Source organism: Talpa europaea (assembly GCF_964194135.1).
Source record: "Talpa europaea genome assembly, chromosome: 1".
Taxonomy (NCBI): domain Eukaryota; kingdom Metazoa; phylum Chordata; class Mammalia; order Eulipotyphla; family Talpidae; genus Talpa; species Talpa europaea.
In genome coordinates this window covers 41639972-41712060 of record NC_140073.1, presented here as the reverse complement: position 1 = coordinate 41712060, position 72089 = coordinate 41639972, and the positions used below count along the sequence as shown (strand labels likewise).

At 40.9% G+C, this 72089-nt stretch overlaps 8 protein-coding genes across 8 annotated transcripts in view; all 8 read right to left on the bottom strand.

The window, feature by feature from the left end:
• Positions 1–1241: 1241 nt before the first annotated feature.
• Positions 1242–2165, bottom strand: LOC311175332 (olfactory receptor 2D3-like; the record flags this gene model as incomplete). The annotated part of the gene is made up of 1 exon (XM_084240225.1): positions 1242–2165. The coding sequence occupies one exon, from the start codon at positions 2163–2165 to the stop codon at positions 1242–1244; it is 924 nt and encodes a 307-aa protein (XP_084096351.1).
• Positions 2166–16222: 14057 nt separating this feature from the next.
• On the bottom strand, positions 16223–17168 carry LOC311175310 (olfactory receptor 2D3-like; the record flags this gene model as incomplete). The annotated part of the gene is made up of 1 exon (XM_084240206.1): positions 16223–17168. The coding sequence occupies exon 1, from the start codon at positions 17144–17146 to the stop codon at positions 16223–16225; it is 924 nt and encodes a 307-aa protein (XP_084096332.1). The 5' UTR covers positions 17147–17168.
• Positions 17169–24305: 7137 nt separating this feature from the next.
• Positions 24306–25238, bottom strand: LOC311176519 (olfactory receptor 2D3-like; the record flags this gene model as incomplete). Its single annotated transcript, XM_084242102.1, has 1 exon — positions 24306–25238. One exon carries the CDS (start codon positions 25236–25238, stop codon positions 24306–24308), a length of 933 nt encoding a protein of 310 aa, XP_084098228.1.
• A 10806-nt stretch (positions 25239–36044) lies between these two features.
• LOC311175321 (olfactory receptor 2D3-like) lies at positions 36045–36968 on the bottom strand (the record flags this gene model as incomplete). The annotated part of the gene is made up of 1 exon (XM_084240215.1): positions 36045–36968. One exon carries the CDS (start codon positions 36966–36968, stop codon positions 36045–36047), a length of 924 nt encoding a protein of 307 aa, XP_084096341.1.
• A 12266-nt stretch (positions 36969–49234) lies between these two features.
• On the bottom strand, positions 49235–50191 carry LOC311175254 (olfactory receptor 6B9; the record flags this gene model as incomplete). Its single annotated transcript, XM_084240158.1, has 1 exon — positions 49235–50191. The coding sequence occupies one exon, from the start codon at positions 50189–50191 to the stop codon at positions 49235–49237; it is 957 nt and encodes a 318-aa protein (XP_084096284.1).
• A 9725-nt stretch (positions 50192–59916) lies between these two features.
• On the bottom strand, positions 59917–60846 carry LOC311176446 (olfactory receptor 6B9-like; the record flags this gene model as incomplete). The annotated part of the gene is made up of 1 exon (XM_084241986.1): positions 59917–60846. The coding sequence occupies one exon, from the start codon at positions 60844–60846 to the stop codon at positions 59917–59919; it is 930 nt and encodes a 309-aa protein (XP_084098112.1).
• Positions 60847–65503: 4657 nt separating this feature from the next.
• Positions 65504–66534, bottom strand: LOC311176386 (olfactory receptor 6B9-like; the record flags this gene model as incomplete). The annotated part of the gene is made up of 1 exon (XM_084241863.1): positions 65504–66534. Exon 1 carries the CDS (start codon positions 66431–66433, stop codon positions 65504–65506), a length of 930 nt encoding a protein of 309 aa, XP_084097989.1. The 5' UTR covers positions 66434–66534.
• A 5389-nt stretch (positions 66535–71923) lies between these two features.
• The window catches only part of OR6A2 (olfactory receptor family 6 subfamily A member 2), a gene marked incomplete at both ends in the record, with an annotated part of 984 nt that continues 818 nt past the window's right edge, over positions 71924–72089 (bottom strand). Inside the window, one exon of the mRNA XM_084240149.1 lies at positions 71924–72089. This exon is cut by the window's right edge and continues 818 nt beyond it. Coding sequence (XP_084096275.1) covers positions 71924–72089 — 166 coding nt within the window.

Below are 72089 nucleotides of genomic sequence, written 5' to 3'. Positions count from 1 at the left end.
ACCAAACATCACTTACATCTACTTGCAGTAAACTTCTAAATCTATTTCTGCAGCCACATCTCTCTCCTAAACTCTAATTTTATTCATTCATTCAAAATTATATTTCTTAAGCAACCACAATGGCTGTGCACTTTACAAGTGATTTGATAGAGATGAACAAAGCAGACATAGTCTTTACTGTCACAGAATTTACAATCTAATGGATGACTCAGATGTTAAACAAATAATTATGCAATTTGTTTATATGAAAGTCATCTCATTGCCAAAAAGCAGTATACAATTTTTAGTGTGCTTAGGAATTACCTGGGGTTTGTTGTAAATGGAGATTCCTGAGGTAGAATGACCTACTCCATCCTATTCTAAAGAATATTTTTAACAAGAAACCCAGGATCCATTTCAATTCATAATATGCAAAATTATGATGTGTATTATAAATATATTACCAAGGCATACAACAGTGTCCAAGCCCTCCTTTTTAAAAGTTTACCTTCATTATCTATTATTTTCTGAAACTTCAGGATTTTTTAGATTACATAGGTAAATCCTTTAGTCTTGAACTTAGATTTTTTTGCAGTGTAGATTCTTGTCTTATTTTTCAATCTTATATCTCACAAATTTCCTTATGGTACACCTACTTTTAAAATTTTCTATTTGCTAGTCCTTAAATGTGATCTCTTTAAATTTCAGAAATTGTTCAATATAGAATTTAAGGCCATGTTAGAAAAGTCTTTATTTTTTTATGGCTACATCTCCAGTTACAAATGTACCTGGGAAATACAGAAAATATTCAGAATAGATTTGATGAATGCACGAAAGAAGCAAGAATGACTCCATTAGCCTTAAACATGTTCTCATGTATGTGATAGATTTATTTGGTTTTTTGTTTATTAGTGTTTAGTAATATATCTAGTTGTTTTACTGCTTTATTAGTATGGGTTGGAGAATAGTGACTTAATTTAATTATCTACTTCCCGCCACCCCCGCCCTGTCTTCCTCCTTTCTTTTTACCGTTTTCCTGTCCTTCATTTTCCCCATTTTGATTCCAATTTACTTTCCTTCCTGTGTATATCAAGGTGCCTTGTTTTGAGTAGTCAACTTGCTGAATTTATTTGAGAAGGGACATGGGAATATAGGAGAAGGAAGAAAAAGTAGAGAAACATTATGGAAATAGGACATTTTTACAAGAAAATAATTTATCTCCTTATCCCCCAAATTAACAAAGATCCTCACCTTCAAAAGGCCTATTTTGTAGTTATTCTCCTGAGAGCCCCCTTGACATCCTTGTTCCTGAGACTGTAAATGATGGGATTTAGCATGGGTGTCACTGCTGAGTAGAACACAGAGATCATTTTGTCCTTTTCATTCATTATCTTGGAGTTTGGCCTCATGTAAGCAAATATTGCTGAGCCATAGAAGAGGATGACAACAATGAGATGGGAGCCACAGGTAGAGAAAGCCTTGAGCCGGCCCTCCCCCGACTGCATCCGGATGACAGTGGAGATGATATTCCAGTAGGAGACCAGGATCAGGGAGACCGGCGCTAAGAGGATGACCACCCCCATGGCAAAGATGGTCATTTCTGTGCTGTAGGTGTCAGCAGATGCCAGCTTCAGGAGGGCAGGAGGCTCACAAAAAAAGTGGTTAATGATGTTGTTACCTCGGTAGGGGAGACGTAATGTGAACGTGGTGTCCACCAGAGACACAAATGCCCCACTGACCCAGGACCCGACGGCCAGCTGGACACACACCCAGTGGGTCATGATAGTGGAGTAATGAAGGGGCTTGCAGACAGCCACATAGCGGTCATATGACATCACTGCCAGCAGGGCGCACTCCGTGCATCCTGTTAGAAGTAAAACCACTATCTGTGTTGCACATCCAACAAAAGAAATGGTCTTCCTCTTTGCCAGGAAATGGACCAGCACCTGGGGGACTGTGGTGGTCGAAAAGCAGAAATCAGCAAAGGACAAGTTTCTAAGGAAAAAGTACATGGGCGTATGGAGTCTGGAGTCCACATGAATGAGCACGATGATGAGCAGGTTTCCCAGCACAGTCAGCAGGTAGATGACCAGGAAAAGGAAGAAGAGCAGGATTTGTGTTTGTGGATCCTGTGAAAGGCCCAGGAAGACAAATTCAGTCACATGGGTTCGGTTGTCTTCTCCCATGAATATTTACTATTCTTCTTACGTCAGCACAAGAAACACATAGTGGTCTGTTATTTAAAAGAAATTGAATTACTTAGGTATTTTATTAATCCATATCCAAGGTGGGCTAATGCAAAAAATACAAAAACACTAATTCGAAAGGAAACCTGCACTGCATGTTTGTTGCAGCACCATTTACAATAGCCAAGACATGGAAACAAACTTAGGGCCCTAGAACAGATGAGTGAATCAAGAAGATGTGGTGTATGTACACAGAGGACTACTACTCAGATTGAAGAAAAAGATAAAGTGATATTATTTGTCTCAACATGGATGGAGCTGGAAGGGATTATTCCAAGTGAAACAAGCCGGGAAAAGACAGATACATACTGGCTGGTGTCACTTATATGAGGAATAAAGAGAAACCAAACAAAGGCTTCATCATAGACAAACTTTAAAAACAACACTTGAAAGCTGACCATAGATCTGAAGCATCCATAAGGGGGGAGGAAAGGGTGAGAACAGAAGGGAAAATGCTGGAAAGAGCACAAGGGACTCTGGTGGAGGACTCTGGGTGCTTTGGTGGTGGGAGGGCACTGTTGACCCCACCTGAGGGGGGAATCCTATACTGTCCAAACACTAGCAAGGACATAAAACAATGGTACCGCAATAATATATTTATATGTTATTAAAAAACAAACAACTTGGCTAATGATTTCCATCTCTTAAGAATTTCTATAGGTCAGAAAATATTCCTTTTATTTAGCAGCTCTGCCGATTGAAAATCATTTCTGATTTCTTCTCTTTGAAACTTTAAGTTGTATCAACAGGGAAGAAGTGATCCTGAATAGGGCACATGACCAAACTTTGGCCCAACCATACTGAGGAGACTGTTCTGCTCCACAGTGCGTCTTTCCTTCATGTGGCTTTGGGAAGCAAACAGGTTGATGTTCCTTCAAACTTGTTAGATGTTTATGCCACAAGTGTCTGACACCATTTATGAAGGCTGATTTTTAAATTATATTTACATAACAATCCTAAAGAGACACCCTGAGCAAGGAGTGAGAAACTAAAAGAAAATGTGATAGTCCGTGATCTGACCCTTAACAACGTCTGTTGTTTTAACATGAAGAGGGTGCGGAGGAACATGGGGAAATCCATGTTCTGGTGGGTGCCTGCACTTAGAGTGATTTGTAACTGTGCCCTGTGCTGTGTCCACGCCCTTATCTTTCTGCACAAGTTCCAGTGGCAACAGTGATACCAATTATTATAGGTTGGTGCCAGTCATTGTTACTGGTTTCTTTTAACTTGCTTTTTACTTTAAGTTCTCACTAGGTCATATCACTGGTTATTGTTATTCCCAGGATATATGTGATGTAACAGAGACTCAGAAATTTGCTGAACGCTTTTAAGAACTTTCTCACTCTGTATCCTGAAAATTTTTCTTTCTTACTTATAAACTGTTTTCAGGAAAGTTTCGACTGTCACCAAATTCTCTCTGCCTAGTCTTCCCATGTACTGTTCAAAGGCAAGCCCACAGATCTGCTCCAATTTAAAGGATTTAGCATAAATCACCATAACAGAGCACTCTGTAGACACAACAATATGTCAGGAACATGTTAAGAGATAGTTTAAAACATTGGAGCTATTGCCAAAAGGAAATGGAAAGGATTAAATTAAAGAAATTAAATGAAAGAATTAAATTTTGAGGAATGTGGTAAAGATTACTCACAGATGGTTTGATTGGATATCTTGAAAACAATTAAAAGGAGCCAGTTCAGGCCTATGGTACTGGTATAAGAAGTGTGGTCTGGTGCAAGATGAGTAACTGAACTTTCTTGCGTCATATAAGAAAAATAACCAAGTGGAAACTGTAGTGTAAAAGAAAGTCCTTCATGATGGCTAATTCAAAGTATTTAAGAAGCATTGAAGGGCTATTTGAAGAAAACTATGACATATGACCTCTGAATAAATGAATAGACAAACTGATTTTATGAAAGGACAATATACACTTATAAAGATAATTATTTCATTCAAATTAATCCATAAGGTCACTGAAATTCCAACATAGTTCACAGAATTTTTACAAGGGAATTTTATTAGCTTATTCTAGATTTTATGCAGATGAGAAAATTTTGAAAGAAAATGAAATATGGAGGAAAAAAATGAAGGAGTAGAGAAAATATATACAACCAGATATAAAATATATTGTAGATTTCCCCACCCTTATTAATGCATCATATACAAGCAGAAAAAATATTTGGCCATTAAAAATAGAACTGAAACAGATACTAGTATGTGTGAAAATTCAATATAGGACAATATTGACATATTAAATAAGTATTACTTCACAAAAAATATCAGAAAATTTCTTAATCTCTTTAGAACATTATGTATAAGAGTATAAATATGTATATTTATACACACTTATGTTAAGGAATAAATAATAGTAATCCCAAAATTCATTAATAATCTAACTTTTTAAAACATTAAAGTTTTCTATAATTAGGTAATCTATTGTTTTAACTATTTATTATTTATTTTTCTTGTAGTTATCTAATTTTTGGTTATAAGTTTTCCTAATGTGTGCACAATACACATACTCAAAAAAAGTCTTAACAAATACATTAAAGGGCCTCCCTGGTGGTGCAGGGGTTAAAGACAACACTATGAAGCTATCTGTAGCCACTGCAGCACAAGTTCGATCCCAGCCAGCCAGGGAGGTGACCCACATAGTGTGGCAGATCTCTCCTGTCTTGCCCGCTGCTCCCCTCAGCAGTGTATTTTAGCCAGTCTGTCTGTTCTGCTCCCTACTCTGTCTCTGATGAATCCTCTCACCCTCCACACCTCTGGCCTGTATCCCAGCTCTTGTATGCATAAATAAATAAATCTTAAAAAAAGTAAAATCACCTAAACCTGTCTCTAAATCACTAAACTTTGATTTTTCTTCTTCTACATCCCATGCAAGAAAACACATCACCAAAAAAATGTAGTCCGTACCACTCTATAATTGTGTGGCTCCTTCAAGTCACCTTCATCTTTCTTGTAATTCTTTTCAAATTCTTTGAGTGTTTTGCTTTATACCAACACACAAATCATAAATTCTCATTTCTTTCCTAATTTTTTCTCAGTTTCAGTAGAAACTAAAATAATCTGTAGCTCTGCATAGTTCACATTCCTGCACAGGAATATTCTAGGCTCCCTGACATTAAGCCTCCATTACTTGCCCAGTCAACTATAATGCAATCAGTCTCTTAAATTCTTTATTTAGTCTCCAGGGTGGAATTGACTGCTTTCTCCACAATGTACACAGATTGTGCACTCACATCCTTCCTTGCAGTTGTTACACTGTCTTTTAATTATTTGTTTACACGTTTGTCTCCCTGGGCTGGGTTGTTTCTTCAAGGAAATAAAACTGTAGCACTAATCTCTGTCATCTATCTATCAAAAGTAGGAGTTTGTGAGTCCCATGAAACAATAAATGGACTCTTGCCAACATTCCACACTAGCACATTGGCACACGGCACAGTCAGCCTCTCAAGAAAAACATGAGTGAGAAGAGAGAGCTGAACTGACTGCTGAGGTGTTGAAATCTGACCTGGGGTAGGGAAGGTCCTGGCTTAGACACTCACAGGATTGATCATTGGGTGCAAGAGAGTGCATTGACTGCCAGCTAGACACAAAGGAAGAAGGGAGGTGGGGCCAGGATAGCAGGTGCCAAGATACCAGGGTCTATGGACCCCCACACAGAAGAGCATACACTGTCTTGTGGGGTCCTCCAGGCATATCTGACCATGAGAAGATCTACCTGAGCACCTCCCGGTGGAGGTCAGGCTTCCTCCTGGCCTTGCCCTCTCCCCATGTCCAGACTAAAGTGGCTAGAAGGAGTGAGGAAGGAGGTCCTGAGGGAGAGCACCAGAAAGCCAGGGGCAGAGGAGGCTCCCTAGATTAGACTTGGGTGCAAAAGGAGAGGCAGAGGGTGTCCATAGCCCTTGCACCCTCTCACCTATGTCGGGCCAATAGCTTAATCCTCCTCGGAGGATATGCTGAATAGGATTCATGCAACTATTTCTCAAGAGAAACAGAAAAAAAAAAGATAATTGGCATTCTCTCTACAAGCCAGATGGAAAAGAGAGAGAGCAAGGCAAAGGCCAGCAGAGTCAAGATTTCAGAAGGAATAAAAGGATTAATTCCCCCAGATCATCTACTCACTCTTATCTGGAATACTTGCATGAGACAAGCACAGGGCAGTGGGTCGGTGATGAAGGGTTAAATTAATGAATGATGGACAATTGGCTTCTATGATTTGCTGATCCACATCCTTAGAGGCAACCTCCACTGCAGTTTATCAAAGATTATGAAAGTGGGGACATAGTGTGGGTTATGAGTCTTATTATATCCCTAGACAAGGAGCACCATTTTATTAAAATCCCAAATTCACCAAGGAACCAGTCTGAGGATTTTCCTGTAAGGAATCCTTTAAACCTGAAGTCCTAAGAGCTATTGTAAACAAGCCATTCCCTGGAGCAATCAGTGCTGTTAATTTTTTTTTCCTTTCTTTCTTTAATGAGATACCCTAGGGCATTTTTTTTTTCTTTAATCACAAAATGAAATATCTGAATCTCATCTTCTGATCTCAGGGATTACACTAGTACTTTTTAAACCAGTCTAAGAACTTCTGGGATCATCACATATAAGTCAGAATCTTTTAAGTAGAGGTTTCAATGATCCTGGAAACAAAAATCAGCTGGCAGGCTTATTCTGCATACCTTAGATGATGCCCTATCACTCTCCCCTCCTCCCCCAAGAGTTAACTATTGGGATTTTAAAACACCTTTTTTGCAATTGTATTCAAAATGTTTTATTTGTAATATAAAACTAAACTGTGTGTACCCATTGTAGTTTGTCACAACTATTGAAGATTTTATTGCAGTAATGGAAATACAGAGAAGTAAATCAGCAAATAGCACAAAGCCATATAATCAAGTACAAAGTGAATTCTTAATTTTGCCACCAAACTTGCCCCCTTTTTTAGTTTTTCCCATCATCCCAAGTGGTATCAGGTCAAACAATTATAGATATATCTGGTCTAATTCTTTATTTAAAAGAATTGTTTCATTGCTGATTTTCTGAGTGGTTGACGATGTCCCTTTTGGAGTTATTGGTTCAGAGTGGGGTCCTTGGGTTCACTCTGGGAAAGGTTTTGTAACAGGGTGGTCCCCAGGAAAGAGGATGTTCCAGGTTTCCTGCCCTACCCAAAAGCAGGGTGGAGCTGAGCAGAGATATTGTAACAGGGTGGTCCCCAAGAAAGTGGACGTTTCCAGGTTCCCTGCCCCATCCAAGGGAGGGTGGAGCTGAGCAGGGAGAGAAGAAGATGCAGAGGAGACTGAGGAAGGAAGGAAGCAGGATGGAGAGCCAGAAGTGTTAGGGAGAAAGGATGTCCTGAGCTAATTCCATACAGGCCTTGTGGACTCCACCCCCACCCAAGACCAGAGCCATCAAGACACTGGGTGTAAGGGCAGGAATGACCACAGTGCAGATTTTCTGATCCCATGCAGACCGGGTAAAGGAGGAGTCAGAGTCCTCAGTGGGTTTTTGCAGGTCTTTTATTGGGGTTCACCAGGCATATGGCAGGCAGGGGTGCTGGGGGGCCAGGAGGCTGGCAGTCCTCCCAGCCCCCAGCAAATTCTCACTCTATCTGGGCTCTCTGGCGTTCTCTGCTTCTGCTGCTTCTTCTCTGCTTCTCTCTCGGCTTCTGCTGCTGCTGGCGTCCCCGTGACGCCACCCTTAAAAAGCAGAGTCTTAGCCCAGGTGAATCCCATCTACCTCTGTCCACACCCTATTCCAGGTGCCCGCCATCAGGCATGCATTCAGGACCGCAAGGATCCATCATCTATCCTGATAGCGGGAGGGCAGGAAAGCCTGACATTTTTCCTTACCCTACACTGGGAAAGACAAATCCCGTCACCACCAAAGAGAAGGTTGCTGGGACCTGAGGGTGGAGTTAAGCAGCCAGGTTTGGTATAAAAACCAGACACGTGGACCTTGGGGTTTCTCTCTTGCTCACCTCCTGGCTTCACGGCTCCTGGCTCGCGGCCAGCTCTCAGAGTGCCATTTGGAATTCCAGATCGGTGGATGGGGTAGGACGCATTTAAGACTTTATCGCCCACTTTTCTCCCTGAGTTGTACATTTCCTCATTTGCCCTTCCCTTGTGAAAAAACCTTTTATTAACCTTTCGTGTGTGCCTGCAGTAGAGCATTGATAAGTCCTTTTAAGCGTGCAGGTGAGGATCATATGTTTTGTGTTGATGTGGTGGATGGCAGAACCTATTTAGAGCAGGCAGGTTTGCGGGGTCTGGGGTATCTCTCTCCCTGTCCTGTAACAGATTTGGTGCCTGTAGGGGGCAGGAATGGACATGGTGCACGTTTTCTAGGATCCCATGCAGACCGGGTAAAGGAGGAGTCAGAGTCCTCAGTGGTTTTTGCAGGTCTTTTATTGGGATTTACCCGGTACACAGCAGGCAAGGGTGCTGGGGGGCCGGGAGGCTGGCAGTCCTCCCAGCCCCCAACAAGTCTTTACTCTATCTGGGCTCTCCGGTGATCTCTGCTTCTCTCTCAGCTTATGCTACTTCTTTCTTGGCTTCTCCTTTGGCTTCTGCTGGCGTCCCCGTGACACCACCCTTAAAAGCCCAGTCTCAGCCCAGGTGAATCCCATCTACCTATGCCCACACCCTACTCCAGGTCCCCGCCATCAGGCATGCATTCAGGACCGCAAGGATCCATCATCTCTCCTGATGGCGGGAGGGCAGAAAAGCCTGACATTTTTCCTTACCCTACAGTCCACCCCCTCAGGGTTTTCTGCCATACAATCTACATATATACAATTTTGTTTCTTAGCAAACATAAACAATGCAGCCATGGCCCACAAAAGCAAATACATCGCAATATAACAAAATACAACAGAACACAAATAAGTCCAGTCAGGGCCCCAACCTAGTGCAAAAGACAATTTTTGGTACCAGCAGATGAGCCACCAAATCTGCCGAAGGCACTGCTCGTACGAGAGAGGGGAATCACTCACGGCATCTACTGTAACATGCCAGGAGCCGTCAGCCTTCCTGGCCTTCTCTGGCTGTGGTCTCGGCTACAAGCCACACAACGCATCCACCCCCAGGATGCACTCACTCCGGGATTGGCGATTCTATACTGTTGGGGGTAATCGCCAACCCTCAGGGTTTCTGTCTGCAGTCGCTCCAACACTCGGCCTTCATAGCCACCAATGCGACTCGCAGACCCCTGCACTCGGGCCAACCCACTGCACAAGCACATGGGTCAGGGATCCAAACTCTACATGCTGCCTCTTTCGGGTCCCCTCTTCGGCTTGGGCTCCACCCCAAGCCACGTTCTCCACCCATCCCTCAAGGACGAGCTCCTCAGCTCCTCACCCTCACTTGACAATGAGCAGGGCATCACCCACAGGTGATTTTACGAGACTCACAGGTCTTCAGCATACTCAGACTGCTTAACAGCTGCTCAGGGCTTCCCAAACTTAGCATCAGCACCAGCTTTTGCCTTCTCAGTTGGCTTTTCTCCTCCACCTGGCTGCTGGCATACACAGGCTGCTTTTGGCCATCAAGGCCCTCTGGCCACCCCCAGATTCTCATCTCATGGGGTTTACCCATCCCCAGGGTCCCAAAACATATCAACCTGCAAGGTCCTCCGCCTTCTGGCAGGATTGTCAGTCCAAGTTCATCAGTCCATGTCCAGCAGTCGAAGTCCGTTGGCCTCTCCCTGCATCAGCACTGGCGAGCTCCGAATCGTGGTCCTCTCCTCCCCGACGATTCTGCTGCCTCAGGGGTCTTTGGCTGGTTCTCTCGGGCATCTCCTCCTCCTCTGGGTGAGGTCTTATCCTGTAGCTCCCAGACCTTGTCCACCAGTCCCTCCAGGTCTTCGGAGGGCTCCATACCTGCTGCATGGATCATCTTGCAGACTTACGCCAATTGTCGGGGCAGGACAGGACACGGTGCAGGTTTTCTGATCCCATGCAGACCGGGTAAAGGAGAAGTCAAAGTCCTCAGTGGTTTTTGCAGGTCTTTTGTTGGGATTTACCCAGTACACAGCAGGCAAAGGTGCTGGGGGGCCAGGGGGTTGGCAGTCCTCCCAGCCCCCAGCAAGTCTTCACTCTATCTGGGCTCTCTGGTGATCTCTGCTTCTCTCTCGGCTTCTCTTTCGGCTTCTCCTTTGGCTTCTGCTGGCGTCCCCGTGACGCCACCCTTAGTCTCAGCCCAGGTAAATCCCATCTACCTATGCCCACACCCTACTCCATCAAGCATGCCATCAGGCATGCATTCAGGACCGCACAGATCCATTATCTATCCTTATGGTGGGAGGGCAGAAAAGCCTGACATTTTTCCTTACCCTACAGTGCCCATTGTAGGGCATGGGCTGCCCCTTTCCCTGCCCTGTAACAGATTTGGCACCCATCATGATTTAGGACAGAGCCATCCATGGTTAGTCAGCCCCAAGGGAAAATTGGGCTTCCCGATGGCACTGGCTACCATAAGCACAAATGTGATTTTTGGTTTCTCTAGTGTGTTTGTTTCATATGTAGATTTGCTGTTGAAAAACTGGCTTGGGCTTTGTGAAGATTCTGTGTGTCTGTGTGTAATTTGTTTGTAGTGACTTGCTAAGACATTTGATTTTTGGAAATTGTTCTGTGCAACAGTTTTACTCAAAACATTAGGTAGTACGTTGGACCATGTGGCCAGATCAAAGATGGCGTCTGAAGCCACTTTGAAGTCTCTTGTAAAAAACTCAGAGGTTCTTATTGCTAGGTGTAAGGGCAGGACTGGCCACAGTGCAGGTTTTCTGATCCCATGCAGACCGGGTAAAGGAGGAGTCAGAGTCCTCAGTAGTTTTGCAGGTTTTTTATTTGGGGTTCACCAGGCATATGGCAGGCAGGGGTGCTGGCTGGGGGGCTGGGAGGCTGGCAGGCCCCCCAGCCCCCAGCAAGTCTTCACTCTATCTGGGCTCTCTGGCGTTCTCTGCTTCTGCTTCGGCTTCTCCTTCAGGTTCTGCTGCTGGCTGGCTGGGGCTGCTGGGGCTGCTGGTGCTGCTGCTGCTGCTACTGCTGCTGCTGGTGTCCCCGTGACACCGCCCTTAAAAGCAGTCTTAGCTCAGCTGAATCCCATCTACCTATGCCCACACCCTATTCCAGGTGCCCGCCATCAGGCATGCATTCAGGACAAGGATCCATCATCTATCCTGATGGCAGAAGGGCAGAAAAGCCTGACATTTTCTTTACCCTACACTAGGACTTGGGACCATTTTTCTTTTTGTGATCTCTGCTCTCTCATTAGCATTTCTAAAGGCATTAATGATTCTTCAGTGATCTGTTGGTTTGTCTTCCACTCCTTCCTGACCTCTGCCTGGGGGGTTTTGCAAGCCAACTGTTTAAATTAGCAAATGTATGCCTGGGTGTTAAGAAAGAGTACCCTTAAGCAGTAATTGCTGATAGCCTTGATGGATTCTTGGAGATAACTTGAATTTTTGCAAAGTCTGGATCGGAAAAATTAAAAAGATTTTGTCTGAGTCTGAAAGGGTTTGCTGCTGTGAATTTTGTCTACACAATTTGTTTTAGGCATGTGTAGGGTAAGGTAAAAAGTATCAGGCTTTTCTGCCCTCCCGCCATTAGGATAGATGACGGAACCCTGTGGTCCTGAATGCATGCCTGATGGCGGGCACCTGGAGTAGGGTGTGGGCATAGTTGTATGGGATTCACCTGGGCTAAGACTGGGCTTTTAAGGGCGTCACCATGGGGACACCAGCAGAAGCTGAGAGAAGAAGAAAAGCAGAGAGATGCCAGAGAAAGCCCAGATAGAGTGAAGATTTGCTGGGGGCTGGGAGGAATGCCTCCTGGACCCTCAGCACCCCAGCCTGCCATATGCCTGGTAAATGTAAATAAAAGACCTGCAAAAACCACTGAGGACTCTGACTCCTCCTTTACCCGGTCTGCTGGATCAGAAAACCTGCTCTGTGGTCTTCCTGTCCCTACAGCATATTTGCCATTTGAATACTGGATTTGTTCATTTGCTGGTGTAAGACAAGATTCTAAGTTTCTGCTTTCCTACTGAGGAAGGTCTGTTATGGAAAGCACTTTTTATGGTGCCTCAAGTAACTGTACCGGGTTTTCATACCTGTGTTACTGTTGTCCCTCCCTAGTGTGGGAGAGGTGTAATCTGTGCTTAGATGTTGAATCTGCTTGTAAAGGCAGGAAGGACCACAGTGCAAGTTTCCTGATCCCATGCAGACCGGGTAAAGGAGGAGTCAGAGTCCTCAGTGGTTTTGCAGGTCTTTTATTGGGGTTCACCAGGCATATGGCAGGCAGGGGTGCTGGCTGGGGGGCTGGGAGGCCTGCCAGCCCCCAGCAAGTCTTCACTCTATCTGGGCTCTCTAGCGTTCGTTCTGCTGCTTCTTGGCTTCTCTTTCGGCTACGGCTTCGGCTTCTACTTCTACTGCTGCTGCTGCTGGCATCCCCGTGACGCCGCCCTTAAAAGCACATCTTAGCTCAGCTGAATCCCATCTACCTATGCCCACACCCTATTCCAGGTGCCCACCATCAGGCATGCATTCAGGACAAGGATCCATCATCTATCCTGATGGCGGAAGGGCAGAAAAGCCTGACATTTTCTTTACCCTACACTGCTCTTTCAGCTTCTGTCCCAGAGCAGTTAACAGAAGTAAGGAGATGACTCCTGTGATGGTATAATTTATCCTGGCAATGACTTTCGCTTTAAAAATTAATTGCCACTATTTAATATATGCAAATCAATAAACTATTGTACTATTAAAAAAAAAGAAAGTTAATTGCTGCTTTTTTGATTTTTCTTTTTTAAAGATTTATTTATTTATTTATACAAGCACTGGGTACAGTCGGAAGTGCTGGAGGGTGGGAGAATCCACCAGAGCCAAAGGGGAGAGCAGAGCAGGCAGACTCATGAAGTACACTGCTGAGGGGAGCAGTGGGCGGCAGGAGAGGTCTACGCACCATGTGGGATTCTCTCCCGGCAGCTGGGGATCGAACCAGCGCTGCAGAGACTGTGGGCAGCTTCACAGCGCAGCGCTCAACTGCTGCGCCACCAGGGCGGCCCTGTTTTGCTTTTTTCAGGTTCTGTTCCAGGAAACCCAAGTATTGCCAAGTATTGCTTGGTGGCTAACAAGAGATGACTCCTTTTGCTTAAAAGTTATCTTGATTTTGCTCTTTCAGCTGCTGTACAGAATATCCCAAGATTGGCTTCTAATAAAAAGTCTTAAACACTGAAAACACTAAAATGATACACAAGGTCATGTAACTCTTGTGATTATTAAAACTTTTTCCTCCTATTTCCAGAGCCTTAGGTTTGTAGGCTGACAACTGGAAACTGATTTCTGCCATGAACATTCCACATTTTTTTTGACTTTGATATTTTTTTCTAAGCCTATGGAGTAAACTGCAGTTACATAAGCTATTCCACATGGCATAACTAAAAGAACTGTCTTTGTCTACATGTTGTATGTCTGTATGTCCTTGTGTCTGTCTTGGCCTCTAGAGGTTGAGAAAAAAATTGGTATACATGGTGCCTATAGACACAGGAAAAAAAAGAGTCTCCAGTTATGAGGAAAAACTAAAGGTTATGGCTTGACTGTCAATATTGCACTACTGTACTAAGCCAGTGCCTTCGTAGAGATTGAATATTGTTGTTGCTATTTTCTGATGTTTATGGCAAAACTTCCCAGAAATATAAATTCAAGTAAAAATTTGGTAGTCTGTCATTTGGTTGATCTAAGGAAATTTTGTGGAACCTCAGTAGATCTCCTGAGATACTCCACAAAGTTTCTCCCTTTTCTCCTGGGAAAGGCATTAGATGAATTTGTCCTATTTGGTTTAACTAGTAGAGTGAAACTAGAAGGGAAGCATTGTCACTTGGGAAAATGGTAAAACGTTGACATGTACAGAAATGTTACCATTGGTTTTCTAAAACATGTATACAACCTCTCAGTACCTGATATGTATGTAAGTTGTCAGTGGTGATTGTTGCCTTGTCATATTGTATACTTAAATTGTTTGTCATCTAGGGAAATTGTTTCTTTCATCCTTCAGTTTTTGACTTCCTCATTACTTTCTCAGGAACGTATTGTGTAGTTTTCTAAACGTCTATAGCGGGCCTCTCTGGTGGCGCAAGGGGTTAAGCACAGCACTGTGAAGGTATCAGCAGCCTGTGCTGCTCGTCTGCTGCTCCCCTCAGGAGTGTATTTCAGTCAGTCTGTCTGTTCTGTTCCCCACTCTTGTCTCTGGTGAATCCTCTCTCACCCCTGCACCTCTGGCCTGTGCCCCAGTTCTTGTATGCATAAATAAATCTTAAAAAAAAAAGTCTATACCTGTGTGATTCCATTATTCTGCTATAATATTTTTCATCAAGGTCAATATTGACCAAATCAAGTCATTCAATAGCATTTTATCAGTGCATATAACTTGGACACATTGGAAAAATCTTTACTGGGGAGGTCCTCTCCTCTTGCCACCTCTGACACAGTCTTGATTGGCTTCTCTTCATCCACCTTGAAATGATGGCAACTGCAAGGTCTGTTTTGTATTCTTTCCTTTTCCAACATCACATCTCATTCAGGATCATACTACAGAATTACACGGGATATTTTGCAAAACAGATGTACTGCACCCATCTCTGCTACCTTGGTGGTCCACAGGAGGACCAGGCACCTGGATTTTAATCTAACTCCTTCAAGAAAGGCATGCATTTCAGCATAATATTTTTAGTGTTCCTAAGAACAACCTGGGACTTGATATGAATGGAGATTCCCAAGATAGGCTGACCTACACCATCCTATGATGTAATTTTTTTAAAAAAGATTTATTTATTTATTTATTCAAGCACTGAGTGCAGTCAGAAGCGCGGGAGGGTGAGAGAATTCATTACAGCCAGAGCGGGGAACAGAACAGGCAGACCGATGAAGTACACTGCCGAGGGGAGTAGCGGGCGGCAGGAGAGATCTGCGCGCCATGTGGAACTCTCACCCGATGGCCGGGGATTGAACCAGTGTGCCATAGAGGCTGCGGGCAGCTTCGCAACCCAGCACTCAACCGCTGCGCCACTGGGGAGGCCGTGATGAAATACTTTTAACAAAATCCAGGAACCATTTTAACTCATACTATGCAAAATTATGGTTTATATTGTAAATATATTACCAAGGCATGCAACAGTGTCCCAGCTCTCCTTTTAAAAATTGTATTCTCTTTTTTCGTCAGTGTCTCATTAAGGCCCTAATCTTTAGCATTTTCAAAATTGCATGATGGGCAAATTCTTCAGTTTTTAATTAAAAGCATTTCTCAGTCTAGATTCTTATCAACAATATATCTAATATATTAATGCTATACATACTCAAAAAATTTTTGTTTGTTGAACACATTTGTTTGAATGTGTTCTCTTTTAAAATTCAAAAGTTTTTCAATTTATTTTTTAAGACCATGTAAGAAACATAACATTAAGAGTTTACTTTTAATGTCCAATAATTAGCACCTGGGATAGATAATAATCATTCAAACGGATTTGATGAATGTGTGCAATAATCAAAGGAATTACTCCCATTTGCCAGAATTTTTTTTCATATGTGTGATAGTTCATTTGCTTATTTGGCTGCTTGGTTTCTACTGTATGGTTGTATATACACTCTGTTCATAAAATTCCCTTATTATTTGTATGACTTGGAGAGTAGTAGCTGTGTTTATAAATACATTTTCCTCTCTGTCTCTTTTTCTTTATTCTTTCCTACCTCCTTTGTTCCTTTACTTTTTCTCCTTCCTTCCATCTTTCTTTCCTGTCTTAACTTTCCTTTCTATATTCCCTCCCAGTACACATCAAGGTGCAATTTGTAAATTACCTGAGAAGAGATATGGGAAAATGAGAGAAGGAAGAAAAAAATGTGGACAAATATGATGAAAATAAGTAAAATCAAAAGAAAACAAGTTCCCTTCATGTCCATAAGAGTGTTGTCAAAATCAGAGATCCCCAAGTTCAAAAAGACTATTTTGCTAAAATTTTCCTGAGAGCCCCCTTAACATCCTTGTTCCTGAGACTGTAAATGATGGGATTTAGCATGGGTGTCACTGCTGAGTAGAACACAGAGATCATTTTGTCCTTTTCATTCATTATCTTGGAGTTTGGCCTCATGTAAGCAAATATTGCTGAGCCATAGAAGAGGATGACAACAATGAGATGGGAGCCACAGGTAGAGAAAGCCTTGAGCCGGCCCTCCCCCGACTGCATCCGGATGACAGTGGAGATGATATTCCAGTAGGAGACCAGGACCAGGGAGACCGGCGCTAAGAGGATGACCACCCCCATGGCAAAGATGGTCATTTCTGTGCTGTAGGTGTCAGCAGATGCCAGCTTCAGGAGGGCAGGAGGCTCACAAAAAAAGTGGTTAATGATGTTGTTACCTTGGTAGGGGAGGCACAGTGTGAACGTGGTGTCCACCAGAGACACAAATGCCCCACTGACCCAGGACCCGACGGCCAGCTGGACACACACCCAGTGGGTCATGATGGTGGAGTAGTGCAGGGGCTTGCAGATAGCCACGTAGCGGTCATAGGACATCACCGCCAGCAGGGCGCACTCTGTACCACCAAGAAGAAGAAAAGCAAATATCTGTGTTGCACATCCAGCAAAGGAAATGGTTTTCCTCTTTGCCAGGAAGTGGACCAGCTCCTGAGGGACTGTGGTGGTTGTAAAGCAGAGATCAGCAAAGGACAAGTTTCTAAGGAAAAAGTACATGGGCGTGTGGAGTTTGGGGTCTACGTGAGTGAGCACGATGATGAGCAGGTTCCCCAGCACAGTCAGCAGGTAGATAACCAGGAAAAGGAAGAAGAGCAGGATTTGTGTTTGTGGATCCTGTGAAAGGCCCAGGAAGACAAATTCAGTCACATGGGTTCGGTTGCCTTCTCCCATGAATATCAATGAATATGACTATTCTTCATAGGGCAGCAAAAGAAAAGAAATAATAGTTGTCAGTTACTTTTCTTAAAATTTGATTAACTTAGTTATTTTATGAACCAGAATCCAATAGATTTTTATCTATTAGCACTGTACATGTCAGAAAACAGTGTTCTCTTTGCATTTAGTATTTCTTCCACTTGAAAATAATTTCAGATTTGATAAAATGGCGGCGTTTGGGACAAAGTCAATGTACCTCAAGGTGATTATGTTGAGTGAAATAAGTAAAAAAGTGAAGGACAGATATCAGATGGGTCACTCATATTTAGAATATAGACATCTGAAAAAAGCATACATACACAAAGAATAGTGGGGCTAAATCTTGCACTCAGCAAAAAGAATATAATGGTTACCAGAGAGAACAGGGAGAAGAGAGGAGAGAATGGGATGGGAGGCTGATAGGGATTGGGAACAGGGCTTTTTGCGGAAGATGAAACATATATATATATAATATATAATATATATATTTGGTGTCACAGAACGTGAAATACAGAGAAACCAAAAACAAAAAAGACTGGGTAATCTGTGTAGTTTTAACACCACCGTCACACACACACACACACACACACACAGAGAAAAGTACAAAAAGAGAAAGATAAAGCACTTGATTTGAGGGGAAATAGGAAGCACCAATGGCTCTGCATGAATAATATAAATGCTTCTGTTACCAAAAAGTGCATATAAATCAATAAATCAAGCTGTGACAATTGACAAATCACATCAAAAACAAAGTTTGGTTATATCATTTATCATACAGAATACATCCCATACAGTTAATGATGTGTGTCTGCATTACACACAGACACACATGTACACATATTTACAGAACATTAGACATTTAATTAAGGAGATTAACCTTTGGGTTCATGTGGTGGAAGACTTTTCTGCATAACAACAAAAGTTCAAACGAGAGAGAAAATCATTGATACATTTGACTGCAAAAATTTTTTACTATAAAAAGGTGTATGAACTACTAGATAGCAAGGTAACACAATTCAAAACCACAATGATACATCACCTCCCACCTTTTAGGGTACTATTATCAAAAAGACAAAAAATAACAAGTGTAGACCAGATTGTGAATAAAGGGAATCCTTCTATCAGTTGGTAGGAAGCAATTGGTAGAGGTATTATGGCAAAGTGTGAAAGTGCCCCGCAAGAAACTAAAACTAGAACTACATTTGATTCAGCATTTCCAAAAACAAACTTTGAAAATATGGAAAAAAATGAAAACAACTTATGTGTACATCAACGGATGAGTAGACACAGCAGGTATGACAGAGATACAGAAAGAGAGTGATATCCTCAATGAGTTATTAGTATTCAGTAAGTGTACACACATTAATATGTTATTAGGCTCTGAAAAAGAAGAAAATCCTGTAATTTGTGATATGAATGAAGCGGGCGGACATTATGCTAAGGAAATAAGCCAGACACAGAAAGTCACATACTAAATGGTCTCACCTATACCTCACTGAAGAAAAGAGTAGAATGCTGGTCACAAAAGATTGGGCTAGGGAAAATAAGGAGTTATTGATCAGATGGCACAAAATCTCACTAATGCAGGATCGGTGATATCTGGAGATCTAGTGGATGGAAGGCTAGCTATAGTTATTAACACATTATATAATATGTTATATAAGATGTAAGATCTAAATTGTTATAATCAAAACAATTTAGAAAGAAAAATCATATGAGGTGATGGATGTTAATTAACTGGTAGTCATTTCACAATGTACATATATATCCAGACATCACACTATATACTTAAAAGTATGCAATTTTATTTTGTTTATGCCCCAGTAAAGTCAGAGAATAAACTTCTGCATTTCCAAAAAACAAAATATTTGAAAATAACAATAACATGGAAAAGTAAATCTGAAACATGTAGCAAATAAGGATTAATATCCTTGGCACACAAAATGTAAAGGTAAATTAATATGAAAATAAATTATGAATACTGCAGGAGAAAATGTGTATACATGAATTCAACATTCATAAATAGATTGCAATCTCAGTACAATCAAACAAAGGCAAATAGAAAGTAGATGCCTTTTTGCTCACTAGATTGGCATGAATGTTAAAAATTTATAATAATAATAGCAAGTGTTTCTATTGATAGAAATAAGTTATTAATGAAATGAAAGACAGTGTGTGAATAATTGGAAAATTCATTCACACTTGTGACAACAGCTGTTTGGGAAATTTTGGAAAAAAACAATTGTGTTTCACCCAAATAAAAATACTGAGGCTGATAAATCAAAATCTCCTGATTGCAGAGAAAATATCCTGATTGGGAAGTCAAACGCCCTGACTTAAGTTGCCTTGACTGCCAGACACAGGCTGGGACCTGGAAATACAAAGCTCTTCACATCCCTCACACTCCTTCCTTTCTAAAATGACCACAGCACTCCCACATTCCACATGTCAAAATATTAGGGTGCTAACCCGATAGCTTATTCCCTCGATGGCCATCTCATGCAATAAACTTCTCCAAGTAAAGACATTTCTCACGGTTCAGAGTTTGCCTTTCTTGGCAAGAGCAAAAGACCCTGTTGGTTGGTTGTTTACATCTGCATGAGCACTGGCTGCAAGAGAGTGAGTGCACTGACTGCCACTCACAAAAAAGGGGGAATATCCAGGGTGGCAGGTGCCAAGACACCAGGGTCTGTGTACCCCCACACAGAAGAGCGTACTCAGCCTTGTGGGGTCCTCCAGGGATGTCTGACCATGAGATCTACCTGAGCTCCTCCAGGTGGAGGTCAGTCTTCCTCCTGGTCCTGCCCTCTCCCCGTGTCCAGACTGAAGTGGCTAGAAGGAGTGAGGGAGGAAGTCCTGATGTAGAGCACCAGACAGCCGGGGCAGAGGAGGGTATAGTCCTAAGGCTGATAATCTTTGGGTGCAAAAGAAGAGGCAGAGGGTGTCCGAGTGCAACAGGGTGGTCCCCAGGAAAGGGGGAGGTTCCCTGCCCCACCCAAGGGAGGGTGGAGCTGAGCAGGAAGAAGAGAAGCTGCAGGAGAGACTGAGGAAGGAAGGAAGCAGGATGGAGCCAGGAGACCTGGAGGAGGCGCATGGAGCCTAGAGACATGTGAAGAAACTGCGCTTGTCTTTTGGTCGTGGACTGGGTGACACAGATGTGGGTGAGACCTGTGGGGAGGTGACAATGGCAGCTTTTATCTTGATGTTGATTTTGCTCTTTTCCTTCCGGGCTTGTCCGGTTGTTTGTGACCCTTTTCTGTGGGTCCCCACTGGAAGATGCTTTAGACTTGTGGCAGGCTTTGGGGCCTTGTTCTGGGCCGATCCCATTTGGATGGAGTTTTACCCACGAGGGGATGGGTAACTTTGGGTGCTTTATTTAGAAACTAGACTCTTTGCCTTACCTGTATTGTTTCCTAGTTTTATTAAAGTTCCTTCCCATTAAAGTCTCCTATGTTTTGTGTTGATGCGGCGGATGGCAGAACCCACTTAGAATAGACAGGTTTGCGGGGTTTGGGCTGCCCCTCTCCCTGTCCTATAACAGATTTGGCGTCCAACGTGATTTAGGACAGAGCCATCCGTGGTTAGTCAGCCCCATGGGGAAATTGGGCTTCTGTGCCACCATAGATATGGTGGAATAAAAATTAAAAGGGGGGATTGCAACAGGGTGGTCCCCAGGAAAGGGGGAGGTTCCCTGCCCCACCCAAGGGAGGGTGGAGCTGAGCAGGAAGAAGAGAAGCTGCAGGAGAGACTGAGGAAGGAAGGAAGCAGGATGGAGCCAGGAGACCTGGAGGAGGCGCATGGAGCCTAGAGACATGTGAAGAAACTGCGCTTGTCTTTTGGTCGTGGACTGGGTGACACAGATGTGGGTGAGACCTGTGGGGAGGTGACAATGGCAGCTTTTATCTTGATGTTGATTTTGCTCTTTTCCTTCCGGGCTTGTCCGGTTGTTTGTGACCCTTTTCTGTGGGTCCCCACTGGAAGATGCTTTAGACTTGTGGCAGGCTTTGGGGCCTTGTTCTGGGCCGATCCCATTTGGATGGAGTTTTACCCACGAGGGGATGGGTAACTTTGGGTGCTTCATTTAGAAACTAGACTCTTTGCCTTACCTGTATTGTTTCCTAGTTTTATTAAAGTTCCTTCCCATTAAAGTCTCCTATGTTTTGTGTTGATGCGGCGGATGGCAGAACCCACTTAGAATAGACAGGTTTGCGGGGTTTGGGCTGCCCCTCTCCCTGTCCTATAACACGAGCACTCACTCTACTGTGTCAATAACTTAATACCCCCTCAGAGGACTTGCAGAACAGGATTCATGAGACTATTACTTAGGAGAAACAGCAAAAATAGAATATATATTCTCTCTAGAAGCCCGATGGAAAGAAGAGAGTGGAAAGCCAAGCCCAATGAGCAGAATCACCTTCTCAGAAGGAAAAGAAGGATTAATTGCCCCTAGTCATCCACCCAAGCTCACCTAGGGGGCCAGAGGAAAATTCAGGGTCTCAGATGAAGGAAGGAAGGTAGGTGTGGCTTTTAAGATCTGCTAATCCACATCCTTAGAGGCAACCTCCCCAGCCATTTACTAAATAACATGAAGGTTGGGACATCCCATGGATTCAGAGTCTCATTCTATTCCAAGGACAGAAGCCCCATTTTATTAAAATCAAATTCACTAAGGAAGCAGTCTGAAGAAGTTTTCCTGGAAGGAAGTGTTTAAACCTGAAGTCCTAAGAGCCATTGTAAACAAGCCATTCCCTGGAGCCATGAATGCAGTTAACATTTTTTAAACTTTCTGCAGTGAGAGATTCCCTGGGGCATTTTTATTGTGTTCACAAACTAAATTAACTGAATCTCATCTTTTGATGTCAGGAAATATGCTACTATTTCACAAGCCAATCTCTGTGTGTGTGTGTGTGTGTGTGTGTGTGTGTATGAACCTGTCTTAACCATCAAGTCTTTGTTGCAGCACTTAACATTCTGGGGCAAGGAACGAGAATCTCCTCCTTTTGTGGAGTTTACTCTTGAGACTATGTGTGAACTTACAGCATTTCTGATTTTTCCTCATATAACATGGGTAGGGGTGTTTCTGTTCCAGTGCTTCACTCTCACATGCCTGCACTGCTGTTCCTACAAGATAGTCAGAGACAGGAAAAGCCCAGCATAACCTCTAGGGCTTCACCTCCATCCCCACAGTCCTCATGAAGGCCACCCTCTCTGCCCTAGGCTGCTGCAGTAGCGCTCACCCTGACTGATTGCTCTGATCCTCCACGGTGCTACCTACAACCCACTCTGCAAGCAGCAATCAAGGGGATCTTTTCAAACTATGATGTCAGAAATGACTTTCTCTGAACATAAAATAAAATCATCACTTTTTGAGGATTTCCAATCAGGTAATAGATTGAGTTGTGTCATGCAACTAGCATTGGACACTCAGGAGAGGCCATGGACTTGACGATACAGTAGCCAGAATCGTGGCTGACACGGTTCACTAATAACATGACATTTTGTGTCATTCCTGATACTTCCTGAAGGGCATTACTGAGTTAGCCTCATTCTTCCCTGGAGACAGGAAAGCTTGCAAATGACTGTGTGCTGATGGGTGATGATCAGGGGATACATGTAAGTGTTGAGTGAAGTACATGGTCACGGGCATGCTTGTGTCAGGAGGAAGGGGACCCTGGGGGCTAATGACAGGGCTGTGAGGGTCCCAGCTGTGCTTTCATGGCTCAGCAGCCCTGCACCATGGTAAAATGGTAGTGATTCCACAACCAGTGAGGTTTTGGGCTAATTCCCATTCATTTCTGTGTTGAACATATTTAGTTGAGGGCAGGGGAGGGGACAGCAATGGATCTTCTTCAGAGAAAGAGGCATACACTGTGCAAGCTTAATATTGGTCAGAGGCCATTGTCATGTCACTGTGGTGTTTCCACTGCAGCAGAGGGTGATAGCAGTCAGTTCAGGAGTCTTTCATCCCACAACACAATCTCCATTTTTGGAATGGCTTCATATATGTCAGCCATTCTCTTCTTTTTTTCCAAGGAACTTCAAGGGCACTGGCACAACCAGCCTGCAGAAAAGTGGAGAAGATGTGCCTGAGCAGACACTGTGGTGTGTGGTGTCACCCGGGCTTGTGACCTGAGAGTTCTGGGAAAGTGGCTTTTTGTCTTGTTCCTTTGAGCCACACATTGTCTTTTAGAAAGAAGAGAGTTTCATATGTCAAAATGTTTTCTGGAATACATTCTTTACCTTGTTGTCTACGACCACATAACTTTCTCTTCCCAATGTATAGTAGAATTAACTCCAAGAGTGCTTGGGGACACCTTAAAAATGAAATATAAAACCAAAACAAAATAGGGCCTCCCTGGTGGCGCAGGTGGTTGAGCACAATGCTGTGATGTTGTCTGCAGCCTCTGCAGTACCAGTTCTATCCCCACCAGCTTCGGAGCAACCCACATGGTGCAGCAGACCTCTTCTGACACGCCCGCTACTCCCCTCAGCAGTGTACTTCGTCATTCTGCCTGTTCTGTTCCCCGCTCTGTCTCCGGTGAATCCTCTCACCCTCCCGCGCATCTGGCCTGTACCCCGGTTCTTGTATAAATAAAATAAATCTAAAAAAAAAAAAAACAGACAAGCAAAACAAAATACAAAGCTTACCATAAGAACATTAAAAATATCATTAACACTTTCCCTCTGGCAATGGAAGAGTCTAACATAGGGACATCATCCAAGACCTGTGTGTACCTCTAGGTCACATTGGCAGGGAATAAGCCCACAAGCATGAGTGAAGAAGAACCAGAAGGAAATATCTTTAGGTGAATATGGATTAGAAAACCAATAGCACATCGTATATGAGGATCATCTTTAATGTGCTAATATATTTTATTATATTCATTATCACTTCTTTTATAATACATAAAATCAAAAAATAAAAAGGATGCTTTGAGACTAATAAGTTTGCAACCATAGGGAACAAGCTTGAACAAGAGACATTTGACAATCTGGAAACATCCTGAATGTATAAAGTATCTTTATGACTTTACTGATGAAGCAGTCAAAACAAGAGAAATTTGTTGAAGATGTTGAAGCACTTTCAAACGTCTTTGTTCTTGTCATTGTATCGCAATATGAAGATCATTGTCTCTCACAGGTTCTGTCTTCCAACGAGTTTCCAAAATGCCTCCTTCACTTCTTTGTTCCTCAGGCTGTAAATGAATGGGTTCATCATAGATGTTATGACTGAGTAGAAAACAGAGATCACCTTATCCCCCTCGTTCATTTTCTTGGAATTTGGCCGCATGTAGGTAAATATGGTTGAGCCATAGAAGAACAGAACAACAATGAAATGAGAACCACAGGTAGAAAAGACTTTGAGCCTCCCCTGCCCAGACTGTATTCGAATCACAGTGAAGATAATATTCCAGTAGGAGAACAGAATGAGGGAGACTGGCCCGAGGAGGATTAGCACACCCATTGCAAAGATAACAATCTCAGTTCGGTAAGTTTCTTCAGAAGCCAACTTGAGGAGGGCAGGGGGCTCACAAAAGTAATGATTGATGACATTCTTTCCGTGATATGAGAGACATAATGTAAATGAAGTGTCTATTACAGACACAAACACTCCACTGGCCCAAGATCCCAGGGCCAACTGGACACATAGCCTCTGTGTCATGAGGGTGGGGTAGTGCAGGGGCTTGCAGACAGCGATGTAGCGGTCATAGGACATCACCGCTAAGAGGGAACTCTCCGTGCAACCAGCTACTAGGAAAAAAATCATCTGAATTGAGCACCCAGCAAAGGAGATGGTCTTTCTCGTTACCACCAAATGGACTAGCATCTGGGGGACAATTGTTGTAGAGAAACAAAGATCAGTGAATGACAGGTTTTTAAGGAAAAAGTACATGGGCTTATGAAGCCGACAGTCATTTTGAATTAACACGATGATGAGCAGATTCCCGAGCACAGTGAGCAGGTAGACGATGAGAAACAGCACAAACAGCAGCACCTGGGTGTGTTGATCTGAAGAGAGCCCCAGCAGGATGAACTCAGTCAGATAGGTTCTGTTTTCTGTGCCCATTGATGTGTATTCTGGTCTACACATCAGAATGAACAGAACAATCAATATTTGACAATGATGGAGCACCAAATACTGAAAGTGAAGACGTTATTAAAAATCAAATGCTTTTGACTGGGAAAACATCTTGAAAACATTAAGGCACTTGAGTTTGTAAAGATGAATCCCTATAATCCTCCTGGAGCAATCTGTGAAAGGATGCTATGTTATTACCTGAATGTGAAAAAAATCAAAAGTCCTGTCTCTTAGACAGCTCAGGCTTTTTCTTCTTGTAGCTTGCCTTTCAGTCATTGGGCTCAGCTTTCCTTTCCTCATGAAAGAACCACCACTTAGTTTGTGTTTGCCAGGGATCTTTTTTTTTTTTTTTTAAAGATTTATTTATTTATACAAGAACTGGGGTACAGGCCAGATGCGCGGGAGGGTGAGAGGATTCACCAGATACAGAGCAGGATCAGAATAGGCAGACTGACTGACATACACTGCTGAGGGGAGCAGCACGCGCGGCAGGAGAGGTCTGCTGTGCCATGTGAGACACTTGCAGGCCGGCCGAGATTGAACCCTCACTGCAGAGGCTGAGGACATCTTCACAGTGTGGTGCTCAACTGCCTGCGCCACCAGGGAGGCCCTCCTAGGGATCTTTTACAAACTTACATGTAAGGCAGGAAGTTTAATAGACCACTTTAGATTTCATTATAAGCCTCATTCCTGGTTCTTTACTGATCAGAGCATCGAGGTTTGATGATGTTTTCAAGAATAAGTCATGAGAGGACTTTATGACATGTAGGGTAATGTAAAAGTATGAGGCTTTTCTGCCCTCCCACCATTAGGCTAGATGAGGGAACCCTGTGGTCCTGAATGCGTGCCTGATGGCGGGCACCTTTAGTGGGTATACCTGGGCTGAGACTGAGCTTTTAGGGGCGGCGTCGCTGCGACACCAGCAGAAGCCAAGAACGAACAGAAGCCCAGAAGCAGAAGCAGAGAAGCAGAGAGAACACGAGAGAAGGCCAGAGACCAGATAGAGTGAAGACTAGAGTGAAGAGGCCTGCCAGCCTCCCAGCTCCCCCCAGCACCCTTACCTGCCACGTGCCTGGTAAATCCCAATAAAAGCCTGATCCTCTGGATCAGAAAACCTGCTCTGTATCTGTCCTGACCTTACAATTGGCTTAAGTCGGCAAGATGATCCATGCAGACGGGTATGGAGCCCTCTGAAGACCTCAGGAGTAACAGACTGTGTTTGCCTGTGACAACACTGAAGGCGTCATTGTGGCACAGAAGGTGGACAAGGTCCAGGAGCTACGGGATAAGACCACGCCTGGAGGAGGAGACGACCGAGAGGAGCAGCCAACGACCCCTGAGGCAGCAAGAATCGTCGGGGAAGAGAGGACCGCGATTCGGAGCTCGCCAGTGCTGATGGCAAGGAGAGGCCTAATGGACTTGGACTCATGGACTTGGACTGACAATCCCACCAGAAGGCAGAGAAACTTTGGCAAGTTAATGTAGTTTTGAGACCCTGGGGGAGGATTGTTTGTACACCCTCGGAGATGGGAATCTGGGGGTTGCCAGTGGGCCTCAGCGGCCAAAAGCAGCCTGTGTACTGCCCAGCAGCTAGGCAGAGGAGAAAAGCCAATTTTGAGAAGGCAAAAGCTGGTGCTAGGTTGAGAAGACCTGAGCAGCTGTTAAGTAGCCTTAGTATGCTGAGGACCAGTGAGTCTCGTAAAATCACCTGTGGGTACAGATTTATGGTCAACTAATCTTTGATAAAGGAGCAAAGAATATGCATTGGAGCAAAGAAAGTTTGTTCAATAAATGGTGCTGTGAAAACTGGGTCGCTACATACAAAGGATGAAGCTTGACCACTACCTCACACCATACACAAAAATCAACTCAAAATGGATTAAAGAACTAGACATAAGACCTGAAACCATAAAATACATAGAAGGAAATATAGGCGAAACACTACGTGATATGCACATCAAAGACATCTTTACAGACACATCACCCAAAGCAGTGATAGTGAAGGCAAAGATAAGCAGCTGGGACTACATCAAATTAAAGAGCTTCTGCACAGCAAAAGAGACAATAACAAAAACAAAGAGAAACCCCACCAACTGGGAGAACATTTTTGCACCCAACATTAATGATAAAGGACTTTTCACAAAAATCTGCAAAGAGCTGATGAGACTCAACAATAAAGAAAATAATCCAGTCAAAAAATGGGCGGAAGTGCTAAAAAGAAACTTCTCTGAAGAGGAAATGCAAATGGCCAACAGGCATATGAAAAAATGTTCAACATCACTTGTCATCAGGGAAATGCAAATCAAAACTACCATGAGATACCATCTTACACCAATGAGAATGGCACGTATTAAAAAAAACTAGCAACAACAAATGTTGGCGAGGATGTGGAGAAAAAGGAACTCTCCTGCACTGTTGGTGGGAGTGAAACTGGTCCAACCACTATGGAGAGCTGTGTGGAGATTTCTGGACCTACTAAACATAGAGCTTCCATATGATCCAGCAATTCCACTCCTAGGTATTTACCCAAAGGACACAGAAACATCCATTCCAAAGAGCACCTGCACCCCTATGTTTATAGCAGCACTGTTTACAATAGCTAAGCTTAGGAAACAGCCCAAATGCCCAAAAATAGATGACTGGATCAAGAAGATGTGGTACATATACACCATGGAATATTACTCAGCATTCAAAAAAGATAAACACATGCAATTTGCAGCAACATGGATGGCGCTGGAAGGGATCATGCTCAGCGAAATAAGCCAGAAAGAAAAAGAAAAATACCAGATGGTCTCACTCATAGCAGGAATCTAGAAAACTTAAATAAGGGACCAGGAAAATAAATAACTCTAAGAAAGTGAAAATCAAAATCAACAAACAACTATGAACCAGAGACACTCTATGGGGGGTAGGGGGCGGGGAGGGGAGGGACTGGGGTTAAAATAAGGGGGTTGCAATTGTATGGGGAATATAAAAATAAAATTTATTTTAAATAAAAATCACCTGTGGGTGATGCCCTGCTCGTTCTCGATGAGGGTGAGGAGCTGAGGAACCTGTCCTTGGGGGACGGGTGGGGAACGTGGCTTGGGGTGGAGCCCAAGCCGCATGTAGAGTTTGGATCCCTGACCCATGTGCTTGTGCAGTGGGTTGGCCTGAGTGCAGGGGTCTGTGAGTCGCATTGGTGGCTATGAAGGCCGAGTGTTGGAGCGACCGCAGACAGAAACCCTGAGGGTTGGCGATTACCCCCAACAGTATAGAATCGCCAATCCCGGAGTGAGTGCATCCTGGGGGTGGATGCGTTGTGTGGCTTGTAGACGAGACCACAGCCAGAGAAGGCCAGGAAGCCTGACAGCTCCTTGTGTGTTACAGTAGATGCCGTGAGTGGTTCCCCTTCCTCGTATGAGCAGTGCCTTTGGCAGCAGAAGTGGTGGATTATCTGCTGGTGCCAATAATTGTCTTTTGCCACTAAGTTGGTGCCCTGCCTGGACTTATTTGTGTTCTTTTGTATTACGTATTTTGTTGTTCTATTGTGATTTATATTATTTGTTTTTGTGGGCCATGGCTGCAGTGCTCTCAAAAGAAACATGTGACTTGTGTAGATTGTATGGCAGAAAACCCTGAGGGGGTGGACTGTAGGGTAACGTAAAAGTATCAGGCTTTTCTGCCCTCCCACTATTAGGCTAGATGAGGGAACCCTGCGGTCCTGAATGCGTGCCTGATGGCGGGCACCTGAAGTGGGTACACCTGAGCTAAAACTGGGCTTTTAAGGGCGGCGTCACAGGGACGCCAGCAGAAGCCAAGAATGAACAGAAGAAGAGAAAGCAGAAGCAGAACCATGAGAGAAGCAGAGAGGACGCAAGAGAAGGCCAGAGAGCCCAGACAGAGTGAAGACTAGAGTGAAGAGGCCTGCCAGCCTCCCAGCGTCCCCCAGTACCCCTACCTGCCATGTGCCTGGTAAATCCCAATAAAAGCCTGTAAAAGCTACCAAGGGCTCCAGGACTCCTCCTTTACCCGGTCTGCTGGATCAGAAAACCTGCTCTGTGTCCTTCCTGCACAGAGGAGTTTATGACAGAAGCCAGGATGGTGGAGTCCAGGACAGATTAGACAGCCCACACCCTAATGTAGGAGGGACAGCCCTTCCTGAAGATTGAATGCAGCCAAGATATCTGTCTGGGAATTTGTAGTCTGATTTGGCATAAAAGCTATTCATGCTGCATTTTGCATCTTAATACCTAGTCAGTAGAATATTTGCATCAGTAGGAAATCAGGTACCTTCCCATCCTTTGACTTTAAGCAGACTCACTATTCAATGTCTACACATGGTTGTACCTCAAAAACAAGCAAGCAATAACATGCCTGGAAACAAGCCACCGAGGAGATTAGATAGAGGTAGGAGGGTATTAAGGTCACGGGCAATGGCTGACTAACATCCCTGAGAAGGAAATAGTAATAGTGCAGGGAGTGCCCAGAGGACAGAGAGGTAGGGCAGAAGGGGAGCCCATGGCAGTGCCACCTGAAGTCGAGGGAGGGCAAGCATGGTACACTGGTCAGGTTGGTTTTACACACATGTGTGTGTAGCTGGCCTGGCAGCAGAGGGAAATGTGGTCAGACCAGGGTGGCTCATCACTGGCTAATGAGAAGACAAGTCTGAGCTGATTTCAAGACCACTGGGTGACAGTGAAGTGTCTATTCATAGATTTCACTCCCGACTGGATTTGAACCTGGGATCAGCTTTACCACAGAGGAAGATCCATGGGCTTTGAGGGACCAGGAAGGCAGCCAGGGAGCACATTGAGGAACTGGCAAGACTAAATGGTGAAATAGCTCATACTAGGTCTATAAAATAATAGGTGTCTATAAAAATAGGTCTATAAAAAATTTCAGAGATCAGAAGCCAAATTATTATTATGTGCGTGAATTCTTTTTTTTTTTGTACTTAAGACCTTAACGTTTTTTATTATTTTTATTTATTTTTCTTTATATATTTTATATCATTGTTCATTTTTATTTTTTATTTTATTTTTTATATATTTTTACATCATTTTTCATTTTTGCACAATGTGTGCATTTTCATCTTGGTTATAGTCCCCATACAATTCCCACCCCTCACTTGTTTTAATCCTACTCCCTCCTCCCTGCCACCCGCTAGTGTATCTCTGGTTTACAGTTGCTTGTTGATTTTGATTTTTACTTTATTATAGATAGTCTTTTTCCTGGTCCCTTATTTAGGTTTTTAAATTCCTGCTATGAGTGAGATCATCTGGTATTTTTCTTTTTCTTTCTGGTTTATTTCGCTGAGCATGATCCCTACCAGCTCTATCCATGTTGCTGCAAATTGCATGAGTTTATTTTTTTGATTGCTGAGTAATATTCCATTGTGTATATGGGAATGCAGATGGCCAACAGGCATATGAAAAAATGTTCAACATCACTTGTAATCAGGGAAATGCAAATCAAAACTACAAAATTACACCAGTAAGAATGGCACATATTAAAAAACTAGCAACAACAAATGTTGGCGAGGATGTGGAGAAAAAGGACCTCTCCTGCACTGCTTGTGGGAGTGTAAACTGATCCAACCACTATGGAAAGTTGTGTGGAGATTCCTCAATCTGCTAAAAATGGAGCTTCCATATGATTCAGCAATTCCACTCCTAGGTATTTACCCAAAGGACACAGAAACATTAATTCAAAAGGGCACCTGCATCCCTATATTTATGGCAGCACTATTTATAGTAGCTAGCTATGGAAACACTTGATAAATATGTCCAAAAATAGATGACTGGATCAAATGAATTCTTTTGAAACTGGTTTACAACCACTTTAGTTGGTTATGAAGGAGCAGAGTCCCTCACACACACAGGCACTGCCACATACGTACTTAAAAACTCCAAAGCACTGATATCCTTTCAAAAGCATAGTATCAAATTTGGACAGCATGGCTTTGTTGGTCAGTTTCCTGTAGTGCCAGGGTGGGGAGAGCCCGTGAGGAATCATGCATGATCACCAGGGCTGTGGACAGCATCAGTGGTGATTATTCTACCTTCAGGGGAACTGGAGCAGAACTCAATATGTAGCCCTTTCACTTTTTCATTCTTAGCCCGTGGAATGTATAAGTCATGTAATAGCAACTTGAACACTATAGTCCCAGGGGCAGGAGTAACCCACAAACAATGTTAGAACACACTGAGCTCTCAGTATTTTCTACCTCCCTGACAACATGTGGTAAATTGCAGGAATGTCTCTCTTCCATCTGAGTGAAGCCCTGTGACCCTGGTGGGTGTCACCAACACAGAAGGGAAAGAGAAATAGGGTACAGGAATGAAAGGTCTGAGTACATGAAGTTCTGGGAGTTGAAAAGGGGTCACCAGTTGGAGAGACAATAGATCTTTTGGTTTCTTTGACCTTTCAGCACACAAATGAACACCTCAGAAGGAAACAGGTAGGCAGGTTTCTAAGACCCAGGCATCCAGAGAAGACAGAAAAAAGCTCCTTTCCCAAATATACTGTAGAGTGTGCCTGTAAGAATGGCCCCTGCTCCCAGAACAGACTCCAGAGTGTTGCTGCTGGAGAGTCTTGACTATTCAGTATTTTCCTCCTTCTTACCTGGGGGCTTGGGATTAGGAAGTCCAGTTGAGGGACTGCACACTGAGGACAGTAGAGTGAAATCCAGGGATCCACGTTGCAGATCCAGAGTCTGCTATGAGTTGCTGGTGGTCATCAGTCCTCTGCCCTCACATCTGAGCACCAACTCACCTTTGCAGTGGGCTCCATTTCAAACTCCGACTGTATTGCTGGAGGAGTCAAGCACTAGTTTTTTTGAGAACTAACACTGAATCGAATCCTTTTGTGAGAAGATTCTTGCATGATGAGGCCCTGAGAAATTATGCAAACGGGACCTCCCTAGGGTCTCTCTGGGTCTCTCTGGGTCTCTCTTATCTCCACACACAATGAGATACCATGGGACATGTTGTATTTGTCTTGCAACAATAAATCGAATTCTTTAAATCCTTCTAATTACCAAAAGAAAGCCAAGATTCTATGGGCTCTCATCCTGAAAAGACCCCAGGTTTCATCCGTGTCATCCCTTCTCTCCCTTGGGAGCAGAACCAAGAGTATCAAGACAGACAGCTGAGAATCTTTTCCTTTGAAATCTCAAAAAAGTGAATATTTGCGACTACACTCAGTATATCACTACTGTAATTGTTTACTTTCATTTATTTGCTGATGTAGTGGCCACTTTTAAATAATATCAACAGATCCTAAAAAAATAACAGGTTTGGAAAAAAATTCTTTAATATCAAGTGTTGGAAACATTTGCTAAGCACAGGGACAGAGCCATGTTTGTCTCAGGGATACTTCTGATAGGATGAAAACACAATGTTAAAGTTTCTCAACAATGCTTTATTATTCTTTTCACAAGAAAAATTGTAAGCCCCCTACCATATTGTTCTCTAATTTTCCCCATCCACTTTTTAATTGTAAACACTTTTATAGTTATTAATTTATTGCTTAGAAGCCATTTAAAAATTTCATTAGTTAATTCTTTCCATGTTCTTTCTGTTGTAAAATTTCTATTGAATCTAAACTTCATTCTTTCTGCTTTAGATATATAAGAATTTATCAAGTTTTTAATAATATTTTTAATTTTCTTTCAAGTCACTCATTCTCATATGAAATGTGTAGTTAGTATTTTGTGTTCTTAGAATTACTCAGAGGAATGAGACTAATTTATCCTTCAAAGTGCTCTCTGGTACATCCTTTTGCTTTATCTTTATTCAAGTAATTTTGATAAAAATATGCTTTCAATATTTCACTATACTGAAAAGAAAATTTTACCTTTTTTGAAATTTTACCCTCATATTTTCCACTTAATAAGATTCAAGTTACATAAAATCTAATTTCGTAATTGTTAATATTTGTAAGATTTTTCTGTAGCATTTATAGGATTTGGTAATCTGTTTCTTGAAGGGAAAGGATAAAGGATAAAATCAAGGAGGAATCAGACCTCATTTGGAAGAGCTAGTAAGTCATGATGGCTAGCGTGTCTGTCAAAGTAGACATAGAGTTTGAGGAAATTACCCAATTTCTCATGCTCAGAGGTTAATCAAGTTAAATTACATTATCGGATCCATTATCTACACTAACGTTCAGGTACCACCGCTATCAGTAAGGACCCATCAGTCCTCAATGTTGTAAAGAAGTTAAGAATTATTAAGGGAGGGGCCACCCTGGTGGCATGGGCAGTTGAGGGCAGCGCTGTCAAGCTCTGCAGCGCGGGTTCGATCCCGGCAGGCTGGCGAGAATTCCACGTGGCACGGCAGACCTCCCCTGACTCCCCCGCTGCTCCCCTCAACAGTGTATTTTGGTCCTTCTGCCTGTTCTGCTCCCTGCTCTGTCTCTGGTGGATTCTGTCACCCTCCCACGCCTCTGGCTTGTGCCCCAGCGCTTGCATAAATAAATAAATCTTTAAAAGTAAAATAAAATAAAATATCCTTGCATCCCTGGGAAAAATCTCACTTGATTACGGCGTATAATCCTTGTGATTGGGTCTCCCTGGTGGCACAAGAGTTTGAACACAGCACTATGAAGCGGTCCGCAGCCTCTGTGGCACTAGTTTGATCCCCGGCCGGCCAGGGAGCAACCCACATGGCACAGCAGACCTCTCCTGACTCGCCTCCTGCTCCCCTCAGCAGTGGGCTTCTGCCTTCCTGCTGAGTCAGGCACTGCTGAAGTCTATTGCTTCATTTACAGCTGTTGCTTTTTTCTCTTTCTTTTCTTTCTCTTTGGTCAGCAGATGCTTCCCTCTGATATCGAATGTGGGTGGGGGAATCTCCTGCCAGTGGGAAACCATCAGGCACTTGTCTTTCCTTCTATCTCAAATCTACCTGGTGCTTATCTTACTGTCTGTTTCAATATTACAGAAGGGTTAATCTAACTTACATGAAAAATCTATAGCTATGCCTCTATAGGGTTATGATTACTGTTTGGAAGAACTATGATTAAAATCCCATAGATCACTATTAAAATAACTGGTTCCTATATTGATGGAATTAATAATGGACGAAATACAAAATCAGATGACTACAGATTAAAATTGCTTGGGACAAGATGAAGAGTTTGTGGATATGTCTTTATTATTATTGGTGGAATGGATTGAGCCCTCTGGCAATCAGTGAGCTATCCAGGGACTTATCACTTAATGGTGGGTACCAGTAAGAAAATGACATCTCAGAAAAGTGGAAGCAGAATTTGCTCTTCCATTTTTCTTATTCCACAAGAGGAAGAAACATACTTTTGTTTGATTGTAGGATTGTTTGATTGTAAATCCAAAAGAGAAATTTAAAAGAAATGTCCTTGTTCTACTCTCTGAGTCCCAGTCCGTGGGGAGCACGCCTACTCCTCCACATGCATTTCCCCACCATCAAGCATGTTGCCTCCACACAGTTCTCTGCTTTCCCCAGGGCCACCAGCAGAGGCTGGCCATGTAGTGGTACCACAATTTACACCATGGTCTCCTTCCCCTGACCGCAGCCTGCAGGTGCATCTGTCTCTCCCCCACTTCTTGTTTCAGTGAAGTATGAATCTCCTCTGTGTCCCTTCTGGTGCAGTCTGCCTGGTCTCTGATGTCTATCACATGTTCAATTTCACCCCAAGTCATGGGATTCTCTGGTTCCAGTATTTCACCGCTTAACCTAAATGGTCCTCTGGAGAGTGAAGCAGGAACTGGGAATATTCCTACAAGCCAATGAATTGTTGGGTCATAGAAGGGTATTAAGTTTCACCTAATGCCTGGAGTTAGCCTTTAGATGAGGATGGGTAAGAGACAGCAGGGTACCATATTCCAAATGAGAATCATGCTCTGTGAACACTGGTGAGAATCAATGTGTACATCAGGGTGGTGCTTTTGCAACAACAAAGGGTTATAGCAGAGACAGGAAAAACTGAAAGGTCTATTTCATCCAAAAAAGCATTCTCCATTTTGAGGATTGCTTCTCTTTTCAGTTATTCTCTTCTGCCACCATAAAGGAGAAGTTAATGAGTACTGGCGCAATCAAACCCAAGAGGGGTGAGCATGTATGAGTGGAGCATTATGTCCCAGGGGGGTCTGATATGAGACTTCTGATATGGCCAGATTGGTTCTCAATTCTAGCTCCTTCAAACCAGCAATTGTCCTCGGAGGGAAGCAGTGTCCGTTAACCAATGTGGAATGTGGCATAAGATACTGTGTTGCCCCTGACAACATCTCCCTCATAAGTGGCCGAATTAGCTATAGTAGCTTTGGGGCCTCTCTAGCACAATGAAAAAAAAAATCCAATATCAGAGTTTCATGATTAAAAAAAACCTGACATTTTGTCATAATAAATTGTGGAGCCCAGCATAATGACATTAGATAGGATTGCAGAATTTGTAGATGGCTATAAATTATGCTGGCATGGGATAATTCTGCAAATAATTGCAGAGATTAGAGAAAAAAAACTGTCCTGGGTGAAAATGGATTGGCAATAATTAACCAGTAAAAAATCCAATTATTTTGAGGGTTTTCAATCTCTGTTTATATATTAGCAAAATGTTGTCACGAGGTAGGAACATTGGAGAATAGCGACTAAGCTTGAATAAGATAGCATTACACAAACCTGAAAACATTCCTAAGATACTAAGTTTTTAATATTAGCATTATTGGTGCCTCAGACTAGGGTGGTAGAGGAATCTGCTAATGATATTGAACGGCTTGGAAAGTGTTTCATTTTTCTGATTTTTATATCAATATAAAGGTTCTCCTTCTGAGAGGATCTATCTTCCAAATACTTTCTTAAATGCCTCCTTCACATCCTTGTTCCGTAGACTGTAAATGAACGGGTTTAGCATGGATGTTATCACTGAATAGAACACAGAGACCATCTTATCCCATTTATTTTTTTTCTTGGTGTTAGGTTGCATATAGGTATATATTGTTGAGCTATAGATCAAGACAACAACAATGAGATGAGGACCACAGGTAGAAAAGACTTTGAGCCTCCCCTCCCCTGACTTCATCCACACTACCGTGGAAATAACGTTCCAGTAGGAGAAGAGGATGAGGGACACAGGACCGAGGAGGATTAGCACACCCATGGCAAAGATGGCCAGCTCAGCAGTGTAGGTTTCTTCTGAAGCCAGCTTCAGTAGGGCAGGAGGTTCACAAAAATAATGATTAATTACATTCTGGTCCATATAGGGGAGATATAAAGTAAAGGTGCTGTCTACTACAGACACCAGTGCTCCACAGGCCCAGGACCCAAGGACAAGCTGGAAACAAATCCTCTGGGTCATGAGGGTGGAGTAGTGCAGGGGCTTGCAGATAGCTATGTAGCGGTCATAGGACATCACTGCTAGGAGTGAACTCTCTGTACATCCAACCAAAAGGAAAAAAGCCATCTGCATTGAGCATCTAGTAAAGGAAATTGCTTTTTTCTTGGCCAACAAATGGAATAGCATCTGGGGGACAATCACCGTAGAGAAACAGAGATCAACAAATGACAGATTTTTAAGGAAAAAGTACATGGGTGTATGAAGTCGAGAGTCAAGTTGGAGCAGCATCATGATGAGCAGATTCCCGAGCACAGTGAGCAGGTAAACGATGAGAAAGAGCACAAACAGCAGCACCTGGGTATGTTGATCTGAAGAGAGCCCCAGCAGGATGAACTCAGTCAGATAGGTTCTGTTTTCTGTGCCCATTGATGTGTATTACAGTCTACATGTCAGAATAAATACAGCAAACAACAGTTGATTATGATGAAATACCAAACCCTAAAAGTAAATCTCTCATTGGAACAAGAAATGCAACAGATTCAAGAAAATTCTTGCAAACATAAGATATTTGATTTTCGAAAGATTCCACATTCCCATATTTCTACTAAAACCATCAAATTTGAAGTACAGTAAAACCAGGAATGTGCCTTTTTGCTGATCATAGTTTTGTCATTCAGGAATTGTGTACAAATGTCAAGAAATATCTTAGAGAATATTGTATGTTATTCATCCGATACAAAGAAAAGGGAAGATACAAAGGGACATAACATTTTATCCCTTTAGTAGAAAGCCCAGGCTTTTCTGTTTTCTATTCAGCTGGTACTTTAGTTTTCATTCTATCAATAGAGTCAATAAGTAAATTTTCTTTTGCGTTCCCAAGGGATCTCTTAATCATGATTCCAAGTAGGAAGTGAAATTTAAGAGACCATTTTATTACATTGAAATCCACAGTCCTGATTTTTTCTGAATTCTTCACCAGATCAGAGAATTAAGTCTCCAGGACAGAAGAGCAAGGCTTGATGGCACTTCATTATCACCGAACCAAGAAGGCAGAGATAACCATAGACTTAGGAAGCACTACACACTATGGTAACAGGAGGGCCTTTCCTGGAGACTGAATGCAGCTGCAATAGCTGTCTGTATAGATACAAATGTCCTAGCTGACATCATGGCATTGTGCATATTCATGCTTCAGTTTGTATCACAATATACAATCAGTAGGCTAGGTATGTCAGTAAGAAATATGGCACGGGTCAAATGCTCTAAAGCTAGCAGGCACACCATTCGATGCCTACATGTTGTTGCACATTAAGAACAAGCATGTAATAACATGGCTGGAAACAAGCTACTGTGGAGACTAGATAGAGATGGGAGGGTAGTAAGGTCCAGGGCAATGGCTGGATAACATCACCGAGAAAGAAATAGTACTAGTCCTGGGACTGCCCAGAGGATAGAGAGTCAGAGCAGAAGGGGAGCCCATGGCAGCACCACCTGAAGTCAAGGGAGGGCAGGGATGGCACACCTGTCAGCCTGGTTTTCACACACAAGGATGTGTGTGTAGCTGGCAGCAGAGGGAAATGTGGTCGGGTCTGTGTGGCTCATCACTGGCTACGAGAAGACAAGCCTGAGCTGGTTTCGAGACCCCTGGGTGACAGCGAAGTCTATTCATGGATTCTCCCCTAGACTGGATTTGAACCTGGGATCAGCTTTCACATAGAGGAAGGTCCAAGGGCTTTGAGGGACCAGGAAGGCAAAGTCAGAGAACAAATTGGGGAACTGGGAAAATTTAATGAGAAATAGCTTGTTTTTTGATGCAGTGAAAGAAAATACACAAGAGGACAATTAAAAAAAATGTTCAGACATCAATAGCCTTCAGTCAGATTACACCTCAATCAGATTACACCTCAGTGGGTAATAAATAATGGGGTTTCACCCAATTATATTAAAATTAAAATAGAAAACAAAATACCAGGTCTTGTAATCATGTAACTAAGTATAGTTTTCAGAAAACATTTGCTTCAATTTTTTTTTAAAGATTTTTTTTTAAAGATTTATTTATTTATTTATTTATACATGCACTGGGTACAGTCAGAAGCGCAGGAGGGTGAGAGAATTCACCAGAGCCAGAGCAGGGAGCAGAACAGACAGACCGGTGAAATTCACTGCTGGAGGGAGCAGCAGGTGTGGCAGGAGAGGTCTGCGCGCCATGTGGGACCCCTCACCCAGTGGCTGGGTATTGAACCGGCGCTGCAGAGGCTGCGGGCAGCCTCGCAACCCAGCGCTCAACCCAGCTGCGCCACTGGGGAGGCCCTGCTTCAATTTGTTTTACATGTATGTGTATGTGTGCTTTATTGTGATTGTGTGTGTGTTGTTGTGAGTGTGTAAACTGAGTGCCTTATTGTGGGTCATTAACAAGGTGCCTATACCCACGGAAGAATATTTCTCCATGTAGAGAGCTTAAGAACAAACAGAATAGGGGCCTCCCTGGTGGCGCAAGGGGTTAAGCACCACTCTATGAAGTAATCCACAGCCTCTGCAGCATGAGTTCCATCCCCAGTCGGCCAGGGAGAAACCCACATGGTGCAGCAGACCTCTCCTGTCTCACCTGCTGCTCCCCTCAGCAGTGTATTTCAGTCAGTCTGCCTGCTCTGTTCCCTACTCTGTCTCGGATGGGTCCTCTCACCTCCAGCATCTCTGGCCTGTACCCCAGCTCTTGTATGCATAAATAAATAAATCTTAAAAAAAAAAGAACAAACAGAATAACATCACTGACATAATTTTCCAATAACTTTAAGTACATTTTTTCACTGCTTCATTATGAAAAGTATATACTGAAATAATTGTGCATTTTCATGTGTACTTTTTGCTGAGTATTGACTTTTGTACACATGTTTTAAAGTTATGTATTATACATGATTGTTTACAAGTGTCTCCCTGTCCACCTGCTAAGCATCTTCAAGGTAGAAATCCTATTTCAACCCATATGTCTGGGTCACCTGGCATATATCAATAATAAATGTTGGAGAAATGTTCACTGACTGATCAAATTGATGAATAAATGATTGAAAGCATCCAGGAAGGACCAGAGTCCTCCTCATACACAGGCACTGTGACACACACGTGCACTTAAGGACTCCAAAGCACTAATCATCTCATCTAATGCACATTGTGAAATCTGGAAGGCACAGCTCATGATGGTCTGGCTTTGTAGATTCTGTGAGGCACTGAGACCACCTGGGCTACCTGGATAGTTGAGAAGGCATCAGTGGAAACTGTTGTTCTTCCAGTGGAAACAGGAACAGACCCTCAATGTGCAATTTTGTTTTCTTTTTCATTCTTAGCCCCAGGGAGTGTATGCAAGGTGGTAAGCACCTGAATACTAGGGTGTTGGGGGAGGGAGTGTCCACACCCAATGTTAGCACTCACTGAGCGCTCCATACACAGTGGGAGGCAAATTGCAGGAATTTCTCTCTTGTGTCCTAGTGAAGCCCTGTGACCCCGGTGGGTAGGTGGGTATCACCAACAGAGCAGGGGAGACTGAAAGAGGAAGAGAATAGCCAGTAACAGGAATGAAGGGTCCGAGTACAGGAAGTTCTGGGAGTTGAAAAGGGGTGACTGGTTGGAGAGACAATAGATCTTTTGGTTTCTCTGAACTTTCAGCACACCAAGGACACCTCAGGAGGAGCCCATTAGGAACATTCTAAGACTGAGAAATCTAGACTGTGGATTATAAAAATAATAATGGCCTTAATCCCCAAATAGACTCAACATTTTTATTCTGGTCCTTTCCCTACCTTCCTCCTTACCTGGACACCTAGGTTGATTGTGCTCTAGAAATGAGGAAGCACAGGTGAGGGAACCTCACACGGGGTAGAGGAGAGTGAAATCCTGAGACCTGCGCTGCTGCAGGTCAGAGTTTGGTATTAGGTCCCAGTGACGATCAGTCCTCTCTCTTAACACACGGGCATGAGCTGGGCTCTCGCTGGACTCCATTTTAAACTCAGATTATGGTCTTAGATGAATTAAACATATATTTTTTGAGGACCAGGATTGAACTGAATCTTTTTGTGAGAGAATTCTTGAAAGATGAGGCCCTGAGAGATTATGCAAACAGGACATCCCTGGGGCTCTCCTTGTGCAAGCTCCTCTGTGATCTCTGCACACAATGAGATACCCTGGGACACCTTGTGATTTTTCATAAACAAGACTGAATTCTGTGAATCACCTCTAATTCCCAATCTTTCTCTAAACAAGGAAAAATTCTGTAAGTTATGGGTTGAGACAAATAAAAAAATCCATCCATTCAGTCCTTGCTTCTTGGCAGCTGAGTCAAGGGTATAAAGTGAATGGAAGTAGATATTTGTACTTGCTTTACTTTAAATTGCCAGAAGTAAAAATTTCCACTGTCCCTCAATACTTCTCTAATAATGACTTTAAAATATTATTATTTAAGCAGGTAGCAATAGTCATTTGAAAAATGCTAACTTGGAAAATAAGAGGTTTGAGAAAATATTTGTAATAATACAGTATTTAAACTGTAGGCCAAACAGGGGCAGATCCATAATTTTCTGAGGCAAGGTCGTGTTGTATTTTCTCATCATTGTTTCTTTTTATCTGAATGATATTATAACACTTTATCATAGTGGTTATTATATTTTCCCCATTCACCTTTTCTTTTCCTTCTAGCAGTAATATCATTTGAATTTATTGCTAAGCAGTAACTTAAACATTTTATCAGTCAAACATTTCCATATTTTCCATTGTAATTTTTCTCTTGGAACCAAGTTTCATTACTTCCATTAAAGATATTTGATAAAAGTTTTCAATTCCTTTTGTCAATTTTTTCCTCCTTGCCTTTTCAATCAAATTGCCATTTGTTTTGTTTTGTTATTACATTATTACTTTCCCGTCTTATAGAAAAATATAGCAGATTTTTCTAAGGTCAATTGGAGTTGAATTAAGTTAAGAATCTAACTTCGGTCTAACAATAAAGCCATCTCTATTACCTTTTATTGGAACATTTCCCAATATGTGAACTTGGCTCCAGGTAAATTTCTTCAAAGAAAGCTACTATTCTAGCTTAAAATTAAAATTTTAGGGGGAAACATGAGGGCTTGTGGAAATGTCCCCATTAATAGTGATGGATTTGGATTTAGTCCTCTAGCACTCAGTGAATTATCAAAAACCATGTCCATGGAGATGGTAACTACCAGGTATGAAAATAAATGTCTTTGTATAATATGGGGCCTTTTAATGTGAAGAATAGCAACTGATGTGTGACAGTTGCAATAAAGCAGTATTGGCAGTTGCAAAATCTCCATTACTTTCTCCACATTTGGCAAATCTGATTAGAGAGGAAGTGTCACTATGTTGAAATGGAGCTGTGTTTAACGTCACCTGCCGTGACAGACTGCAGTAACAAGAATTCAAAGGCACTGCCAGATAGGATGGTCAGGCAGAATTATTATGCCTTCTATCCCCCCAGCCCCACACCACCTTCTATCTATGCCGGGGACCAGCCTCGGCAAAATGTCATGTCAGGGGTTCCTGAAAGGATGAGATGGCGTCGGCGAATACGAAAGGACTGAGCGGAAGGGGATGAGGTAGAATGAGGAGACACTCACACTTGGTGAGGTGCTAGTATCTTCTCTCTAGAAGCTCAGCAGTTTCTTTATTTATACATTTTTTGCAAGCAGTGAGATTACATTATCATGTGCCTAGAAACAAAGCAGACACAATCAGTGCATCTCTTTTTCCATAGGCTTTTGGCCACTACGTGCTCTCAGTAAGAAGGCAACCTTCAAGGTTAATAAAAAACTAAGCCTTACACTAAAACTCATTGTTTCAGCTAAACAATAACCTAAGACAGTAGATAGCCACCAGTATATCCCTATCAGCCAAAGCCTAAGCAAGAAAAGACTTTTTTTTATTTGCGTGGCCTTCAGCCGGGGACCGGCTGCTACTCAGCTATCAGAACTTTTTCTACCTAGAAACTCCTAACTCAAATAGCTTCATTTAAAAACTTTTCCAAGAAACTTCAAAAGAAGACAAAAGAAGGACCCACTACAACTGTTGTGCTGGATTGCTTGTCAGGCATGCACAACAAACTGTCTCCCATTGTCAAGTGGGCCAAACTGCCCAACAACTAATTTCTAAACAGACAATTTTCCGTGCCATTTACTTACAGTATGCTGATACATATAATTTATTGCCTAATATGCTTTTTGATAAATTTTTCTCTCTCTATGACCAAGAACAAAAAGCAAAGGTATGTCAGATCTTCAGCCCCATGTTGTGAGGCCCTTTCTCTTAGCTGCTTGTCAGTATCCTATCTGGCTGGGGCAACAATGCCCCCTGCAGCATCACCGGCATATCTACCTCATAAAAGAATGAGACCTTGATGAAAATATAAATGAAAACTACACTTTAAATGTACATTTTGGTTTATTAGGAACTGAAATTGGCAATTGAAGGTATAAATTTGCCTCTTTTTTTTTAAGATTTATTTTTAAATCTTTAAAGTGATTGAATAACTTCTTAACTGGTTATGTTTCTGTTTTAAGACAGCAGAAAATTGGCAGAGGAATATATGCTCAGTCAAGAGTGAATAAAAATAGAAATACTTGACGGAAACAAAGAGGAGATGGTGTCTGGTTAGAGAAACATTTAATACCATGTGAATACTGATAAACCACCAAAATCTTCCATGAATCAGACAAGTCCTCGGTGAATCAGGGATACTGAACCCACAGGCTAAAAGTAACAATTGTAGATATTTACAATGCTAATAACATTGTTCACAAAATAGTCTCTACAGGAGATAAAATGAAGTGTCAATAGAAATACAGAAAAGAGAATGTTATATCTTTTCTAATTCAAAACATCAGATAAAAAATAGCAAGAAAGAAGAGGTCTAAATATATAACCAATAAGGTAGATATTACAAATACATATCAAACTATAAATCATCATAACAAACATCATTCAAGTGAACATAGAATATTGTTACAAACACAATCTCCATAAATTTCAATGACTAGTTATAATACAAACAGTGCATGTATGTAGTGGCCTATTGGGAGTGGAGAAAATAGGTTGAAGGGGACACACAGATTTGCCACACTTCTCTGACTAGATACTATTTCACAGGGCAATTTTTTAACCAGGTAAATATTTTACATAACCATAGAATGAAATTAAAAATTTAAAAGCAATTCTTAAAAACTGAAAGCAGTTTGTGCTGTGTGCATGGAAAGAAAACAAAGGCATAGTGTATTGCCGCCAACAGGAACTGGGATTTTTGGTAAAAGCCAAGGGGATGAGATTGGGGAAGAGTAGATGAGGCTCTCAGTGGTGATACATAAAAATGTTTTTTATATGTATGTATATAGGTTATATAAAATGTTGTGACTACATCATGCATTAAAAAAGGGGGGCTATTATTTGCTTCTGTGTGAAGAATGGTATTGGGGAGACAAGTTAGTAACCTGCTATAATAATTGTTCAGGGCAGAGAGGATGATAATTTGAACCAGAATGGAATATTTGAGTAATTAGCACTGTTAAATCTGGGATGTACTCAGCATAAAGGCAAAAGCAAAAAACCCACCAGAACTTGCTATCAGATGGATATTAGGTATGGTGAGTCCTAGGATTTGGGCTTGATTATATATTGTTTTCCTTCATGAGCATTCACTTCAGTATCTGTTTTTACTGTTGTTTGTTTGTTTCTTAAATCTTGTTTAAAGGAAATACTAGTTCATTTTTTTAAATGGAAATCTGCCTTTTTATCTGTGTCCTTATGAGTCACTGGTATACCAGGTTACCCATCATCCTGAAGGATCCTACTTGATAAAAATGACAGAATGAACTTTTGGAGATACAGTTACAGCCCCAAGTAAGTGGCAACACTTTGCAGGATTGGGGCAATATCTTCCAGGATGCTGTTCTGAACCAGTGTCCTTCAAGGGTGTTTTTTCTCCCACTACCAGTATCCATGTGATTAGGAATCAAAATGTAGAAAACGGAGTAACTCCTTCTTTACTACTCTTAGTGAACCATTGGAAAAATGTTTGCTTCTTATTTAGAGGTCTTAGTTCCAAAGGAAGTTTTCCACTAGAAGACACAGCAATGTGTTCCCATGAAACCAGAATCTGAGTCAGTCACCTGGCCACTTCGGGCTTCTTATGTCTCTGATTGACAGGGGATTGATACTGATAACCCAGGGGAAGTTGAGCTGCTACTACACAAACAAGAAGTGTGCTGAGGTAAGAAGGTGTTTTTCTGGGATGCAGGAGATCTGCTGAGAGTATCTCTTAGTACCACCAGATTAAAGTTAATGGTAAACTACAACAACCCAGTTCAGGCAGGACTTTAAATGGCCCAGGCCCTCCAGAAATGAAGGTTTGGATTCCCTTAGTAGGTAAAACACAAATAGCTGAATATCTGAGTGGCTTGTTGGAAGTAAAACAATATGGAGCAGGTAATTTTAAAATTCAATTAAAATACAAGTTAAGATCATGTGACTATGTAATAGTTATCACTATTTTGTTTTGGATGAATACAGGTGTATACAACACATAATATTTGGCATATCTATATCTATTTATTTCTGCCCTCCCTTGTGTAATCTAACATCAGATATATTATTAACTATACCACAGTACTTAAATTACAGGATATCAAAAATAAACATCATCTAAGGACTTTGCATCTTCTGGAAAGAAGATTATCACATTTTCAGTTATGCACAGATAGTTGTATTGAGTTAGGTGAAAGTATGACTTTGCTATTGCCTTTATTTGGAGATAAGTGTGATTTAGAGGGATGTGTAGGATATCCAAGTTGACAAGGCAAGGGCAATGATGGCTCTAGCTCCCAGATTTTCAAAGATTAATCGAGGTGTTACTGTGAAGCCATTTTGTAGACGTGATTAAGGTTCACGCTCAGTTGACTTTAAGTATGAAGATAATTTTATATCATCAGAAGGAACATGATTCAATCAACTGAAAGACTTTAAGAGCAAAACTAAAATTTCCCTGAGAAAGAAGAAATTCTGGCCATTGTTAGCCGCTTCAATGTATGCCCAAGAGTTCCAGGGTGCCTTTCCTGACAGTCTACCCGTGAAATTCTGATTTGCTTTGCCTGTCTTCATAATTGTTTAAGCAAGTTCCATGTAATAATAAATCTCTTAATACATATCACCTCTTGGTTCTTTTTCTCTGGTTGAATCCTTTTTACAACCAATACAAACTTTTCCACAGTGAAGGATAACTTTTACAACCAATTTAGTCACCTGAAAGACTTCTAACTACCATCTGTTTTGATACTTTATCTATTAATTTTTGCTGGTTCATTGTCTGATGGGTGTCCAGGAAAACCATAGTCTATTCACCGCTTTTATTGAAGATTTCTATTCAGCTATAGTTTATTCTATTTTTCCTTCTTGAATGTCATTTTTTTTTATTTTGAATACAGTAACTGGAGTACAATGCTAAATATGTAACATAGCTATAAAATCTAATTACATACAGCTTTAATCTTCAATTTTAAAACCAATGTTACTTAAATTTAAAAAATGTTAAAAAATGAGTGACAGACAGTTGCCATTCACACTATTTTCAGTACTTTTCTGTATGTTTTAAACATTCAGAAGTAAAATATTTAAAATATTAATGTGAAGAGAAATATAAAAAGCAAGCACATTAACAATTTAAGGAGAAAGCAAATATTTTTCTTTTTAGAGACAATACGATAACTCTTGGAAATCCAGCTCACTAAGTAAATAGAAGATAAGTAAGGACACACGATATTTGTATTACAAATGACTTGATTGCTATACTGAAAACTTAAAAATTCAGTTTTTAAGTTTCTAGAGTGGAAAAGGAATTTCAGTTTGTAAATATAAGTGATGAAGTTGTAATAATGATAAGGGGGATGTTTAAGGAAATCAGGCAAGATCCTGCATATCCAGGCCAAGTACCATCTAAGTAAAAGTACTTTTGTGGCCTTTTGTCAATATTACTGCTTCTCTTACCTGAAAAGGAGTGGGCTTTACTGAATCATCACTAAATTTTTTTAGGATCTAGCTCCCAAATGTTACACACACACAATTATTATGTAGATGTTCCAAAGTAGTATATGTAAACATGAAATTATATATATATGACATGTAATATACCAACTATATATGTACTATATAGTGTTATATACAACATATAATTATATACAAAATTATATATATATTTCATGCTCCAGTTTTCTTCACTTGTTGGAATGTTGACATTCTAAATATATTTTATATATTATGTATTTTATATATGACATACATGTTTATATAATACACATTATGTATATGACCATGTGACTGTGTGTGTATACTTACATATATAACATCTTATTTTCTACCTCCCTGCCATGACTAGTCTTACATGCTCTCTTTTTAATAGTGTTTCATTTAGAGCCTGAAAGAAGTTTGTCTGTCATATTTTCTTAAACTTTACAGTGTAATGAAAGTAAGATGTCATCAAGGTTAGCTGACTATAAAAGGAAGCCATAAATAGGTTACGCTACAAAACAGACTACAACAGAATCTCTCTATTCCACCTCTGATAGTGAGAACTTTTAAAACTGAACAAGGTCAAATAGAAAAATCTCACCAATAGAACTCTAAAGGTTAGTTAGATAATAACTGATTATTTTTTAACATTTTCATGAAAATAAAACTATTTTATCTTTCACTAATATATGTCTCTTAGAGTTTTGATTATTTCTTTTACTGCCTTATAAAAGGAAGCATTTAATTGAGCCCTCACAGAAAAGGAGATTTTCTTTGCTTCTGGCCACTGATTCCTGAATTACTGCAGTCAATATTTGCCGTGGACCAGCACAGCAGTAGATGATGAGGCCGCCTCAGGGTTGAGAGAAGCGTGCAGGGTGGTCAGGGCGTCGGTGAAAGAAATGACAAACAGACACACTTCAAGAGAGTGAAAATCTGAGTGTAATTTAATTTGAGTTGGTGATCAGTATATATATGTTTTCTAAAAGCATAGGAATGGCGAACATCAGTGAAGAAATCAGCTTGCTTATAGGTTTAGCTTATCATTGACAGGGCAGTGATTTACATCTGGACCCAGGCGCATTCCTAAGTAGTTAGGCTATTAATTTTACTTTTTGTTTTATATGATTACTTTTTGTTTTAACTACTCACTACCACTAAATTACTATTAATTAACAAGGGTGAATTTTACTTTTCACAATGTAATATTTTTATCATTAAGATTAATGCTAACAAGGCTAAGCATACAACAGAGAAATTATTAAGCTAACAGTTCTATTCATACACAGAGTTTAGTAACGTTTCATTTGAATTAGCCTAGTTACTAGATTTCACATGTTCTTTTTTAATCAGCAACCAATGACCTTTTTAGACAGAGAAAGAGAAAAGATTTTAGAAAGAGAAAAGATTTTAGAGAGACAGTTGTATTAGAATAAAGTTTGTGGGCCTTGAGAAGGCGAGATAAGTTTCTGTGCAGACAGCATTCCTGTAGTGGCTCCTGGTGGTCTTATCTTTCAACAGGCTTCCGTCTTATCTATGTCTTCAGGGAGTTTGCTGTTCTCCCCCCGTGCGCTGGTTCCTTGCCCAGCCGGACCTAGGGATTCCTAGAGGTCACTGCAGGGGGAGGTGCAGCAGGTATGTCTTCAGGGGGTTTTGCTGTTCTCCCCCTGCGCACTGGTTGCCCAGCCGGACCTAGGGACCGTGGCGCAAGCCATTAGCCCTAAGGGTCACCGCAGGGGGAGGTGCAGCAAATATTTTTATAGTTGCAGACTGTCAGTTAATGAAGATTTTTTATTTTATTTTATTTTTATATTCCCCATACAATTGCAACCCCCTTATTTTGACCCCAATCCCTCCTTTCCCGGCCCCCCCCCCAATATGTCTCTGGTTCATAGTTGTTTGTTGATTTTGATTTTTTCTTTCTTATAGCTATTCTTTTTCCTGGTCCCTTATTTATGTTTTCTAGATTCCTGCTATGAGTGAGACCATCTGGTATTTTTCTTTTTCTTTCTGGCTTATTTTGCTGAGCATGATCCCTTCCAGCTCCATTCAAGTTGCTGCAAATTGCATGTGTTTATCTTTATTGAATGCTGAGTAATACTCCATTGTGTATATGTACCACATCTTCTTGATCCAGTCATCTATTTTTGGGCATTTGGGCTGTTTCCAAAGCTTAGCTATTGTAAATAGTGCTGCTATAAACATAGGGGTGCAGGTGCTCTTTGGAATTAATGTTTCTGTGTCCTTTGGGTAAATACCTAGGAGTGGAATTGCTGGATCATATGGAAGCTCTGTCTAGTAGGATGAGGAATCTCCACACAGCTTTCCATAGTGGTTGGACAAGTTTGCACTCCCACCAGCAGTGCAGGAGAGTTCCTTTTTCTCCACATCCTCGCCAACATTTGTTGTTGCTAGTTTTTTTAATATGTGCCATTCTCACTGGTGTGAGATGGTATCTCATTGTCGTTTTGATCTGCATTTCCCTGATTACAAGTGATGTCGAACATTTTTTCATATGCCTGTTGACCATTTGTATTTCCTCTTTGGAGAAGTTTCTTTTTAGCTCTTCTGCCACTAATGAAGATGTTTTTAAGGTTTAGTCAAATCGTGAACTTAAAAGGAATGTCTGGGTCTCTTCAGAAAGGAGACTCTCTTGAGAAAAGGGCTAGTCCACTTGTCACGGTTTTTCTGATGGCATCTTTGACCTCCTTGTTCCTCAGGCAGTAAATGATAGGGTTGAGCATGGGAGTAAAGACTGCATATATGGCTGATACCAGTTTGTTAGAATTGAATGAAGCAATGGCCCGAGGTCGGACATACATGAAGATCACAGCTGTGTAGAAGATGACCACCACCGTGAGGTGAGATGCGCATGTGGAGAAGGCCTTCCGCTGCCCACTGGTTGAGGGGATGTGCAGGATGGTGGAGACGATGAAGGCATAGGAGAGGACAGTGGCTGATAGAGGAAACACAAGGATGACGATGGCTAGGGCAAAGTCTACCATCTCAGCCATAGAAAAGTCTTTGCAGGCCAACTTGAGGATGGGGGACACATCACAGAAAAAATGGTTCAAGATGTTATTGCCACAGAAGGCCACTCTGGAGATGAAATACACCTTTGCCATGGAGATAGTGAAGCCACTCACCCAGGAACTGATGGTTAGTTGAACACAAAATCCTGTGGTCATCATGACTGGATAGCGAAGAGGCCAACAGATGGCCACGTAACGGTCATAGGCCATAGCTGCCAAAAGTACACATTCAGTACAGGCAAGTGAGATGAAGAAATAGAGCTGGGTCATGCATCCCAGGAAGGAGATGGTGTTAGGATGAAGGAGGAATCCAGTAAGCATCTTGGGAACAGTGACGGATATATACCAGGCCTCCAAAAAAGACAGAGTGCCCAGAAAGTAGTACATGGGCTTATGCAGAGAACCAGTGACCCATACAGTCAGGATGATGACCAAATTTTCCAACAGCACAAACAGGTAAGTAATAAGGAAGAAGAAGAAGAGAAGAGCCTGCAGCCAAGGGACAGTAGGGAAGCCCACCAGGATGAACTCGCTGACCAGGGTGATGTTTTCCTTATACATAGTTAGGACACAAAGAGAATGTAATGATGAGAGCACCACATCCAAGAGTGGGATCCACATCACCAGCCAGGGGAACTGAGGCTACATGATAAACGGCAGTTACTTTATCTTTAAACTTGATCTTGGTATTTGATTCTGGACCTGGGGATGATCTGATACTTGCCGAGTGGCCACAGGATCCTCTAAGGAAAATCAGACATCAGAAGAGGACTTGAAAATAAATTCACCGTGGACACTAAGCTAAGCATCTCAAAGCAGATTCATGAGATCAGAATCAGGGTCAGGCCTTCAGATCTGGGTGAGAAAGCTGTCTTCCAGAATCACTGGAATAAATACTTTTATTATCCCAGATTTCGTGGGCAGCTATGAGCAGGAGGCCATGATGATTGGACTAAGTGCTGACGATGGTCCAGGAAGCAGGCCAGAGAAGCAGAGAAGTTCAACTTCTGGAGGAAATAAAAGCAGAATATCAAATGGAAAAATGCTCCTGAACAGAGTTGCCTGCCCTAGCCTACTCCTCAGCTTGTCTTAAGTCTTTTTAAAGACTCTGACAAAGGTGGTTAAAATTTTCTGCCTATTCTTATGTCCATGGCTTAAAAAGTTGAATGAAGAAGTATCTTCCCTCTTAGAATTATTGAATACCTTTTTATTTTTTAGATGGTTCCTAATAGCACTACTACTAATAATCATTTTATACATAAATATAATATTACATATCATATTTATATTTATTATGAACACATAAATATATGTTAATTGTAATATTATAGGTAATATTATAGATATGATATTACCTATAATATATAATCTCTATATATCTATTATATAGTATGGTTTATATATCAACATATAATATGTAATAATGATAGTTACATAATATATATTTATAATAATTCACATTTGACCCCAAATTAATTTACGTGATTATCAATATATATATCCTCTTAAAGACTGGTTCAAAGTTTTTGTACTGTAGGAAGTGTTACTTGATTCATTTTATCTACTTGCTGACTCTGAAACCTCCATGTTATGGACGCTGCTTAAAACACGTTGATTTAAGGAACTTCCTTGGGAGCAGGTAAAGAGAGTAAACATCAGAAGAGGCCTGGGCTTCCCTGTTGTACCTTATGACCTGAGGAGAGGATTGAAATTTAAAAACATTTTCTTTAGAGGTGGAGATAAAGGATGATAAAAGTAATGATAAAAACTGGATTGAGATTATAAGTAAAATTAACCTAAAAGAGAAATCTACTTTTCAAGGAGACCAGCAGAAATGACCTGGGAGGGAAAGGCAAAATTCAGGGAACTAGAAAGGAGGATAAGATGTGGAATTTTCTATATGTTCAGTAATTATTTCTGATTTATATGTACTTTGTGACCTAAAACCTTCAGAGCTCAAATAACATAGTTGTTTATATGTGTTGGAGAAAAGATCCAATGAACTAGAACTCAAATTTGACTTCTTTCTTCATTATAAAGAGTTATCCTTTAATTAATTTTAACAACTCTCTTGAGGAGGTAATTTTTGCCCAAGAGATATGATATATGGAAGCACATAGCCTAAATATGAACAATTACAGGACAAGGTTGTGAAGGAATTTTTACATGTAAATGCACACTCACTCATCTCAGATATGTCAGGACTCGGAAGCCAAAAGAGTGACATAGCAGGGGACTCAACATGGACAAAAGGAGCCTCAATATTGACAGAGCACTAGACATTAAGGAACCTACAGACCAGTAGAATGAAGAATTGGGAGATCTGCATTCTAAAATACTAAAAGTTTCAATAATGAATGCAGACTCTATAGCATTGTTAGTAGTTAAGATTCAGATCTCTTGAATCCTTATTAGAGATCTGGCCTCACACTGCATCTGAAAATGTGAAGATGAGAAAATCCGATGTCCCCATTCAAAGTCATGAGACAGATAAAGCAAGTAAACAAGTCATGACAAGTCCACTGTGTTATAGGAATAAGAAAGACACCTGTTCAGGCAGCCTACTGGAGGAAGGTACTAATATTGCACTCAAAGGTGACCTTCAAAGAAACAAGTGGGGACATCTTAATGCATCTGGGCAGCTGAGCCCTTCTGGAGAAAAATCACAGAAGAGAATAGATGAGATGATACCACCATAAATTTATGGCCATGGAGCTCAGCTGGGTCACAAACAATGGCTGGCTCTCTTTCACTATTTTTATTTTATTTTATTTTATTTTTATTTTTTACTTAAATATTTTATTTTATTTTATATAATTCTTACATTTTTTTTCATCTTTGCACAATGTATGCATTTTCATTTTGGTTATTATCCCCATACAATTGTACTCCTCCTTATTTTGACTCTAGTACTTCCTTTCCCTGCCCCTCCCTCCCTACCCCCCCCCCCCAGTCTGTCTCTGGTTTACATTTGCTTGTTGATTCTGATTTTTACTTTGTATTGATTAGTCTTTTTCCTGGTATCCTATCCAGGTCCTCCAAATTCCTGCTATGAGTAAGACCATCGGTATTTTACTTTTTCTTTCTGACTTATTTCACTGAGCATGTTCCCTTCTAGCTCCATCCATGTTGCTGCAAACTGCATGTGCCTCTTTTTTGATTGCTGAGCAACATTCCATTGTGCATATGTACCACATCCTCTCCATCCAGTCATCTGTTTTTGGGCATTTGGGTTGCTTCCACAGCTTAGCTATTGTAAATAGTCTTGAACTATTTTTAGATCAATTCACTCTCCACTTTTCCCAAAGACTCTTGCTTCTGATCACCAAATTGCCAACCTCTCCCTCCTTCACTCAAACAGTTTTACTTCTTTTACAAAGACAAAGCTATCAAATGTGTATTTATTCAACTTCCCACTACCCAATCATTATGCTCACCTTTTGGTATTTGCTCATTCCTTCCTTCTTTTCTAACACCAGTTCTTCCAACTACACAATTCTATTTCTTATATCAGAAATCTCTTTTCATAAATATTCACTGAGCACCTACTAGGTGACAGACACTGTGCTAGATGCTTAAAGTAACTGACCAGAAAAAAAAACAGTCCAAAATCCTCAATCTTAAGAGGTTTTATTCTAGTGGAGAGATACACCAATAAAACCAGTCCTCAAATTTTTGAATAAATATAATATAAATATAAATGTAGGTAATTATAAATTCTATGGAGAAAATAGACCAAGGTAAGGAAAAGTCAGGAGTATGGGGATGGTCAAGATAAACCTTGATAAGCGCCTCCCTGGTGGCGCAGGGGTTAAAAGACAGCACTATCAAGCTACTGCCAGCCTCTACAGCACAAATTCAATCAGGGAGCAACACACATGGTGCAGCAGGCCTCTTCTGCTTTGCCCGCTGCTCCCCTCAGCAGTGTTTTTCAGTAGATCTGCCTGTTCTGCTCCCCACTTCATCTCTGGTGAATCCTCTCACCTCCTGCACTTCTGCACATCCCAAAAGTGCAAAAATAAATAAATCTTTTTTTTTTTAAAAGATAAACCTTGTTGGGCCTCCCCAGTGGCGCAGCGGTTGAGCACTGGGTTGCGAAGCTGCCTGCAGCCTCTGCAGAGCCAGTTCGATCCCCAGCTGCTCCCCGGCCACCGGAGGAGGGTCCCACATGGCCCACAGACCTCTCCTGCCGCCCGCTGCTCCCCTCAGCAATGTACTTCGGTCCTTCTGCCTGTTCTGCTCCCCGCTCTGGCTCTGGTGAATTCTCTCACCCTCCCGCGCTTCTGACTGTACCCAGTGCTTGTATAAATAAATAAAAATAAATCTTTTTTTTTTAAATAAAGATAAACCTTGATAAGCAGAGACAGGAAGAAGGTGAAGGCATCAGTCACTGTCTGGTGACCTTAGGGACAACAAGGAGATCAGTATTGGAACAGAAGTGACTAGAAGGGAGAAATAAAGTTGAAGTAAGGACTAAGAGAGGGGATGAAGAACTTATCATCATGATCCATTTAAGCAGTGGTAATTCTGTTGCCTTTGCTCTGGGTGGATCGGGGCCATTTTTGAAAGGTTTTGAGCAGTTGAGGGACCTGATGATACTGATGCTTTAAAAATTCTTCTGTCAGGTTCTCCTTATCTGAATCAGTTCTTACAACTTTTAAAGTTAATCTGTCAGTTCTCTTTCTAAAAATAATTCTCTTTACTAGCCATATTTTTTGTATCTGCTTGAGAACACTGTACCATCATGTCACCCTTCTCTTTCCTTACCTTTGACTGCTTACTTTACATGGCTACTACTGTTCCTATAATATCCAGGTCATTTCCAATTTAAAAATGTTAGTTTTAGTTTCCCACTCCCTTACCCACCCTCCCTATTCACCACAACTCTTACACCTGAGCCAGGTAGTTCCAAGCACTGAAAACACCAGTAAAATAGATACTGGAGTTGTACAGGAGACAAAGGGAGGATTAGGATATAATGTAATAAGAATTACAATAGAACACCAAGTACTGGGAATCTAGAGTAGAGAATAATTCTTTCTGATAAAGGAGCCCAGAAAATCTTAACCACGGAAGACATTTGAACTGAAGTGAAACTTAGAGAGTTTTGGGGAGGAGGAAAAATATTAGAGACAGAGAAGAACAAATGCAAAGGTACAGAGTAAAGAGACAGAAAGTTAATGAGGATGATTTGCATCTAAAATAGAAGCAATAGGCAGGAAGGAGGGAAATACATTGCAATAAGGCAGAAAAGAACCTGCAGCTCTGTAGGGCAACATCCTCCTCCAAGACTGTGCCTGTGCACAACTGTCTTCCACCTGAAATTCCTTCTCTTTCTACCTGAAAGATGCCCACTTTGATAGGTTCATCCTATAAAACCATAATTCCCACTACCACCACTCACTTTCTGCTCACCACCCCCAGCTATTTGGTTTTGTAATACTTGTGGATCTCTACTTACCTGTCACCACTATGGCATTTGTGAACTCATTGAAAACATCAAGGTTATCCTATTTTCAGCTTGTCTTTTTATCCCAATGTCCAGCACAGTTCCTCATGTGTGGTTGGTGCTCGTAAATAAATCATTTCTGATGTTTAATTAAAACCGTATGCCTCATCATATTGCACTTTGTTACAATTTTTAGTTGGGGACCTGTGTAAGGCAGGTTTTCTTGGTTGAGTCTGGCTTGAAGATCTTGGTTCAGGAATCTAATCATTAGATCTGTGGAAAGGGTTCCAGAGACTATCATCAATATAGCCTCTGTGAGTATTTGCTTTTCCACTTCAAAGAAGTTGCAGATAGGTGGCAGAAAAGGGAAAAAGAAGAGAAAAGGAAATAAAGGAGAATCTTTGGAATAGTCTGACCTAAAACCTAGAAAATGTCTTCTCTGTGAAACTCAAACGTTCCATGTGATTCTACTCACCTGGGAAAGAGTCTGGTGTCCAGAAGAGTTACAGGAAAATGAACACTGATTCCACTTTTATTCAAAGAAAATTCAGCATCACCTCAATTCATATTTGCAGTAACACTTTAAAACCCAACATTGAAAGGTTATTTCTGGGCCTTTTGGATGACCCTGCTTAATGATAAAAGCCAATGATGGAGAGATTTTTCTTTTTGTATGTTTTTTCTCTGTATCTATTCAATGTGCGTCTCTTTCCACTCCACTCTCTCCCTTATTTTTGTTCTCTCATTTCTCTGTCATTGAACCTGGATTGGCCTTGAAGTTGAATCCTCCCACAGTCTCATCTGAGAGAGCTGAGAGCTGCACAGGGCCAGGATGAAGTGAGCCCACTGCTCAGTAGCGACAACTGCTCTTTAAAAGGCACATCCTTAGGGATATGATTCACAGATTCTCCAGGATTTTCAAGAGCAACAATAACAGAGAGTTAGAGAAATGTCCCTAGTGATCTCCAAGAGTCAATAACAGAATATGCTAGATGATGAGCCAATGAAGAAAGGAGAAGTAACAGGTTCCTGGCAAATCAGTCTGGTGACTTATCCTAATCTTAGTCCCAAATATTTATTTTCTCTTTTTGTCTAGAAAGTGAATGTTTTCTGTGACATTACTTTAAGGTTTTTAATATTATTCAGAGGGGCTAATTATGATAGGGTCAAAATATAGAAAAGTTGATTTAAGTGTTAATAGGACATTAGAAGCACAACATTCTCTCCACTCCTTCCAACCAAGAGAAGTAGTCTTAAACTTCAAACACTGACAATTGTACATAAAGCTAGGGACTGAACGATCCTGTGTAGAGCAAATTGAGAAGTAGCCAATTTTGAATCTTATCTTTTAAAGAAACTGCTCTTGTTTTCACGCTTCCTTTTGAATTTTTTAAAATTTATTTATTTATGCATACAAGAGCTGGGGTACAGACCAGAGATGTGGGGGGTAAGAGGATTCACCAGAGACAGAGTGCGGAACAGAACAGGCAGACTGATGAAATACACTGCTGAGGGGAGCAGCGGGCGAGTCAGGAGAGACTGTGCCATGTGGGTTGCTTCCTGGCTGGCCGGGGATTGAACTCGTGCTGCAGAGGCTGCGGTTAGCTTCATAGGTTGCGTTTTAACCCCTTGCGCCACCAGGGACGCCCCCCTTTTGAATTATTTCACATTGCTTTTCTCTTCCCTACCTCTTAAAAATAGTGATTCACAAAGGCTTCGAGGAGGAATATCTCTCCATAGAGATCTAAAAAGGACACAAGCAAGGACTCAAAGCAAAGGAGGGCGGGAGACCATGCAGAGGACACATGGAACAGGTAGCTGATGGCATCGCTGCTCCCAACATCAGATTGCAGCATTTTCTTCCTTCTAATGTTTTCTTCCTCTTCCATGTCTCCTGTTACCTTAGAGTGAGAAGAACTAGGAGACCATGACTCAGTGGTCTGGAGGAACAGTGTCTGGAGGAAAGTACAAGACAGCTCAGCCTTTCCAAGTACAGAAGGAAGTTAGGCCAGTGGAACTAGAAGTGACCTTGTGCTCATATCTGAAAACCATAAGTGTAGTGGCAGCAGCTGATTGTCACTGTGCAATATTTGGAGATTTTCTCAGTCCCCTGTTAAATCCTATCCTGTTAGAGATTAGACGAATAAATATAAGTTCACTGAGAAACAGAATTTTGTCACCATCTTTAGAGCATTCTTTTAAAATTGTTTTTGCAACTAAAAATAAGACAAAAACAAAGATTTTTTGTTAATTGCTTTTATAAAAACAAAAAGTTATAAAGGACATATCAAATTATTTTATTAATATCCTTTATTAAAAATAAAATTAGGTGAAATAATTATAAAATTCAATAGAACAATACAGATATGTATTTTTATCACTTATCTAATGTAGGAGTTTATTTGATATTTTTTGAACTCTGCTTCTTAATATTCAAGATTTAATAATTTATTAGCAATAGTTGAAATATTAGAATTGTAGGACAATTCCAGATATTTTAGGGAATATAAAATTATTCATTTAATATGTAACACCAGAAATCTCTGAATTCTTCCAAATTTTAATATCTTCATTCAGAAACAACCCAGCCAATCAAATCACTAAGGTCACCTCTATTTCATAAATGGGAGAACTGCCATCAGAAGGGCCATCTGTGAATACATAAGAGCAGACCTTGCAAAAATGGAGATAAACACTAATAAAGTACATTTCTGCAATGTGCTAAAGACTTCATATATATGATTTAGTTTAATCCTTTTAACAGCTCCATAAAATGTTACTAATATTCTCAATTTTCCAACAAGAAAAATCAAGGTTCAGAATAAATAATAGTTTTCCCAGGATGATTGTATCAGCCAGTGTTCAATAACGGAATATTGATAATAGAGATCACCAAGCTAGTTTCAGCATACAGACATGTTTGACACACACTATCCCACAATTCAGAAATGAAGAAACTGAAGTTCAAAGATGCCAAAATTCTAAAAACCTATGGAAACACAAAGCTAACAATTGGTAATGCTGCTGTGTAAGCTTCAAAGACCAACTATTTCCCAATATCCTAATTCCCAGTGAGGCTGCTTTAAAGGTCTGGTTTTGTGAACAAACATTGGGGCTATTTTTTGACAGATCTTAAAATATAGTCTGATTTACCCTGATAATAGAATGAAGGAAACTAAAAGGGAATAAGCAAACGTGTGCAGTAAACTGACCTAAATTATCTCAGAAAGGAGCTAAACATTTCCTAGTGGCAAATGCGGTCTTAATAATAAATAGCAGAAAATCTGGGCACAGTGTATTCAATACCTGAGTTTACCTGTTGAATAGCAGAGAGTAGTTCAGAGCAAAAATGGAATAATTTAGGCTCCCACTTAAAATGGACAGGATGGTAGCTTTTTCTGATTATTTCTTTCATATACTTAAATTTTCCTATATGTGTACTTTCAGTTCAACTTTGTAGAATTCTCCCTTGTATATTACACTTCCTTATCTTGTCAGCAGGTTCCTCAAGACAACCAAAACTCCCACTGGTTTTAGAAAAACCTGTTTGCCTTTCACCTTATTTGAATACAGAACATAAGTTATATTGATTGAAGATTTCAGCTAATACATATAATGATGAAATGATATCCCATTGTTTGATGATAATAGTCACAAGAATACAAGAATTCAAGGGCTTAAAAGAAATGTCTCGGGCCTCCCCCGTGGCGCAGTGGTTGAGCGCTGGGTTGCGAAGCTGCCCGCAGCCTCTGCAGTGCCGGTTCGATCCCCGGCTGCTCCCCGGCCACCGGAGGAGGGTCCCACATGGCGCGCAGACCTCCCCTGCCGCCCGCTGCTCCCCTCAGCAGTGTACTTCGGTCCTTCTGCCTGCTCTGCTCCCCACTCTGGCTCTGGTGAATTCTCTCACCCTCCCGCGCTTCTGACTGTACCCAGTGCATGTATAAACAAAACAAACAAACAAATAAATTAATAAATAAAACATGCCTCTAAAAAAAAAAAAAGGAAATGTCTCAAGAGACACACACACCAAGTGCAAAAGTTGCAATAATACTGAATCATTTAACTGTCATGAAACAAATGTTTCCACCCTTTTAATAAAAAATGAGCTGCTATAGCCCAAGCTAAAACTGACAGAGAATTGTGAAATGATCAGTATTATTATTTAATATTAATGGTTGTCTAGCATCACTAACCGAGGGCAAGCATAAACAACACTCACCGCCATTACTGCCACCATTATCATTAACCATCATGTCTATAACTTACTGGCTGGATTGCTTGGTCCTTGCAGACATCTACACTTGTTAATTAATGTGTCCTTAGAACTACTATCACAACTATCAGCCTCTTAGATATAAAGAAATCTAAAAGCATGGATTATAGAGCTAGATTCATAGGTTCAAATTATAGCTATGATACTTATTAAATGTACGCAAGTATTATTAAATGTACACAATTATTTAATCCCTTTGTGTGTGCATGAAATTTTGATCTGAGAAATCAGGTAAATAATCATAATGAACCCATGGTAGCGTTATAAGAGTAAACTATTTAATTACATATACTGATCATGAGCAAACGGTATGTTTGATTAATATTTGTCATTACAAAATAATTATTAAATATATAAAAGTATTGACTTATTTTTAAAATAAATCAAGATTAAAGCAACAATGTGTCTTGTTCCTATTTTGATTTTTCCTCTCTTTCATGCTGTCTTGTCTTTGAGAATCTGTCTATAGAGAAATGCTAAGATAGTCATGCTAAGTGTCATGGGAATGGCTTCCTTGCTGGACACGGTCTCTCCTCCAGGCAGCAGGACTCAGTTAAGCAGAAGTCACTTTTGAACTCCCATGGTCTTCTTAATAGCATTCTTGACTTCCTGGTTCCTCAGGCAGTAGATGAATGGATTGAGCATGGGTGTGAGGACCGCATACACAGCCGAGATTAGTTTGTTGGAATTAAAGGATGCGATGGCTCTGGGACGAACATACATAAAAATCATGGCTGTGTAATAAATGATAACTACAGTGAGGTGAGAGGCACAGGTGGAGAAGGCCTTCTTTCTTCCCTGGGTGGATGGTATACGCAGAATGGTGGAGACAATGTAGATGTAGGAGAGGATGGTGGTGATGAGTGGGAAGACAAGAATGACAATAGCCAAGGCAAAGTCCACTAACTCAGCTGTAGACATGTCTTTGCAGGCCAGTTTGAGAATGGGTGAGATGTCACAAAAAAAGTGGTTCATGACATTGGAGCCACAGAAGGCAACATGAGAAATGAAATAGACCTTGATGACAGAGATCATAAAACCACTCATATAGGAGAAAGCTATCAGCTGCACACAATGACCTGTGGTCATGATGACTGGATATTGAAGAGGGTGGCAGATGGCCACATAACGGTCATAGGCCATGGCTGCCAGAAGCACACACTCTGTACAGGCAAGCGAAATAAAGAAGTAGAGCTGGGTCATGCAACCTTTGAAGGAGATGCGTCGTCTCTGCAGGAGAAAACCATCCAACATCTTGGGGACTGTAACAGACACATACCAGACCTCCAAGAAGGATAAACTACACAGGAAATAGTACATGGGCTTATGAAGGGAGTTAGTAACCCAAACAGTTAGCATGATGACCAGATTTTCTACTAACACCAGCAGGTAGGCTAAAAGGAAGATGAAGAACAGTAGGATTTGTAGCCATGGGGCTGTGGGGAAGCCCACCAGGATGAACTCACTGACAAGAGTGATGTTTTCCTCTGGCATTACTCTGAGCACTGGGAAAATGGAAATCTTCTAGGACAGCACCACAAATAATGAGGATGACTGTGGTATTAGACAAGAGACCAACCTAAGAAACCAAATCGGTCTTCCCTGTAAATGAGACTAAAAAATGGCTTCTGTTAATACAGAATAGTATTAAAATGTGAAGTATACATTTCTCTCCAGGTTTATTTATTAATTTTTTATGACAATCTTCCAGAATCACAATGTTCTCTCATTCTTAAGTCGCACTCACCTGACAAGAGATTTGAATGTCATTATCTGTGTCATTTCCAGTTCCTCCGCCAATGAACAGACTAAAATCTCTCTGTTATTAGTTCCAGATCTCTTTTTGGTTATGAACTCCTTGCACAAAGAAGTTCTGATAAAAGGAAACATGGAGGAAAAATGGTTCAGATTTATTGGTAAGTTATGGTTTGTAAATATGAGCCATTGTCTTAGGTTCTATTCTGGAGGTAGGAGAAGAGGTAAGGAGAATATGAATGGAGTACATAGATAGACAAGTCTTGTAAGGCTGCAAGGCTAAGTCACTTTGTGCTGTGATTAGAGAAACTGATCACCAACACATTATCTCTTGAAAATGTATGAATGAATTTGCATCTTCACTTAATGTCTCTTATTCATAAAAACTGAATTCAGGTCCTTTTCATAAATTCACTCATTTTTGCAGCAAATTATTTTCTGTACTCTACTTGATTGGCACATAAAATTTCTCACATGAAAATGTAAGTTATTCTATCATTTTCACTGATTGTGCAAAAGTAGACTCATCTGCAGATTTTTTGGCTTCTGGAGGTCCATATCTCCTTTCTGATTAGACTTCATGGTAGGCACTGAAGCACCAATGCAAGAAACAGAGTCAGGAAAACAGAGTTAACACACACCTTCTTTGGTCCAAGTTTTCTTCTCAGATGTTCATTTACATCTAGTCAGTCCTGGCTCTAGCCAATCAGGGGCATAATAATCACCCTCATAATCCACAACACTGGAGATCTCCTGGCTATATCTCACGACTGGGACTAAGGGATAAACCACTGAAATACATATTATTGTCACCATCACATCCTCTCTTTACTATCACATATTTGAAAGTCAGTGTGACTTGGGGATGGGAAGAGAATTTCCCTTGTTCTCATCCCCATAACTCCTGCAGTCCTGAGGTAGTTTCCCAGTGGGGGATTCTTTTTCTAGTGCTCAAAGCCTTCACAAAATGTTTTTTTTTTCTGGGGAAAAAGATGTGTTTGGGGCAGCAAAGAATGTGTACTGGCTCTTCTTCTTTAGGGCATTATAATATTCCTATTTCTATCACCAGCCACATACGTTACTACACATTCCCACTTCCAGACTGATTAATAATACTGAGTTTAGAGTCTGAGCAAAATTTCAGCATTGGTTTCATTACCTAGCAGTTGTGTAATACTGCACAGAGCACTTACCTAACATGCACAGGCATTCCTTCTCCTGTAGAGTGGGGATAGTGATAATCAGGCCTACTTTACTGAAATGTCTTATGGCAATTCAAATGATATTGCATATGAAGGATTTGGACATGGTTATTCTCCACAAGCATTAGCTGTTATTAAATTATATCACATAGTCTTAATCATGTTTACTCAGTTATGTTGCTCACATATTTTCCTCCGTGGGCACTCGCAAAGACATTTATTCATTCTCTGTCCTTGACTCACATTTTCAGGTGTAATCACATTTTCAGGTGTAATCATAGCTCCAATATCCTTGAGTTCAGGATTATAGTGTCTTTGAAAACCTCTGAGTTACACATCATACAGAACCTTCCTTCATACAGACTTCTAGAATAGGAAACATATCCTTTGTGAGAAGTTCCATCACCCAAAAGGCCTCACACCTCTCCTGAATTCCAGAATTTCTCAAATTTAGAAAGGATAGAGTGTGCCCTGAATGTTCCATTTTTAATCACTTTTCTTGACATTCTTTTTCTTAAACAGCAAAACAGTGCCTACTCTCAACCAGTCTCTTGGTAGCTTCAGATACTCACCAAGAGCCAGTTGTTCTCTCCTGAAAATGGAAATCAATTTGATCTTTGCACTGATTGTGGGAAAGCACCCAGATCTGCAGTTCCACACATCCTAGAGATGTATGTCTGGTGTCTGCTTAGGTAGGTATTGCACAAGCAATACAAGAAGACAGAAACAGAGGCCAGAGAATATATTTAACACACCTACATTTGGTCCAAGTCTTCTTCCCTGGAGGCTCACTTATGTCTGGTCTGCCTGGCTCAAAGGAGACTGTGTGTGCTGCCAAGACTATGGCCAGGGGACACGGACAGGGCAGATGTACTTCTAGCCATTTATCAACTCCTTGTATACCTGGACTATGTCTAACTATACCTGTTCATATGATATGATGCTTTTATTCCTGCTTGAAAGGCATGCAATACTAAATTACTCAAAAACAAGTATAAGTAAACTAAGTGCATTATTAAGGTGAAGATATTAATTTTTTCATTTTTATTTATTTATCTTACATTTTAAGCCTGTTAAAATAAAAAAGGCACTATGCTTTGTATTTTTTGGCATAAAAATATGTAGATTATGACCTCTACCTTGTGGTATCCCAGAGGAATGGAAGTAAAATAATAAGTACACACTAACTTAGGAGCCTAGAAAATGTTTCATGAAACCTCAGTCTGTCCCAGTCTCATTGAAAGACTATAGTATAAAGTAGCTGTAACTAGCATGTAGGCAAGTAAATTTGGTTCATCAGTCCAAATATCTGGTTTTTGCCTACATACAATATATTTTTTAAAGAAAATAGTTATTATATATTTATGTTATATTTATATCCATTTAAATTTTTTCTTAATTTTTAAATTTTTTTATTTTTAGAACCATATAATCTTTCTGGAGTCTGTCTGTCTGTCTGTCTCCTGCTCTTTCTGTCTAACTCTGCTACTGTCTTTTATTTCCCTTTGTCTCTTTTCCTTACCCATACTCATGAGCTAAGAGCCCCCACAGGGTTTATCATTGTTCACTGATTTTTTAATGTGTTTTATATTATCAAATCGTTGGTTATATAAATGTCCGGTATTTGCTTTGTTGTTTATTTTGTTGACTATGATATCATTACAGGCTAGCACTGTGCTTGGCAAGAAACTGAGAATAAAAAATATCAAATTAGTGACTGAGTTAATAAAGTTAAGCAAAATAAGAAGGAATTTATTGCAATTATTGAGTACATTACACTCTCAAATCTCTTCGGAATGGATGCTCTGTTTTGGGGTCAATAAAGACAGGATTGAGTTGGTGTAGGTGGAGAAGAGAGCAGACATTAATGAACTTCAGATGCTAGAATGATTAAAAAGTGCAAAGATAAATGGGATGGCTAGGTTCTATTTAATTCAATCGACAATTCGTAAGTTGCAGGGTAACATTATAAGTAGAGTAACATATTATTAAAGGAATGCTGATTAGCAGAGGGTAGCTTAGAGAAAAAATGGGAGGCCAATTTAAGCTCCTGCTTAAAATAAACAGGGGTGGGTAGCTCTTTCTAATAATTACTTTCATATAATTGATATTTTTTTTTTTTTTTGGATATTTAATATTTTTTTTTTTAATATTTTTTTTTGCATGTTTTATTTATTTATTTATTTGTTTGTTTTGTTTATACATGCACTGGGTACAGTCAGAAGCGCGGGAGGGTGAGAGAATTCACCAGAGCCAGAGCAGGGAGCAGAGCAGGCAGAAGGACCGAAGTACACTGCTGAGGGGAGCAGCGGGCGGCAGGAGAGGTCTGCGCGCCATGTGGGACCCTCCTCTGGTGGCCGGGAGCAGCCGGGAATCGAACCGGTGCTGCAGAGGCAGCGGGCAGCTTCGCAACCCAGTGCTCAACCGCTGCGCCACCAGGGAGGCCCAATTGATATTTTTTACAGTACTTTCAGTCCAATCAATTTTATAGAATTCCCCCTCGTATACTATAATTCCTTATCTCATCAGCAGGTTCCTCAAGATATCTAAAAACCCCATTACTTTTAGAAAAGTTTGGGCAAGCACAAACACTCACCTCCATTACTGGAACGATTATCATTAATCATCATATCAATGTCATACTGGCTGCATCCCTTGCTCCTTGCAGAATCCACACTTGTTAATTAATATGTCCTTAGAATACTATCATAATCTATTAGATATAAAGAAATCTAAAAGCATGGATTATAGAGCTAGTCTCATCAGGTTCAAATTACAGCTATGATACTTATTAAATGTGTAATCTTACACAATTTTTTAATCTGTGTGTGTGTGCATGAAATTTTGATCTGAGAAATCAGGTAAATAATCATAATGAACCCATGGTAGCATGATAAGAGTAAACTATTTAATTACATACACTGAACATGAGCAAACGGCATGTTTGATTAATATTTGTCATTACAAAATAATTATTAAATATATAAAAGTATTGACTTATTTTTAAAATAAATCAAGATTAAAGCAACAATGTGTCTTGTTCCTATTTTGATTTTTCCTCTCTTTCATGCTGTCTTGTCTTTGAGAATCTGTCTATAGAGAAATGCTAAGATAGTCATGCTAAGTGTCATGGGAATGGCTTCCTTGCTGGACACGGTCTCTCCTCCAGGCAGCAGGACTCAGTTAAGCAGAAGTCACTTTTGAACTCCCATGGTCTTCTTAATAGCATTCTTGACTTCCTGGTTCCTCAGGCAGTAGATGAATGGATTGAGCATGGGTGTGAGGACCGCATACACAGCCGAGATTAGTTTGTTGGAATTAAAGGATGCGATGGCTCTGGGACGAACATACATAAAAATCATGGCTGTGTAATAAATGATAACTACAGTGAGGTGAGAGGCACAGGTGGAGAAGGCCTTCTTTCTTCCCTGGGTGGATGGTATACGCAGAATGGTGGAGACAATGTAGACGTAGGAGAGGATGGTGGTGATGAGTGGAAGTACGAGAATGACAATAGCCAAGGCAAAGTCCACTAACTCAGCTGTAGACATATCTTTGCAGGCCAGTTTGAGAATGGGTGAGATGTCACAAAAAAAGTGGTTCATGACATTGGAGCCACAGAAGGCAACATGAGAAATGAAATAGACCTTGATGACAGAGATCATAAAACCACTCATATAGGAGAAAACCATCAGTTGCACACAATGACCTGTGGTCATGATGACTGGATATTGAAGAGGGTGGCAGATGGCCACATAACGGTCATAGGCCATGGCTGCCAGAAGCACACACTCTGTACCAGCCAGAGAAATAAAGAAGTAGAGCTGGGTCATGCAACCTGTAAAAGAGATGTGTCGTCTCTGCAGGAGAAAACCATCCAACATCTTGGGGACTGTAACAGACACATACCAGACCTCCAAGAAGGACAAGCTACACAGGAAATAGTACATGGGTTTATGAAGGGAGTTAGTGATCCAAACAGTTAGCATGATGACCAGATTCTCTGCTAACACCAACAGGTAGGCGATAAGAAACAGAAAGAAAAATAGGATCTGTAGCCACGGGGCTGTAGGGAAGCCTAGTAGGATGAATTCACTGATCAGAGTGATGTTTTCCTCCGACATGACAAAGAGCAGTGACAGGTACTGAAGTCTTCTAGGACAGCACCACAAATAATGAAGATGACTGTGGTATTAGACAAGAGACCAACCTAAGAAACCAAATCGGTCTTCCCTGTGAATGAAACTAAAAAATATTTTCTGTTAATACAGTATAGTCTTCAAACGTGAAGTATACATTTCCCTCCAAGTTTATTTGTTAACTTTTTTCTGAAAGTCTCCCAGATCACAGTGTACTCCCATTCTCAAGTCTCTCTCACCTCGTGAAAGATTTGAATGTCACTCTTTGTGTCATTTCCAGTTCCTCTGCCAATGAACGGAGCATAAGTCTCTCTTGTTGGTTCCAGGTGTCTGTTTAATTAGGAATTAATTGCACAAAGAAGTCCTGATGAAAGGAAACATGGAGGATAAAATGGTTCAGAAAAAGTTCCGAAAGTCGAATATAGCCCCATTGCTGTAGTCCTTTGATCCATCGCAGTTTCTTCAACATAGGGTCTGTGAATACTAAAATTGGTACTAACTCTTGGGATATTCCTTAATGATTTCTAGTTGCTTTTAGATAAAAATGAAGACATTTTCATTACCACACAAAGAAGGCACATCTTTCTGGATCCCTATTTCTCTCACATCACCTCCTATGAAATTTAAACAGTATTCCATGCTTGACACACGCTCTACTTGTGTTAGCTCCTGGGCACACTCTGGTCTCTCTCACAGTCTGAATAACTTTCCACTTCCCATTATGCCATTGCCCAGGCTTTACCTGCTGATTCAATATTCATGACCCCACGCAGGAGACATCCTACCAAAGCTGCTTTAGGTGCCTCAACAGCGGTAGTTCCTAGTGCACCTACTCTTCAAGCATTAAGATTTCCCCCCTGATTCTTTCTCTTCCAAACTCAAGAATCTGTCCTTCATGACTATGAACTCAATGTTTGGGACCTGAATAAAATGTGAATATATATTAACAAATGAATGAAGGAATTCCTTGGAGTTCTGGGGTCCACAAGAAATAAATCAGGGGCAAAGTACTGTGATCTAAAAGTGTCTGTGTTTGCAGGAACACCTGTCTGTCTATGATTACAAACCATCAGCCTACAGGATACATTTATGGTAACAAACACACAGGGTTTGATAACACTGGATATGATCCCTGGCCTCAGATCTCTTAGTATGTCATGGTTTATAAATATGAGCCATTGTCTTAGGTTCTATTCCGGAGGTAGGAGGAGAGGTAAGGAACATATGAATATAGTACATAGATAGATAGGTCTTGTAAGGCAGCAAAGCTGAATTATTTCTGCTCTAGCCCTGTCACTTTGTGCTGTGATTAGGGAAACAGATCACCAACACATTATCTCTTGAAAATGCATGAATGAATTTGCATCTTCACTTAATGTCTCTTATTCATAAAAACTGAATTCAGGTCCTTTTCATAAATTTACTCATTTTTGCAGCAAATTATTTTCTGTACTCTACTTGATTGGCACATAAAATTTCTCACATGAAAATGTAAATTATTCTATCATTTTCATTGATCATGCAAAAGTAGACTCATCTGCAGATTTTTTGGCTTCTGGAGGCCCATATCTCCTTTCTGATTAGACTTCATGGTAGGTACTGAAGCACCAATACAAGAAACAGAGTCAGGAAAACAGTTAACACACACCTTCTTTGGTCCAAGTTTTCTTCTCAGATGTTCATTTACATCTAGTCAGTCCTGGCTTTAGCCAATCAAGGGCATAATAATCGCCCTCATAATCCACAACACTGGAGATCTCCTGGCTATATCTCACGACTGGGACTAAGGGATAAACCACTGAAATACATATTATTGGCACCATCACATCCTCTCTTTACTATCACATATTTGAAAGTCAGTGTGACTTGGGGATGGGAAGAGAATTTCCCTTGTTCTCATCCCCATAACTCCTGCAGTCCTGAGGTAGTTTCCCAGTGGGGGATTCTTTTTCTAGTGCTCAAAGCCTTCACAAAATGTTTTTTTTTTTTCCTGGGGAAAAAGATGTGTTTGGGGCAGCAAAGAATATGTACAGCACCAATGTACTGGCTCTTCTTCTTTAGGGCATTATAATATTCCTATTTCTATCACCAGCCACATACGTTATTACACATTCCCACTTCCAGGCTGATTAATAACACTGAGTTTAGAGTCCGAGCAAAATTTCAGCGTTGGTTTCATTACCCAGCAGTTGTGTAATACTGCACAGAGCACTTACCTAACATGCACAGGCATTCCTTCTCCTGTAGTGTGGGGATAGTGATAATCAGGCCTGCTTTACTGAAATGTCTTATGACAATTCAAATGATATTCCACATAAAGGATTTGGCCATGGTTATTCTCCACAAGCATTAGCTGTTATTAAATTATGTCACATAGTGCTTAATCATGTTTACTCAATTATGTTACTCACATATTTTCCTCCCTGGGCACTCGCAAAAAGACATTTATTCATTCTCTGTCCTTGACTCACATTTTCAGGTGTAATCTGTGCACTATAGCTCCAATGTCCTTGAGCTCAGGATTATAGCTTTTGTTAGCTTCAGATACTCACCAAGATCCAGTTGTTCCCTCCTGAAAATGGAAATCAGTCTGATATTTGCATTGATCGTGAGAAAGCACCCTGATCTGCAGTTCCACACATCCTAGAGATGTATGTCTGGTGTTTGCTTAGGTAGGTATTGCAGGAGCAATACAAGAAGACAGAAACAGAGGCCAGAGAATATATTAACACACCTATCTTTGGTCCAAGTCTTCTTCCCTGGAGGCTCACTTATGTCTGGTCTGCCTGGCTCTAGGGAGACTATGTGCACTGCCAAGACTATGGCCAGGGGACATGGACAGGGAAGGAGCACCTCTAGCCACTTATCTTGAACTATGTTTAGCTTTTCCTGTGAATATTACATATTTGATTCCTTTTACACCTGTATGCTAGGTGAGCAAATACTAAATAACTTAAAAACCAGCAAGAGTAACCTAAGTTAGTTAACATACAAGGTTTCATCACTGAGGTGTTAGTGTAGATTCATGACAGGAAGAGACACTGGAAGTAGAATTATGGGATGTAATTAGATGATATGATTCTTAAACTAGGTTTCATCAGTTTTTAAGATTTTGACTTCTAAAATGATCTTTATTCTTCAGTTTATTAATTTTTAAAATTGCATGATTATAGTATCTTTGTCAGCATATCATTGTTAGATTTGAAAGTAATATGCACATCAAATCAGTTCAAGAACTTTTTATCATAACTACACCAGTGAAAACTAATAAATCTGGGGCATTGGTACCAAATTCTCTCTCTTTTTATTTTGTGTAGAAGACCTGGTTATAGGCCAGAGCTGGAAGGGTGAGAGGATTCACCAGAGACAGAGTGGGGAGTGAAACAGGCAGATCAACTGAAATACACTGCCTGTTCTCACTGAGGAGAACACCAGGTGAGACAGAGAGGAGAGGTCTGCTGGGCCATGTGGGTTAGTTCCCTGGCTGGGGATTGAACTCAAGCCGTAGAGGTGATAGTGCTGAGACTTAACCCTTACACTCCCAGAGAGGCCCCAGGTACAGATTCTTAAGTTAGAATTAGAAATGTTTTTTAAACTCAAAAATAACACATCGTATTGTAAAAAGCTTGGAAAATTGAGAAATGCACAATAAAGAAAATCAATGCCATGTTTTTACTTCCTGTTAACTAGAGTTAAACTGGAAGGAGGTTCATGGAGCGGCTACAGTAGTGACACCCAGAGGGAACATTCTTGTCCCAGACTACTACCCCACCTCAGGGATGTATTCTTTACAGACAGATGGGAGACAGACTTTTGATGAACTTTATAACTGGTAATTTATAAGTTATTGCAACAACATACTTATAGGTTATGCAACTGTTTTGGCACAAATATATATGTATAGCAATTTTTAATATGCAGGGGTTAGTAAGGAATGCCTGAGATACTTGCTAGTAACCTTTAGCATGTTGTGTGAAGTGGCAGACGCTACAGAAAGATGGGCTGCAACAACAGAATATCTACCTGCAGAATAGTTTCACGTAGGTGCTCTCTACAGGCTGTTGGCTCCTGCATGATTGCAGAGAATTAAATTCCTGAAAATCCTAGTGGCTTACCCTCTAACCATATCTGTCAAGACAAATAACCTTGTGTATTTTATTGGTTAAGAAATGTTTATGTAAATAAATCTGTTGGTAAAAATGTCTTTACAGCAGATGCAACTTATAAGAATAAGGTGTTTATTGCGTGGTTATAACTACATTTTAATCAAATTATTTCTAGTCTGGTTTAAACAAGCAAATAAGACTGATACTTTTAATACTGTTACATAATCAAATCTTATCAATTATGTTAGTAATATTTATCTGTCGTTAGCTCTCTTTATAATCATGTTATTTTAATATCTGTGTAGAATTCCAGTTAATGTCTAGACTATAAGATAATTTATTTAACCACATATATTTACTTTATAAAGTGTAGTGTGTATTTGCATTTTTTATTATAAATAAAATGTTCATCTATACAAATCTTTCTGAATCAGAATCTTCTCAATAATTTTGGTTTTGGTCATACACATTACCAAATTTCCTGCCAGTAAGACTGTGTCCATTTGTACTCCCCAAATCCTAATTAAGTAGGAGGGGTTAGTTCCTGAGTCTGCCAACCATCTCTACAGTTGGGACAAACATGCCTTACTTATGAGGTTCCAAATTATATTTATTCTAATTCTTCATAGCCACCATGTGCTAAATACTATTCTGGGCCATGGACAAGCAGATGTGATTCCTGCCTCTATGCAGCTTACAGTGCGCCTTGGGAAACAGAAGATTAAGTGAACAGCTGCACTTAGCCCCTAGTTCATTGTGGGCGTTGACACGAGTAAATCAGGAAAGGAAACTAGAGGCCCCTGCAGTCTAGGAGTTGTTGCCAACGCAAAAATTTTCAGTTTCTTAGGTACTTGCCTTGTAACTTACACTAGAATGCTCACCTCATGGGCCTTGTTATGCTGTAGACTGTAGTCTATGGTAAAAAGTGATTTCACCTAGAAGGAAACTTCTAGGTGCAAGCTATTCCATAATAAAGCCCGCACACCTTTGAATTGTTTGCGTCTTCTCTTTGTCTTTTCTACACCTTCTGCCTTAGAACTAAAACCTAGGAAGAACCATTTAGAGACATGCTGGTTTTGCATTTGTTTCAACATTAAAGTACTGCCTTGTCTTCTGCTTGTGGTCAACCTGCTCTATGTAAATTACAATCATGCAAACAACAGGGGACCAACTTCTAGTTTGTATTTCACAAAACTACCCTGCAGAAATCCAGCTGCTAGCTTACAAGTCATCACCTTCCTCCTATTGGATTTGTTCCTTGGTAGTGCCTTTGAAACTCTAGTCCCTAACTTAGGCCCTAAGAGCTCCACTGGAAAAGTGACACATGTTCCAAGTTTGAGAGCATTTTCTAAGACTTAACACTACTCCTCTAGCCATCTCGGCTAGCTTTCCCAGGCTTAGCATCCTGGTCTTGGTACAGGTGCAGAGTACGACGTAGGGCTCTCTTGACCTCTTGATTACGCAAGCAGTAAATGATTGGGTTGAGCAATGGTACAATGACAGCATAAAGTACAGAGACCAGCTTGTTGGTGTCA